Source organism: Loxodonta africana, chromosome 17 (assembly GCF_030014295.1).
Source record: "Loxodonta africana isolate mLoxAfr1 chromosome 17, mLoxAfr1.hap2, whole genome shotgun sequence".
Taxonomy (NCBI): Eukaryota; Metazoa; Chordata; class Mammalia; order Proboscidea; family Elephantidae; genus Loxodonta; species Loxodonta africana.
In genome coordinates this window covers 7,906,209-7,978,297 of record NC_087358.1, presented here as the reverse complement: position 1 = coordinate 7,978,297, position 72,089 = coordinate 7,906,209, and the positions used below count along the sequence as shown (strand labels likewise).

The 72,089-nt window shown below is 41.4% G+C and overlaps 1 protein-coding gene across 1 annotated transcript; it reads left to right on the top strand.

Moving 5' to 3' along the window:
- Positions 1 to 19,382: 19,382 nt before the first annotated feature.
- RAP2A (RAP2A, member of RAS oncogene family) lies at positions 19,383 to 60,061 on the top strand. Its single transcript, XM_064269977.1, has 2 exons — positions 19,383 to 19,707; positions 55,997 to 60,061. The coding sequence occupies exons 1-2, from the start codon at positions 19,394 to 19,396 to the stop codon at positions 56,232 to 56,234; spliced, it is 552 nt and encodes a 183-aa protein (XP_064126047.1). The 5' UTR covers positions 19,383 to 19,393; the 3' UTR covers positions 56,235 to 60,061.
- The last annotated feature ends 12,028 nt before the right edge of the window (positions 60,062 to 72,089 follow it).

The following is a 72,089-nucleotide window of genomic DNA, read 5'->3' as shown; positions in this document are numbered from 1 at the left end:
TGTGTGTTGCATTTTGTTATTAAACCTGCACGAGAGACAATATTTCTACCATCATAGAAAGAATAAACTCTAGCCTACAGGGCATACAACAGGACCCTCTAGCTAACACCATTGTGTAGCATTTCCAGAAATCACCGCCTTCACCTATATGCAATTAGGTTCTGAAAAATGTATGCAGACATATAGACAGCAGAATAATGTTGATTTCCCGAGTAAACCTAGTAAAGGTTTAGGGGAACACATCCTAACAGAATAACGTTCTTTTTTCGGACTCTTCTAGTTGTCAGTAACAAAAACTCGCCAATATTAACTTGGAGCCCTGGTGGCACAGTGGTTAAAAGCTCCATTGCTAACCAAAAGGTCAGCAGTTCAAATCCACCAGGAGATCCTTGGAAACCCTATGGGGCAGTTCTACTGTCTCCTATAGGGTCACTGTGAATCGGAATCGACCCGGCAGCCGTGGGTTTTTTTTTTTTTTTTGTAACATTAACTTGGAAACCCTGGTGGTGTAGTGGTTAAGAGCTACAGTTGCTAACCAAAAGGTTAGCAGTTTGAATCCACCAGGCACTCCTTGGAAACCCTCTGGGACAGTTCTTCTCTGTCCTATGGGCTCACTATGAGTTGGAGTTGAGTTGACGGGAAGGGGTTTGGTTTGGTTTGGTTAATATTAACTTGGGTATTGGTGGTTCTGTGGTAGAATGCTTGCCTTGCATGCCGGAGACCTGGGTTTGATTCTGGCCTTTACATCTCATACACAGCCACCACCCATTTGTCATTAGAGGCTTGCTTGTTGCAATGATGCTGAACAGGTTCTAACAGACTAAAACGAACTAGGAAGAAAGGCCTGGTGATCTACGTGCAAAAAATCAGTGAAAACCCTGTGGATCACAACAGCTGATTGTGAGGGAGGTGCAGAACCAGGCACAAAGCGTGTGTGAGGGCCGACTGCGTGGCCACTAATGACAGCAACATTAACTTAGAGTAAGGAAAAATGTAATTAATATAAGGTTGTGGGACAGGCCACATTCTCACCTGTCAAGGGCAGATAATGCAGTTGGACCTCCTCAGAGGGAGAACAGCTCCTGGGAGCTAACTGGGGTTCCACTTCTGAAACTAAGTGAGGATTGCTGCTTTTCTCCACACCTCTGTGTGAATCTTCTTTCCTCTTCAGACTGTCATTCTCTGCTGATTTACTAGTACACAGAACCCAAGAAGGCTCTGCTTCCAGCTTAACTCTCCATCCCTTCCTAGTTCAAGTGCTCCAGCTCTCTGGCTTCCAATTCTAAATTCTTAGGAGAAAACAGATCTGATTGGTCCAGCTTGGATGATGTCCCATCACCTAGGACAATGCGCTATGACCTGAGAACTCTTGTGCTACAAACATGGGTCCTCTTGAGCCTGACTTGAGAAAAGCCCCCAAAACAACCTACAAGTGGATATAAATTGTCATGCCCATTTCTGCTGTATTTCTCTACGAGCAAGGAAGCCTAGTTTGTATTTTCCCTAAACACATTTGAAAATAAGCCGTGCATATGGGCACACAGAAGCATCACGTTCTTAGTAGGTAGTACTGCCATTTTAGCACACTCAACTGTACTTCTAAAAGCTTTGTAAGTAAGTAGATCAGACTGTGTAATTGTGTTATTGATGAGACTCATTGTCCAGCTTTCATAAACTCATGAAAGCTGGACAATGAATAAGGAAGACAGAAGAAGAATCGAAGCCTTTGAATTATGGTGTTGGAGAATATTGAATATACCATGGACTGCCAGAAGAATGAACAAATCGGTCTTGGAAGAAGTACAGACAGAATATTTCTTAGAAGCAAGGATGGTGAGACTTCGTCTCACATACTTTGGACATGTTATCAGGAGGAACCACTCCTTGGAGAAGGACATCATGCTTGGTAGAGTAGGGGGTCAGTGAAAGAGAGGAAAACCCTCAGCAAGATGAATTGACACAGTGGGGCAACAATGAGCTCAAGCGTAACAACGATTGTGAGGATGGCACAGGGCCAGGCAGTGTTTCGTTCTGTTGTACATGGGGTTGCTATGAGTCGGAACTGACTCCATGGCACCTAACAACAACAACATGCTACAGTGGACTCACAATGAGGAGGCTGGCATCTATTAGTCTCTACCCTGTCTGCTGTTATCTGGTTTAGAGTTAATTTAAGTTCAAAGTTTAAAAACATTATTGATCTTAACTATTAGGAAAATAGAAATAACATGTTTTAATGGAGAGAAGAATACAATTACTCAATAATTTGGAAAGGGATCATAATTTTGAAAAACTTAATGTTCCATATTCAATCCAATTTAATCGGAATTTATTGAGTACATACTATTGACCAGGTAAAGCATTATAAGGATTAGAAAGATAAAAAGATTATAGATTCTCTACCCTTCCCACCTCCCTTTCCCCCAACATCCATGAGCCCACATACTACCTGAAAGGACAGATGGAGACAAAATGAATATAATATTAGGCAAATTATGGAAAAATATGAGAAGAACGACATGAAGTGTTTTGGAATATGGAGAGAGAAGAGGAGAGAGATTAAAGCTGGTTTGGGGGACACTTTAAGAGATGGAATTTAAGCTAGGTTCTGGATTTTGGGTAGGCAAATTAGTTATTCAGTATCCTCGGTAGTGATTTATTTTCAGGATCACCACTTAAACTAAGTATGTTTTTTAGGTCAGAAAATACAGAATTAATATTGTTAAATTGATTTTCAAACTGGTGGCATGTCAGAATCATCTCAAAGATTTTGTTCAGTATACACATGCCCACCCTCCTTGCCCAGATTCTTAATTGGTAAGACTTGGGTAAGATTTGGGCATACTCCCTGTCCCACCCATACACATACAGAGAGAGAGATATGAAGTGTGAATGCCATGATGAAAGCTGTTGACAGTGATGTACCCCAACGCGAAATACATTTTATGTAAATGCTTTTGTTTTGTTTTATTTTATTTACGACAGATGGCGTTAACATTATTTGGAAAGATCTTACTTGGCTCTTGAAATTTGAAGTTTACCAATATAGTTCATTTTTATTTAAGGTTATATATACTTATGAAATCTACCTTAGACCTCTCTGGAACTGTCTGCAGTAATAAAAAAATAAAACAGATAGATATCTAGTAGATAGCTAGTGACCTGAATGACTTAATGCTCTCTATTTCTACTTTGCTGAAGATAATTCAATAATGGTCGCAGAACTAAATCTGCAGGGAACTGCCAGAAATTCAAGCCAGTTTCAGAAAATTTCGGGGAAGAAGGAATATCATTGTTGACGTCAGCTGGATCTTGGCTGAAAGCAGAGAATACCAGAAAGATGTTTATCTAAGTTTTATTGACCTTGCAAAGGTATTTGACTGTGTGGATCATAACAAATTATGGATAACAGCGCAAAGAATGGGAATTCAGGACACTTAATTGTGCTCATGTGGAACCTGTACACAGGCCAAGAGGCAGTCGTTCCGACAGAACACAGGGATGCTGCATGGTTTAAAATCAGGAAAGGTGTGTGTCAGGGTTGTATTCTTTCAACATACTTACTCAATCTTTATGCTGAGCAAGTTATCAGAGAAGCTGCACTATATGAAGAAGAATGCGGTGTCAGGATTGAACCCCCCCTAAAAAAAACCCGAAGGAAGACTCATTAACAACCTGCAAATGCAGATGCCACAACCTTGCTTGCTGAAAGTGAAGAAGACTTGAAGCATTTACTGATGAAGACCAAAGACTTCAGTATGGATTACACCTCAACATAAAGAAAACAAAAATCCTCATAACTGGACCAATAAGCATCATCATGATAAACAGAGAAAATATTGTAATTGTCAAGGGTTTTGTTTTACTTGGATCCACAATCAATAGCCATGGAAGTGCAGTCAAGAAATCAAATGATGCATTGAATTGGGCAAATCTAATGCAAAAGATCTCTTCAAAGTGTTAAAAAGTAAAGACATCACTTTGAGGGCCAAGGTGCTCCTGACTCAAGCCATGGTGTTTTCAATTTCTCATATGCATGGGAAAGCTGCACAGTGAATAAGGAAGACTGGAGAAAAGTTGATGTGTTTTAATTACGGAGTTGGTGAAGAATACTGGATATACTATGGGAGGCCAGAAGAACAAACAAGTCTGTTTCAGAAGAAGTACAGCCAGAATGCGCCTTAGAAGCAAGGATGGTGAGACTTCATCTCACATATTTTGGACACGTTATCAGGAGGGACCAGTTCCTGGAGCAGGACATTGTGTTTGGTAAAGAAGAGGGTCAGTGTAAAAGAGGAAGACCCTCAACAAGATGGATTGATGCAATGACTGCAGTGATGGGCTCAAACATAGCCAAGAATTGTGAGACTGGAGCCGGACCAGACCGTGTTTTGTTCTGTTGTACATAGGGTTGCTTTGAGGCAGAACCAACTCAAGGGCACCTGACAGCAACAACATTTCTACTTAAAAGAAGCCCTGGTGGTGCAAAGGTTAAGTGCTTGGCTGCTAAGTGAAAGGTCAACAGTTGGAATCCACCAGCTGCTCTGTGGGAGAAAAGAACTCTTGATCTGCTCCTATAAAGGTTACTGCCTTGGAAACCCTAGTTGTGCTTTGTCCTATATGGTCACTGTGAGTGGGAATTGACTTGATGGCATACAACAACATTTCTGCTTATAGAGGAGCCAAGGTTTGAGAAGTACTGTACAAAAACCAGTTCTCACTCACAGAGGATTCACCAAACCATGGTTAAGTGTCTTAACCAGGGCTTCTAGTTCAAAGCCCTGCTGAGAATTTGCACTTCTAACGAGTTCCCAGGCAATGCTAATACTGTTGGTTAGAGACCAATTTTGAGAGCCATTAGTCCAGCAGTGGTTCTCAAAATTTATCATATGTGAGAATTACCTAGGGATCTTGTTAAAATGTAGATTCTGATTTAGTATATCTGGGTGGAAATGCAAATTCTCAGCAGGGGTTCGAACCCAAACGAACTGGTTGGAAGCCCTGGTCCTAACAGCCTTAGCCTTACCTCTACCCTGTCAGTCACTGACCCAGATAACCTTAGTTCAGCCTGTAGCCCTAATGCACAGAGCAGAGCACTGAGCACTTCAAATTTTGCAACTGCGGTATAAAATCTTAATAAATATGCTATTGATTGGTCTCTTTTCTCATTTATTTTACTCGGATTTCTTTCTCTTCAGCACCATAATCATAACCTTAAAAAATCGTAACCTTAAAAAAAAACCCATAAATTATCCGTTTTAGCTCCTTGTCGGTATGTAATGCGGAACTGACTTACTCAATTTAAGTCTTGGAGCTGATTTTTGTTCACGTGATCTAATTATGTCAACAGACTAATATTGCTTAGATAATTTACATATATTGCAGAATCTTTTCATTGGAAACAACATTAGTTTGCATGAGAAAAAGCCAAAATAGTCATTAAAAAACAAAACAAAAAAACCTTAATGAATACTAGAGACCAGTCCCCAACAGAATGTATCCAAGGAGCATGAATTATAGAATAGGTTAACTTTGTATGACTACCCAGTAGGGCTAAGGGGGAAAAAAAAGGGCTTAGTATCTCTGAAATGTCTCCCACAACTTCTTTTATTCAAACGTAGGCTGCAATCAATTTCATCATCAATGCACCACACAGAGGTAGCACTTTGACTAAATAAACAAGATGTATCTTTCTCAACTACTGGAGCTATTTGATGTAGTTAATCATTCATTCAGTAGCTCATATTTTTGGAGGCTGCGTGAGAAGCATTAATTAGGCTAAAAATAAAAGGCCATATATTGTTCTATAAATGCAAGAAACTGAATTTTGAGAAGATAAACCCTGGAGAGTAGGAAGAATCAACTTTCCTTGACAAAGGAACGGCATGGCTGCTGTGAGGAACAACCGGATGGGCCCACCACCATGACGTCTACGGCATGGCTGCTGTGAGGAACAACCGGGTGGGCCCACCACCATGACGTCTACGGCATGGCTGCTGTGAGGAACAACCGGGTGGGCCCACCACCATGACGTCTACGGCATGGCTGCTGTGAGGAACAACCGGGTGGGCCCACCACCATGACGTCTACGGCATGGCTGCTGTGAGGAACAACCGGGTGGGCCCACCACCATGACGTCTACGGCATGGCTGCTGTGAGGAACAACCGGGTGGGCCCACCACCATGGCGTCTACGGCATGGCTGCTGTGAGGAACAACCGGGTGGGCCCACCACCATGGCGTCTACGGCATGGCTGCTGTGAGGAACAACCGGGTGGGCCCACCACCATGGCGTCTACGGCATGGCTGCTGTGAGGAACAACCGGGTGGGCCCACCACCATGGCGTCTACGGCATGGCTGCTGTGAGGAACAACCGGGTGGGCCCACCACCATGGCGTCTACGGCATGGCTGCTGTGAGGAACAACCGGGTGGGCCCACCACCATGGCGTCTACGGCATGGCTGCTGTGAGGAACAACCGGGTGGGCCCACCACCATGGCGTCTACGGCATGGCTGCTGTGAGGAACAACCGGGTGGGCCCACCACCATGGCGTCTCCCCCACGTGCCTCCAAACCACTGTTGAATGCAATAGCTGAGAGAAATTGAGGGGATGAGACGATGGATGAAGCTCCAACGTTTGGAAAATTCTTGTAATCTCTTGGAATTGAGAGTACTTGTTATAGACTGAATTATATCCCCCAAAACATGTGTGAGGTTATAATACCATTTGGGAATGGGTTGTCTTTGTTATGTTAAAGAGGCAGGACTAGTGTAGGGTGTATTTTGAGTCAGTATCTTTTGAGATATGAAAGATATTAGACAAGAGAGCAGAAACAAAGATGGGGGAGGAGAAATACCAAGCCACATGAAGATTGCCCAGGAACAGAAGCTAAGAACAGACAAGGATCTTCCTCTGGAGCCGACAAAAAATAAAACCTTCCCCGAGAGCTGGCACCCTGAATTTGGACTTCTAGCCTCCTAAACTGTGAGAAAATAAATTTCGGTTAAAGTCACCCATTTGTGTTATTTCTGTTATAGCAGCACTGGATAACTAAGACAGCATTTGAATAGAGCTGAAGAATCTAGTAATTGTGAAGGCTGATATTGTCCATGTTATACTACGTGAAGAGTTTAATTTTATCATTGAAAGCCAGTGTATGACACAAAATACAATGGACTCATGTGACCAGCTCATGCTCATTGTGGGCTCGCACGCATGCCCTGATTTAAATTATGTTCTTCTTCTTTATTTTCCTTATTTTCTTTTCCTGCCAGGCAAGCACAGTTGAATACCCAAAAGTTGATAGAATTATGGCACAATTCAACTTTACAGACTATTCTATCTCCCACTTGCCTTTCAACTAGTGGGGGAGGGAGATGCTTTTAAATCAAAAGAATAAAACTCTAAATGTTGAATTGCAAGTGGTAGTCAGTGGCTTTCTCAAATCCTTCTGGCACTCCCCAAGTCTAAGCCCATAGATTGCCCACCTACCTTGTCTACTTCAGACCTAGTCTTTTTGAACTGAAAGCCTCTTCCTGTATAAAGCCATCTTAGAGGACATTTATATCTCCTTGTTCTTGATTTGGAAGCCCTGGTGGCATAGTGGTTAAGAGCTACGGCTGCTAACCAAAAGGATGGCAGTTCAAATCTACGAGGCACTCCTTGGAAACCCTATGGGGCAGTTCTACTCTGTCCTATAAGGTCACTATGAGTCAGAATCGACTCAGGGACAATGGGTTTTCTTTGGTTGGTCCTTGATTTTGAGAAAATCCCCCATTTTTTCCCCATGTTTTCATCTTCTCTGCATATTATGAACAGGATTTTTAGAAGTAAAGTCACAGTCCATCCAATCATTCGTTTATTTCCAAACATTTTGAATTCCCACAATGTTTTAGGATACGTGCTGAACAAAGTTCTGTTCTGTCCTCTGTGGAAAATACCGTTAAGACACAAGTCGGCTCAGCGTCACACTGGGAGGTCACAAAAAGTCAGTCGTAAATTCTATCTCTAGCACCCACATTTATATGCACTGAGTAATCCTTGACAAAAGAATATTTCCCCAACTGCGTAGAAAGAAGATGGTAACCCCCAGCAAGAAGCTAGCAGTTGCCTTTACTTTAAAGGAAATTTTTTTTTTTTTTTTGGAAAATTATGTTCTAACTCCAAGTCATGAGGTTAACCACAGAAGACTGGCAAGAATTGTGGAACCTGCAACCTCAACATAAACCAGGAAAAAAAAAAAAAGGTGCTAGAGGATAGATTACATGCAGAAATACCTCCCCCCCAAAATCCTGTACCCACACTTTTGTAAGCCACTTTCTCTAAGCCAAACCTGATCTTTAACACTGCAGTTGGTTCACGCATGTATGTAATGAGGAAGAAGTCACCTTTTTAGTGCTAGCACAGTGCCTTGCACAAATAAGGTGGTCTAGAAATACGCCTTGAATACTAATCATCTTAGTTTCTTAGTGCTGCTGTAACAGAAATACCATACAGGAGTGGCTTTAACAAACAGAAATTTATTTTCTTACAGTTCAGAAGACTAAACTTGTTGCCCTCGAGTCAATTCTGACTCATAGTAACCCACAGAACAGAGTACAACTGCCCTGTAGGGTTTCCAAGCAGCGCCTGGTAGATTCAAACTGCCGATCTTTAGGTTAGCAGTAGCTGGAAGTCAGAACTGAGGACACCACCTCTGTGTCTGTTGAGCGGGGGGGACGGAGTCCTTGTCTCAGCTTCTGTAGCTTTCTCCTAGGCATTCTTTGGAGATCTCCACGGGGTATCTATCCGCTGTTTGTCCTTGTTTGTTTCTGAGTCTAATCTGCTCTTTGTCGATCGCCAAAGTGATTGGCTTAAGACACACTCTAGACTGGTATGGCCTCATTAACATTACAAAGAAAACCCTATTTCATTTTTAATTTACGTACATTTATCTAGGAAACTCTGGTTGCATAGTGGTTAAGTGCTACAGCTGCTAACCAAAAGGTCAGCAGTTTGAATCTACCAGGCACTCCTTGGAAACCCTATGGGGCAGTTCTACCCTGTCCTGTAGGGTCACTAGGAGTTGGAATTGACTCGACAGCAAGGAGTACATCTATCTAGAGTTTTGTATATGGTTTAAGGTAGGAATTCAATTTCATTTTTCCCCATCATCATTTTTTCCAGCTCCATTTACTGATCAGCCCCATTTTCCCCACTGATATGATTCCTCTACAAAATACTGAAGTTGTGTACATGCAGGGGCTTGTAACATCTCAGTAGGTATCTCTAAAAAATAAGAACTCTTCTTTAAAACCACTATCACAATGCCATTAATGTCTAAAATCATTAACTATATGTCATGAAATATCCAGTCAATGTCCAATTGTCTGGTAATATTTTTTTACAGTTTATTTGAATCAGGTTTCAAATAGGCTCGTATACTACAATTGATTGATAAGCTTCTTAAGTCTCTTTAATCTGTAGTTTCTGTCCCCATCTCTTTTTCGTTTCTTTATAACTTTTTATTGAAGAAATCAGATCTTCTACCCAATAGGCTTTGTGTGGAAAGATTTTGAACCACTGCTTAAATTCTTTTAATAGTTACATAGGACATCGTCAAGGTTTTTATTTTTTCTTTAGCCAGCTTGCAAGTTATATTTTTCAGAAATTTGTCCATATTGTCTAAGTTTTCAAAATTTTTGGCATAGTTATTGATGGTATTATTTTATTATCTTTTTCATTTTTAATTTCCTAGAGCTACAATCCTCTTTCCCCACAATATTGGATCTTTGTTCTTCTCAAATATTATCGTCAATGGTTTGTTATTTTAAAAGGGACCAGTTTGGGACTTAGTTTTTTATCTTTCATTAATTTCCTCTCTTATTTTTGTATGTCTTCCCTTCTACCTCCCTTAGGTTATTTTCTAATTTCTAAAGAAGTGCATTTAACTAATTAATTTTGAATCTTCTTTTCCAGTATAAGCATTAAAACTATAAATTTCTCTCAAACAACCACTTTGCTGTGTCTCATGGGCTTTGCCATGTAGTAATTTTACTGTCATTTAGTTTCAGCTATTTGTAAATTTCTTCTTTTAACCCCTGAGTTATTTAGCATTATGAGTTCTTAATTTCCAAATATGTGGGTTCTTCCTTTATCTTTTTGTTTTTTTTTTAATTCTAATGTAATTATGAACTTAAGGTATGGATGATACCTATTCTTTGAGATGTTCTGAAATTTTCTTTTTGACTACTATGGTACGGTTAGAAACCCTGGTGGTGTAGTGGTTAAGCGCTACAGCCGCTAACCAAAAAGTCAGCAGTTCGAATCCACCAGGTGCTCCTTGGAAACACTATGGGACAGTTCTACTCTGTCCTATAGGTCGCTATGAGTCGGAATTGACTTGAAGGCAACGGGTTTATGGTATGTGATCAATTTTTTCTAAGGTCCCATGTGTGCTGGGGAAAATATTTATGCTCTGATAATTGGTTGCAGAATTCTATATATGCCCATTAGTTCAATATCATTAACTGGCTATTCAAATCTTCAATATCTTGTAGTTTTATCTGCTTGACTTATCAATGATTGGGAGATGAACATGCACTATGAGGGTGGATTTATCTATTTTTATTTATAGTTCTATCAATTTTTGCTTCATATATTTTGAAGATATTTTATTAGTGCACATGTATTTTAAAAGTCCTTGGTGTATTGAATCTATACCATTGTATAGTAATCTTTTCCATCTTTAAGAATAGTTTTGACTTAAAATGAATTTAATCTGACATTAATATCACTATATCTGCTTCCCTTTGGTTAATATTTGCCTTACTGGCCTTCTAAGATTCTTTTTCATTTCAATCTTTATACACCCTTACCCTTTAGGGGCATCCGTTGTAAACTGCATATACCTGGATTTTTTGTTTTACCTGGTAAGTTTATTCTTTTATAATTATTGATACATTAGGACCTACTTTGACCATTTTAATCTTTTTCAGTACTTTTAAGTTCTAATCTTTTTAGTATTTTTTAAAATACTTTTCTTTTTGTGGCTATATATATGCACATATGTATATGTGTGTATAATGTACAAGTATTCAAATACACACTCGTAGGCAGTCTCACCTTTAATAAAATAAGAACACCTTTCACACATCCTCAAGCCTCTTGATGTACCCTGGCCATGCTGATATTACCTAGGCTTTTATATTCTCTGTTTCTTTGGTCTTAGACATTTTTAAAGACAATAATTTTACTGAAATATTCTACCGCCTTTGCTTCATACATCTCATGCAACATCACCTTAGCTTTTCCTGCTTTTTAAGTATTTGTCTAAAGGAAACCCTGGTGGCACAGTGTTTAAGAGATTGGCTGCTAACCAAAAGGTCAGCAGTTTGAATCCACCTGCCACTCCTTGGAAACCCTGTGGAACAGCTCTGTTCTGTGCTATAGGGTCACTATGAGTTGGAATCTACTCAAGGGCAACGGGTTTGGTTTTTGTATTCATCTAACACTGTTTTCCATGTGAGTCTCTGTGTGGCAACATTTCTGAGGTGTTCTACACCTGAGCATGTTTGTATCTTATCCTCAATTTGGCTGAATATAAAACTTTAGCTTCTAGGATCTTTTCCTTCAATAGTTTGAAAATCTTACACTATTGTCTTCTTACTTCTGGTACCGGTCCTGGTATTGCAAAATCTGACGTTAATCTAATGTTAGCCTTTCATCTGTAATCTTTAGCATTTTCTCTTTGCCTTTGATGTTCTAAATTTCACTATAATCTGTCTAGGTGTGAGTTTTCCATTTCAATCTACTTTAATACCCCATGAGCCCTTCAATCTGATTTTTCTTTAAACTTATGCATTCATTTACCCATTCATTTATGGGAAATTTAAGACTATTATTTCTCCAAAATGTCACCCACTCCATTTTTCCTTCTCTTTCCCTTTTGGGGACTCCTGGTTTGTGCTCAACTACTAAGTAGAAAGTTGGTGGTTTGAACCCACCCAGCAGCTCCATGGAAGAAAGGTTTGGTGATCTGCTTCCACAAAGATTACAACTGAAAAAACACCCTATGGAGCTCAGTTCTACTCTGTAACATGTGGGGTCCCCATGAGTTGAAATCAACCCAATGGCAATGGGTTTTTATTATATGTATGCTAACACTTCTATTTTCCGTATCTCTCGGCTTTTATATTTTTCAATGTCTTTGAATTTTTTCTTTCTTCTGGAAGATGACCTCAATCTAGTCTTTCCAATCACTCGTGTGTTCCTTCACTGTGTTTCTTACGTTGTTTTATCCTATCTCAACATAAAAAAAAAAAATCCTCACGACTGGACCAATGAGCAACAGCATGATAAATGGAGAAAACATTGAAGTTGTCAAGGGTTTCATTTTACTTGGATCCACAATCAACAGCCATGGAAGCAGCAGTCAAGAAATCAAAAGACGCACTGTATTGAGTAAATCTGCTGCAAAGGACTTCTTTAAAGTGTTGAAGGGCAAAGATGTCACCCTGAAGACTAAGGTGTGCCTGACCTAAGCCATCGTATTTTCAATTGCTTTGAGGTTTCTATTTTCTCATTTCCCCCATAGCTCCCCCTAGAATGCTATTGCTATAGGGAATTAAACAGTCAAGTGTTTCTGTGTTTTCCTTATTTTACTATTTTGTTCCTGCTTTCTTCCTTTGTTTTTTGTATTCCTTACATCTAGAGTGTTCCCCTTTGCCCCCTCTTACCTATCTTTTTGGCCGCTTCCTTCAAAATCTGGCTCTGTAGTAATTTCCTGCAGACAGCTTTCCCCGACTGACCCCACTCCAGCTTACTCTCTTTTTCTCTGGGCCTCTGGGAATTCCTGTCTAAACTATACATATTATCATGTACTTGGAAAAATATTTTGCTTTGTAATTTTATTCAGTTAGTTACGTATTTATGCATTTTGTAATATTTTACTTACATTATTTACATATTTATATTTCTGTTCATACCCTTCTAGTCCCTGATTTTTCCTTTTTACCAGCATTTATTACAGCCGCTACTGCATATAGAAATGTGTAATTAGTTGTTTAATGTCTGTCTCTTTTGGCTCATTGCTCATCACTGTATCCTCAGAGCCTATAATAATGTATGCAGTAAGTGCTCATTAAATATTATAATATCTTTGAAACACCATTCAGGATATAAGGAGAATGAAAGTGCTCGCAAATGCTTGCTGATTTTTTCTAAACACCCTTTTGTTTCAAACCCCCTCTTGCTTTTTGTAACAGAATGTGTTTGATTGCAAGATACAGAAAACCTAACACGGGCTTAAATCAAAAGACGTTTGCTGTTTACTTAGTTGAGGGAGCCCTGGTGGTGCAGTGGCTAAATGCTCGGCTGCTAACCTGCTATCGGAAGGGTCAGTGGTTGGAACCCATAAGCCACTCCGTGGGAGAAAGACGTGTAGCAGTCTGCTTCCATAAAGATTTACAGCCTTGGAAACTATGGGGCAGTTCTACCCTGTCCTATAGGGTCACTGTCATAGATTGAATTATATCCCCCAAAAAATATGTTTACCAATTTGGCTGAGCCATGGTTCCTGGTATTGTGTAATTTTCCTACTTGTTATAAATCCTGCCTCTATGATGTTAATGGAATCGACTCGATGGCACTATGATGTTAATGAGGGAGGATGGATGGCAGTTGTGTTAGTGAGGCGGGACTCAATCTGCGAGACTGGATTGTGTCTTCAGGCAATCTCTTGAGATATAAAAGAGAGAAGCCAGCAGAGAAACACCGGGACCTCTTACCACCAAGAAAGCAGTCCCCAGAGCAGAGTGCGTCCTTTGGACCTGGGGTCCCTGCGCTAAGAAGCTCCTAGTCTGGAGGAAGATTGATGAGAAAGCAGACAGAGAGAGAAAACCTGAATTTGGACTTTACTGTGAGAAAATAAACTTCTCTTTGTTACAGGCATCCATTTGTGCTATTTCTGTTATAGCAGCACTAGATGCCTGAGACAGTCACTATGAGTGGAATTGACCTGGCAGAAATTGGTTTGTTTGTTTGTTTGTTCGTTTTGGTCAAGTCCAAAGGTGGTGGTTCCCCGCATTGGTTTGACATCTCAGCTGTCATCAAGGACCTACCTAAGTTCTTCTCATTCTTCTCCTTAGCTGTCTGAAGCTGGTTGGCCTTCAACCTCAGCCATAATGTGTCACAGCTCAAAGATGGCGGCCACATTCTGATATTTGAATGTGCAAAGAAGAAAGCAAGGGGAGTAATGACAAAAAAGGCGGACTATTTCCTCAATCATGTCAAAACCTCAGAAATCACCCCAGCTCCAGCAGTCTTCTTCACATTCCAACGTGTGCAGTGAAGAATTAGCCTTACTCAAGAAAGATCCTGCCTTTGCCCTAGCCCCCTGCTAGCCCCCTGGAATGGCATGCCTTATATGAGTGTCTTTGCTTTCCTGACTGCTCTGGTCACCAGAGAGTCTAACAATGTAATTTATGGTGGGGAATTTGGGCCACATGTATTGGTTCTGGCTCCTGAGGGCTGGAGATGAAAGGTCAGCAACACCAAACTCTGGACACTAAAGGCTCTGAGCTTTCCTGGCTGGCAGTACTTGATACGTATTGTCACACATGAACAGCAGGAAAACAACGCTGTTTTGGCTCCACAGGAAGAAAACAATAGAAACTCGGTGTTTGGTGCATTTCCTGGACTTGGCCCTATGCACTTCTTTCTTGGCTGATTTAAATCTGTATCCTTTGCCTGAAATAAACTGTAACCATGACTATAACAGCTTTCCATGAGTTCTGTGAGTCCTTCCAGTGAATTTTCAAAACTGAGGGTGGTTTGGGGGATCCCTTGAATTGCAATTAGTGTCAGAAGTGAAGGTGGTCTGGTATGGACTATCCCCCCCAACTTCTGCAGTGGGCAAAGGACCACACAGTGGCAAGAGCTGAGTCATGTGCCTCCTTCTGGGCTAAGTGTGTTCAGAGAGGAAAGGACTGACATTAATGACAAATCCTGACTCATCCCGAGGAAAAAGAAAGAGCAAGCATTCAGGAGGCAAGCGGCATTGTGGCCACACTTGTGCTATATTGAATGATCCACACTAAAACTCTCATTTTCTCAAATCCCCCAAGTTAAGACTTTTCAGTCTTTTTCTCCCTATGTTTTAATCCTTAAGCCTTTCCTCTCAGAAATTTTTTCTTCTTAAAATGGACTTTTCAAAGAGACATTTACTTCCCAACCCACAGGCTTCTTTCACTGACTTGTTTACATACTCAATCTCTGCACTGTGATTCTTTATCTTTTCAAAAGCATTGGAACGTACCAAATTTCTGAAGAGGAACAGGTTTATTTTGACCTTTCCTTCCCACTTTTTAACCTATTTCTATTTCTCAAAGAACAAGACAATGTCTTCTGCTCTCCTTCTAATTCCCAGCAGGGTGCCACAGGTGCTAATGTACGCGGTTTGTCCCTGCCTTTTATGGTTAATCGGAGATGAGCTTTAACAGGAATCAACAGGAACCAGGGTTTTACAGCCAAGATCAACGGTCATATTACACATGGCCTGTGCTAACTTGTTTATATTAAAGTCTCTGCATATTTGCTTCTTGCTGATGTCAGGAAGTCCCACAACACAGTGTATCCCCACTTCATTACACCTTTCCAACATCTTTCACTGGAAGAAAGAAGCTGGGTTTCCATGGTAACGCATGGATGGCACTTGAGGGTATTTGGGCATAGGTATGACAACTCTCAGAAACCCTGGCGGCCTAGTGGTTAAGTGCTAGGGCTGCTAACCAAGAATTTGGCAGTTCAAATCCTCCTTGGAAACCCTATGGGGCAGTTTTGCTCTGTTCTGTAACACTGTGAGTCGGCATCGACTCCACAGCAGTGGGTTTTGGTTTAAGACAACTCTCAGATTCAGTGGAGAGAAGAGAGACCAAGTCTCCCCCCAACCCCCCCAGAAATTCACTTCAGAAACTAAAGGGACCCAGCAGGTCAGCATGCAGTGTTAACACAGATTTATAACTCTAAATGAAAATTCAATTTTGTTTTATCTCAATTTTATTTTGCCTTTCTCACAAAGAAATGGGGGCAGAAGCTTTGATTTCTAAAGTTTCTCAGAACAGAGAGATGATGCTGGCATAGGAATGAACATGATGAAGGGACCAGGAGACAGACAGCCGTTACCCACACAAATCTTCAAAATTCTCTGTATGTCCCGACATGTTTCCTTACGGCTGCTAGTCCTTCAGCCAGGATTGCACATAGAGCCACCAATCAGGTAAGTACCAGGATCCAAGCCAGAACAGATAAGAAAGCATGTGCCTGCCTGTCACATTTCCTTTGCCTCCTAGTGGTTAAAAAGTTACTTCATGCCACTTGAGAATGCAAACTGAGGCCTGTCCATATCAGAACTATAAACAAACTGCAGTTACTCCAAGGGCTGCAGTCTCTACACTTCTGCTTATCAGAAGGTCAGCACCGGTGAAAGGTCAGAGAAATAGCCTGAGACATGCCAAACACCTCTCCTGCTCCATTATGCGAAGCAGAGTGACCAAGGAGCCCACTTCCTATATTTGTTACAACTTCTGTTTGATGCACTCTAATCCAGAGCCTCCTAATTGTCTGGGAACCCAAGCTAAGGAGAACAATTGCTTAAGGTTACATACTGGGCCCACAATCCCAACACTAATTTCTCAAAAAAGAAAAGTCACTGGGCCTTTTTTATTCCTCGCAAAAGGAACAGATTTTCAACTCCACTGCAACATAAGGCATTGCACGGGCTGTAATGATCTACACAAAGACAGAACTTTGAAGCTCCTTGGCTCTCCTTAACCTCCACCAAGCCCAGGAAGTTATTATCACCAAGTTAGACAATTCAGACCTTAAAAGACAGTCGGTCTTTCCTTAGAAAAGAAGTGTAGCTGTTACCGACTGAGCTCATGTACCTACAAATAAGAATACTAGTTTCACACAAAATACCAGACTTCTGAAATGCCAGGTGAACAGTGCATTTACCTACAACGTCCTCCTGAAATGTCTCTGCCAAAGTGCTCAGATATGAAGCATTCAACTGAGCTCTCTCAATTTTAATTCCTATTTCACATTACTACCTTCGGTTGAGATAATCAGATCCTCTTCTGTCTCTTTTAAATTATTCCTCTTAGTTCTTTTGCAATTTGCCTTCATACACTGCTGAACCTACTGACTCAGATATAACACTCATATTTCGATGATAATCAAGAAATAATGACTGAGGCATATTTTACTACACTTAATTCTGACAGGACACTTCCTTGTCTTAAACAAAAACTTAGGGTGGTGTGTGTGTGCATATACATATCGTATATATATATCTTATATATATAGCGAGATAACGCGAATATGAATCATCCATTCTAATTTAGTGGAGTGATAAGGCATTAGGACACTGTCGAATCTGGGTATAAAAGTAATGGTGGAGAGGCACGCCAGAATCAAACATTATGACTATAAAAAAAGGATTTATTATTCCCAAGAGATGTGAGAGAGTAATGGATGAGAGTAGACTACTTTTAGAAGGACTTAGTTTATGGGTGGTAAACCCAACAACGAATTATTACAAAAATAATCCAGGGATGTCTGGGGCTGTGGGTGCAGAAGGGTACCTAAGCTGTAATGCTCGAAACATAACCTAAGTTTTAAAACAGGAAAACACACACACACACCCTATGCCTTAGGAGGCACGCAGAGAGGACCAACATAACTGCTGCACGATGCCTCCTCAAGAACAGGAAAATTTCTGTTTTCGCGATTCAGCCCACCTTCACCCCAATCCCTCAGCACCATTTCCACGCCCATCACTGAAGGAGAACGCCACAGAGACTCAATTCATCACCCTCCTCTGCAACAACCCTCGTTGCTTTGCCAGAGGAAGCCACAGCGACCAAGCCCTCAATCACTGACGCCCTCCCCAGCCACACCAGCCCTGAGTCCCGTCTCCATACAACCCGGCCTTTGTAGCAAGACAATCGAAAGTTGTGGTTGGCTCAACCTAAGCCTGCGTCATTCACCAGCTCGCCTACGATTGGTTGGCAGAGAGTACGCAGGCGCAAACGCCCCGCCTGGAGAGGCATACGGAAATGGATGGCTGAGCCTGCAACTAGACTTCTTCCCTATTGGCTGAAGCAAGGGTGTCACGTGGTATTAGGCGGCTCCCTATTGGCCCTGAGTGATACCACGAGGTATAGAGACGTGTTGTGGTTGGCTGGAATGAATCCAAGCTTCCTACTCAATACTCCAGCCGGCTGTTGCTGAGGCATCCCTGGTGTTCTTGGCGGCCTCGCAGGGCTCCGCGCTCCGGGTTTTTCCTGCGCCCGCAGCTGACAGGGCGTGGGAAGAGCTCGCCTTCAGTCCCGCGCAGTGGGAGGCGGGGCTAGAGGGGAGGTGGATGGGATCCACGTCGACGTCGCTAGGCGTGAACCCTGCCTCGGCGGTGTGTGTGGCCGCTGCTGAGCAGCTCCTCCGGCCGTGGGTGCTTGTCACCTGTCCGTCATTGCTCTGCCGCTGGGAACAAAGCTGCTTTTCCTTACGTTTATGCAACCTCGGGCAGAAGGCCGGAGGTGTTCTCCTCACCTTACACAGAGCTTCATCCCCAAAGCGAAGCCCTGAGAAATACTGACAGACTGGGCGGTGTCAGGCAGAGCCCCTGCCCACGTCTTCCCTGCTTTGCTTGCATTAGGTTGGCCTGGCCCCGCTAGCGTCCGTGTCCGCCAAGACCCGAGACTCCGGCAGGCGAACTGGGCATGCTCAGTACACAGGCCCCAGCGTGCGGTGGGCTGTGCGGGTGGGGTGGGGGTGAGTGGCCGCGGGGCTTGTTTATTTAAGCGCGGGCCGAAGCTTCGGCGCTGCGCAGAGCCTCCGGGGAGCGCGCGCGGCTGGTCGCCTAGACGACGAGGGCCGGGGCGGGGCCGCGAGGCCCCGCCCCGGCCGCCGAGCCCCGCCCCCGGCCGCGCCGCGCCGCGGCTCGGGCTCGGGCTCGGGCTCGGGCTCGGGCTCGGGCGCGCGCTCCAGCGCCGAGGGGAGCGGCGGCGGCGGCGGCGGCGGGCGAGGAGCTGGGCGTGGAGGCGCGAGGGGCGGGGCGGCCAGGCGGGCGGGCGGGCGGCACTGCGGGCCCGCGGCTCGGGCGGCTCCGGCGGCTGCGCTCCCTGCGCTCCCTGCTCGCCCTCAGTGCGCCCGGCTCGGCCCATGCCCAGGGCCGCCGCTCCCTCCGCCGCCGCCGCCGCCGCCGCCGCCCGGGGGGCCGCCGCGGCCGTGCGGGTGGGGCGGCCGCGGGAGGCGGCGGGGCCGGCAGCCGGGGCAGGGTCCGGGGGCGCAGCGCGGCGGGCGTAGTCTATGTCGCGGGCGGCGGGGGCGGCGGCGGCGGCGGCGGAGGGACGATGCGCGAGTACAAAGTGGTGGTGCTGGGCTCGGGCGGCGTGGGCAAGTCCGCCCTGACCGTGCAGTTCGTCACCGGCACCTTCATCGAGAAGTACGACCCCACCATCGAGGACTTCTACCGCAAGGAGATCGAGGTGGACTCGTCGCCGTCGGTGCTGGAGATCCTGGACACGGCGGGCACCGAGCAGTTCGCCTCCATGCGGGACCTGTACATCAAGAACGGCCAGGGCTTCATCCTGGTCTACAGCCTGGTCAACCAGCAGAGCTTCCAGGACATCAAGCCCATGCGGGACCAGATCATCCGCGTGAAGCGGTGAGAGGCGCGGGCGCGGGGGCGCGGGCGGGCGCGGGGGCGCGGGCGGGCGGGCGGGCGGGCCGGCGGGGGCAGCCCCTTCCGGAGGGGCCCCGGGGGGCGGCCAGAGCCGGGCTTCAGGGCGGGACTGGGCGCGGCTGTCCCGGGGCCGCAGCCCCGGCGCGGGTCCGCCTTAGGGGCCGCTGGCCGGGGAGACGGCCCGCGCGCTCCTGCTGGTTCTGCAGCCCTCCCCACCCTCGTCGTCGTCATTTTCCGTCTCCAATTTGACCGCTTTGTTTCACAACTAATATCTGGCACCCCGTTAACCCACAGCACAGCTCTTTGTCTCTTGGCTCGTCTTAGGAGCGCTTGTACAGAACCCTAAAGGAAACAAAGTTTAAAACTTGCAGGGGATTAAAGGGGTGGGCAGGTTTATGTCGGGAAGAGGATAGTGGAAGTCTAGGCAAGACATTTTCAGATTGAACCGCCCCCGCCCCGCCCCCTCCCCCCGAAAAGCTACCTTTGCAATATTGACGGCAAAAATTGCTCACACATGGACTGCGAAGATACCACATCAAGAGCAAAGAGACCTTTATCATCCCAGAAAAGATTTAATGGTGCAAATGCGTCTTACAGAAATCAGCTCTCTGATTTAGTGCGAAACTTTGAAGCCAGATTGTTATTTGAAGACAGCAGCTCAGTGGGGTTGCAGGAGTGTTGGCTTATAGGTGCACAGATAAGCCTTTTATTCATTAAAAGAAGCGTGGCTTAACTCTGGACGGAAATGCTTTTTTCTTCCATTTGGTTTTGTTTCCATCTAACCATCCCCCCCCCCCCAAAAAAAGACGGAAGAGTCTTCAGATGTGTAAGTCGGGTATTAGCTGATAAAGTTACTACAAACGAGCTCTTTGCCGATATAAACTCTGTTCTAAAAAGTTATGGCTAGTAGCTTAAAGGACATGATGTCTGTTTTCTATTAAAGTTGACTGAGTATATTTTTCTCTATGATTTTGAGCGTTTGGCATGTTAGTGTCCTGGTTCAGAGTTTCAGAAAGTTTCCCTAATTACTGTTGAATTACACATGTTTGTCTGGTTCTTACTGTGAGAGTCTCTGCAGATAACCTTGTTGATGTAGTCTCATTTTCTTTTTCCTACCCCATTCCACCTGTAGCCATACATTTGAAGACAGACATTGAAAGATAGGTGCGAGTTTACCACAAGCACAATCACACCAGAAGGCAGCTTGAGTCTGCTGATCTTGAAAAAGCAAGGACCAAGCGCGGTGTACTCAGGGCATGCTCAAGAACTCTGTGAGCAGTGGGTTTTTAACGCAGCGTAGGAGCTTCAAGGGGAGGCCCTCTCCCCACCACCCTCCTTAACCAGATGACTGTGCACTTCAATAGCTAAGTGAAAGTTTTGTGTTATCCCTTCAGTTAAATTTCAAACTAGAATAAAGTCAATATTTTTATGGCCTTTGTTGCTGAGATCTTTGAGTCTGATAGCCTTTTATTTCTCCAGTCTCAGTATCTTCAAGTTGTTTATGGTTAACAGATGGGCAGTTTTGGTGTTGATAATGTATATGACATTGAAGGAACTACACCATTCAAAGGGAGCCCTGGTGGCATAGTGGTTAAGAGCTCAGGAAGGTAGGCAGTTTGAATCCACCAGCTCCTCCTTGGAAACCCTGTGGGGCAGTTCTTTTCTATATGTAGGATGACTGTGAGTGGAAATCGACTCGACAGCAGTGGGTACTATTCAGGGGACTCAAATGCTTAATTATACTTCACCACCCCACCCCCAACACCACACAATTAAAATGAAAAAAATCTACGAGCAGAGCAGTCTAACACGTTGCCACATCTCAGCGTTTGACCAAACACATAAAATAATAATCTAAGTAAGTGCCCCAGCTGTCCCACCTTTCATGTCTTAACATGTCCATATAAAGGTGCATGCATACGTTATAAAGCCACATACCCAGAGCAAACCTCTTGGCCCGAGCCTAGGGGGCAAAATATGGTAGACAAGACATCATCGGATAGTATAATTTCTTATTTAGTGCTGATTATTTTTCTCAGTATGTAATGTTTTAGTCTAAAATTGGTGTCCTGGGACAACTTCTTGCACTGTGGCCCGTTGCGGGGGGAGGGTGAGGATAAATTTGACTTGCCTGCATGTCGCTGTACTCACTAGGTTACCTTCTTGGTGTAAAAAGACCAGTGAGCAGCTAAAGTGGAGTTCATCCACTCTTCACTGGAATTCTACCATTTTCCCCATGAAGAACCACTGAGACTTTTATGTTCACGTCATGTTTTTTTATACCCCTCCCTAACCTCATGATCTGGTTTCCCAGACCTTACCAAAAAACCCTTTGCAGTCAAGTCCATTCCGACTCTTAGCGACCCTGTAGATCAGAGTAGAACTGCCCCACAGGGTTCCAAGGAGCGGCTGGTGGAGTTGAACTGCCGACCTTTTGGTTAGCAGCCATAGCTCTTAATTACTGCACCTCCAAGGCTCCCCTGGCTTCCCAGCATATAGCGTATTATACAAAAATTAAATTGAAAGAGAGAAAGGACTTGTGTCTGTTATCTATCTACAATACATAAAGCATATATTATACTGGAACAGGCGTTCACTGTGTTGGTTCTTCACCCCTCCTCCCACTTAAAGAGGATGAAACATGGTTTTCAAATAAGTGAATTTTCTACTCTTTGGGGAATAGATTTTTTTAATTAACCAGTTACTGAACAAAATATTCAGTAATTCTTCTCTCTCATCTGCCCGTTCTGTGCCAACTTGCTGTTTTATGTATTATGTATAGCAGTCAGTGGGGATATTCGATATCACCATAATGGCAGATGACCTAACTGAAGAGGAAAGAGACTTAATACCTTACCCAAGACCAGTCAGTGCTGGAGAGGAGATTTAAACCGAAGTCTGTGTGAATCCATGTACTCTCCTCTTTTCTTCTGTATCAGGCAGCCTTTCAGCTTCACCTTTATTGGCAAATTCAGTATCTAATTTTTGGTCTAGGGTAGTGTCATTCAGGAGAATGTAATACAAGCCACAAATGTAATTTAAAATTTTCTAGTAGCTGGTTTTTAAAAGAGTAAAATGTGAAATTAATGTTAATAATGTATTTTATTTAACCTACTATATCGAAAATATTCATGATAAATGGAGAAAAGAGGTTTTCAAGGATTTCATTTTACTTGGATCCACAATCAATGCCCATGGAAGCAGCAGTCAAGAAATCAAAGGACACGTTGCATTGGGTAAATCTGCTGCAAAAGACCTCTTTAATAAAGTGTTAAAAAGCAGAGATGTTACTTTGAGGACTAAGGTGTGCCTGACTCACGCTATGGAATTTTCAGTGGTCTCATACACGTGCAAAAGCTGGACGATGAATAAGGAAGACCGAAGAAGAATTGACACCTTTGAATTATGGTGTCGGCAGGGAATACTGAATATACCACGGACTGCCAGAAGAACGAACAAATCTGTCTTGGAAGAAGTACAACCAGGATGCTCCTTTTAGAAGCGAAGATGGCGAGACTTTATGTTACATACTTTTGACATGTTCTCAGGAGGAACCAGTCCCTGGAGAAGGACATCATGCTTGGTAAAGTAGAGGGTCAGTGAAAAAGAGGAAGACCCTCAACCAGGTGGATTGACACAGTGGCTGGAACAATGGGCTCAAACATAGCAAGGATTGTAAGGATGGTGTAGGACTGGGCTGTGTTTCATTCTGTTGTATATAGGGTCACTGTGAGTCGGAACCAACTCTATGGCACTTAACAACAACTACATCCAAAATATTGTCACTTCAACATGGGATCAATATTAAAAATTATTAACGAGCTATATTCCTTTCTTTTTTTCGTAGTAAGTTTTTGAAATCCAGTATGTTTTCTACATTTATGGAACATTCAAGTTTAGCCTAGCCACATTTCAAGAGCTTAGTAGCCACATGTGGCCAGAGGCTACCATATTAGACAGTGCAGGTCTAAGGTGTATGTATTTTGGAGAAGTGCTTGCTTCTCTAAGCACCAGTCTCCTTCACTGTGAAATAGAGAAAAACATGTGCCCCTCAGAATTTCTGTTAGGATTAAATGAAATGATGTATTTAGGGCACCCAGCCCAGTACCCGATGCAGAGAAATGGCTTGAAAAGTTCTAGCTGTCGCTTTTACTTTTACATTTTCTCTGTCAGTCTGAAAAGAATCGTTAATGGAAAGAGCCTTACCTCACAAAGTAACAAATATATACATAAAAAAGGCATGGTTCTGCATACTGTTATAGTTTCATGGTAAATTTCCTACACAAATACCATATCTACCTTGTTGCTTTTCTAACTGTTCTGTCTGCATCAGTTTTCGTTTGAAAGTCTACTCATATTTAAACTAAAATTTTTTTCCAAAAAATGTAGAATGCCTATAACTCTTTTTAATACCATACCCACTGCCCTTGAGTTAATTCCCACTCATAGCCACCCCATAGGGTTTTCGAGGCTGTAAATCTGCAGAAGCAGACTGCCACATCTTCATTCCATGGAGATGGCGGTGGTTTCAAACCCCCAACCTTTCCGTTAGGAGTTGAACACCTTAACCACTGTGCCACCGAGACTCCTTCTTTATATCCTACATCTGAAAAATATAAGTATGTAAGAAAACGGTAGGTATGGGCAGATGGAGAGAGAGACAAGATGGAAAAGTCAAAATAGAAGCAAAGGAGGCCCTAGGGTGGATTCATTCATCCTTCTTTGGGAGTTTAGGTTGTAAAGACAGGAACTAAGAGGAAAGTTGGATAAAATAAGTTACCCTTGAAAATTCTTTCAATCAATTATGGTGTATGTGGTTTTAGGAAACCTTGGTGGTGTAGTGGTTGAGTGCTACAGCTGCTAACGAAGAGGTCAGCAGTTCGAATCCTCCAGGCGCTCCTTGGAAACTCTGTGGTGCAGTGGTCGCTATGAGTTGGAATTGACTTGACAGCAGTGGGTTTGGTTTTTGGGTTTATGTGGTTTTATGTAAACAAATTTCTTGGAAATACGTACAGATGTATGATACATGCATTAGAGTGTGCTGTATGTCATTTCCTAGATCACATGTAGAAATTACATTAATAAGCGTATTGCTACCAGAAAACTTTAGCAAATACAAATATCCCAACTTTGTTGCTTCTCCTCTTGACTGCACCATCTAGAGACATTTTAGCAGTTTCCCACCCTCTTCTTCCATATGTATCTACTAATTAATTACCTCACTTTTTGTAAAGGATGGCTAGAAAGTCAACGTCACCGCTTGCCTGGTGGTCTGAATATTTCTCACTCAGTGGTTAGTCATGTAATCTTTCAAATTATGGGCGGTTTCTTGCCAGAGGATTTATCAGTAGCCAGGGACAGCTGATGTCTTTTATATGTGTGCTGTGGAATAACTCATAGCTATTTAAATTACTTTTACTTATCTCTTTTAAAAGGTAAGTATTGCTATAATATGACTCCTCTGAGTATAGATTTTATTGATATAATTGTCAACGGATCTAACAAAACAAAACACCTGGATGTATAGATCACAGGCTGGGATGCCAAAAAGTAAACAGAAGTTTCCCTTGAAGGAAAAAACTGGGGGCAGTGAAAAGGGACTCATGGCTGTGAGGCGCTGTAGCTTGGAGACCCAGTTTTGGACTATAAGTTTGGAGGTACCAAACTGGGGAAGGAGGTGTTCGTGGAGGAAAGAATGCTAGCGGAGCTCTGGAAGCTTCATTTACTTGGGACCAAAAAAAAAAAAATTGATGTATTTCCCTTGGTTTGGGCTCTACAGCACCCATCTGTCTTGGGTCAAAGACCTATGTGGGGCAATTAGCAGTTTACCTCTGTTTTAAAGCAGAGCTTATGGTTACTCCACGTGAGGAGCAAAAGCACACACAAGCAGTTGGATCACTTGAGAACGATCACTTAAGTGGTACAGAAATAATAATAATAATAAAATCAACCACTCTTTTCCCATTCTCTTTCCCAAATCTTAAAATGTCCCATATATGTACATAATTGAAACCAAAGCTTCCTAGCTTGGTATTCAGCTTGTAAGGAGCCCTGATGGCACAGTGGTTAAGCGCTCAGCCGCTAACCAGCAGGTTGACAGTTGGAACTGACCATCTGCTCCATGCAAGAAAGATATGGCAGTCTGCTTCCGTAAAGATTTATAGCCTCAGGAACCCTATGGGGCGGTTCTACTCCTGTCATACAGGATCGCTGTGAGTCAGAATTGACTTGATGGCGGTGGGACTTTTGTCATGTAGCTTGTATTATGTTTTATTCTTTTGTCTTACTCCTTTGTTTTTAAATGCTCCTTGTGGCCCACTAAATTGATCTCATGACAGATCTTTTGAAAACTGCTATCCTAGAACATCTTACTCGAAGAAAAATGCATGGAATTATCTTTTTAATATTTTGAAACAACTTTTATCTTCTGTCTCCTGCTTTTCCAGTTTCTACCACTGCTGTGTAAGATTATTACAGTGAAATACTAACCACCGTGAGTCAGTAAATGCTATACCTCTACTACAAAGAAGGATGATGATGTTGGGTCTTGGCAGAGTTCTGTCATGTGATCTCCAGCGTCATTTCTGTCACCAAGGCCATATTTTCCAACTGCTAATCCTTCTTTGTTTCCTACTTTTGCATTTCAGTCACCGGTAATTATGGTTGCATCTTGATTGCATGTTTGATCAATTTCAGACTGCAGAAGTTGGTAAAAATCTTCAGTTTCTTCATCTTTGGCCTTAGTGGTTGGTGCGTAAATTTGAATAATAGTCTCATTAACTGATCTTCCTTGTAAGCTATCAATGACAGCGTTGTACTTCAGGATAGACCTTGAAATGTTCTTTTTGACAGTGAACGTAACACCATTCCTCTTCACTTCGTCGTTCCCAACGTGGTAGACCATATGATTGTCTGACTCAGTAGGACCAATACCAGTCCATTTCAGCTTACCAGTGCCTAGGATATTGATCTTTATGTGTTCTATTTCATTCTCGATGACTTCTGATAATTCTTGATTCACTTTGTGCATTCCACACTAATTGCTAATGGATGCTTACAGCTGTTTTTTCTCATTTTATGGTGTACCACATCAGCACATGAAGGTCCTGAAAGTTTTACTCCATCTACATCATTAAGGTCCACGCTACTTTGAGGAGGCAGCTCTTCCCCAGTTGTATTTTGAGTGTCTCCAACCTTAGGGGATCATCTTCCCGCACTATATCAGACAGCGTTCTGCTGCTGTCCATAAGGTTTTCACTGGCCAGCCTTTTTCAGAAGTAGATCGTCAAGTCCTTCTACCTAGTCTGTCTTAGTCTGGAAGCTCTACTGAAACTGTCCGCTATTGGTGACCCTGGTGGTATTTGAAATACTGGTGGCGTAGCTTCCAGCATCACAGCAACACTCAAGCCACCACAGTAAGACAAACTGTCAGGTAAGTGATGGACAAAGAAAGATAGCATTTAGTTACTGAACAAAAAGATACATAAAGTCTATCTTTTGAGGAACCATTTATTATTTGTTGTGAATAGTAAAAATGTAAAGGCATGTTTCTCATGTAATTTTATTTCTTCTAATAAAGCAGGGTATCTCCTGCCTTGTGAAAACTTAGAACCCGGGCTTCGATCTGGCTCATTCTGGTTTGCACCCCTGCTGAGAATTTATATCTCTAACAGGTTCCTAGGTGATGCTGATGCTGCTGGTTGGGGACCAGTTCTGAGAACCTCTAGTAGACAGAGGTTCTGAAAACTTACTAGACGTGAGAATCACCCGCAGGTTCTGATTCAGAGTACCTGGGGCGGAAACACAAATTCTCAGCAGGGCTTAGAACCGAAACAAACGGGTTTGACGCCCTGCTTAGAAGAGAAGTAGGGGTAGTAGTACTCACACTAGAATGCATGATTGCAGGGTTTATTCACTATTACCACAGGTTCCTGTGCGGATTTGAGAGATGAATCTTTAAAAGAGGTTTGCTGCATCTGTCCGGACTGCATTGATTTAATTCTCTCCTGAGACAGTAAAATAGGTGAAGATGACCGTAATTATAACCCAAAACCAAAAAACCCGTTGCCGTTGAGTCAGTTCTGACTAATAGGGACCCTATAGGACAGAGTAGAACTGCCCCATGGAGTTTCCAAGGAGCAGATGGCGGATTATGAACTGCCAACCTTTTGGTGAGCACCCAAGCTCCACCAGGGTTTCGACCATAATTATAGATATCTTAAAATCACTCAGTAGAGTTATTCAGGATTAACATTGCAAATTTAAAACGTTTAGGAGTGTCACTTCTCATGCTTTCCTGGGAGGATCCATTTAAAAATTAGTAATTCAAATGTGTAAATTATACATTAAATGAATAACTCAGTACACACTAGTGTTTTCTTGGTCTCTAGCTCTCTGTAAAAGAAATCTTAGCATGAGTTTCTCCATTTTTTGATGTGGAGTTTTTTTCTAAATTCTGAATACACCTAGAGATGATTTAAAGTATACAAGGGGATGCGCGTAGGTTATATGCAAATATTACGCCATTTTATATAAGGCACTGGAGCGTCTGTGCCTTTTGGTATCTGCAGGGGGTCTTGGAACTAACGCCCTGGATACTGAGGGACGATGATACATATAATTTAAATATTAAAAAGAAAAAACACTTTAAGAAGTCAGGCACATAATGAGCATTTGTTGAATAACGTTTTTCTTAAGTTGATAACCGTACACCTTTTTATGAATACTAAAAACCATTCAAAGGTAAAGTAGTCATTGTGGCTAGCTATAATAAGTGTTGGCAAAGCTTTTTAATAAGTCAGTTCTGGAAAAAGTTTTATCTGTCTTTTTATAAAAGTCTTATCATTTGTCAACATCAAATAATGTGGTTTGAGCCACCTCATTTGCATAACATTGCCCTGGGTGTTATGCAGAATAAGTACAAGATACTATCTTTGTCCTTCTGGTATGCTAAAATGTACTATAAATGAATATATATTTAACAGACTGAATTAATTACACACCCTTACATTCACATACATTTTTTAAATGATTTTTATTGTGCTTTAAGTGAAAGTTTACGAAATCAAGTCAGTCTCTCACACAAAAACCCATATATACCTTGCTACACACTCCCAGTTACTCTCCCCCTAATGAGACAGCCTGCTCTCTCTCTCCAGTCTCTCTTTTCGTGTCCATTTCGCCAGCTTCTAACCCTCTCCACCCTCTCATCTCCCCTCCAGGCAGGAGATGCCAACATAGTCTCAAGTGTCCACCTGATCCAAGAAGCTCACTCCTCACCAGCATCCCTCTCCAGCCCATTGTCCACTCCAATCCATGTCTGAAGAGTTGGCTTTGGGAATGGTTCCTGTCCTGGGCCAACAGAAGGTCTGGGGGCCATGACCGCTGGGGTCCTTCTAGTCTCAGTCAGTCCGTTAAGTCTGGTCTTATGAGAATTTGGCGTCTGCATCCCACTGCTTTTCTGCTCCCTCAGGGTCATATACGTTTTTAAAATAATTTGATCTGTAAGTTTCAGAAATGTTTTCCACCAAAAACATTGCTTTTACTAGACCACCTTTTCCAAGGAACTTCTAATGAATTCTGACTCATTATAGAAGGCCAGAAATTTGTCAATAAGACTGATGAAAACATTTATATATTTATTTTGGTGTATTTAGTGCATTTTGATCCTTCCTGAAAATAATCTTATTTGCTGTTTGTACTTGGTTTGAGGAAAAGTTACTACTTTATAAAGCATTAGAAAAGTAAACTGGCTTATGGTATGCTGAGGGAAAACAGAATTGGTTAGCTAGTGCCCAAGGAAGATAGTGGAGGACTAGCTAAAAATAAAAGCTTGCGATCAGGGATAGTCTAATGTAGATTAAGAAATGAAGAATAAATTTTATTTTGTCATACGTGTATATATATATATATATATGTAATTACATTTAACATAACTAAAATATCCAGTTGTAATATATAGGCACTCCTCTCTTATTGACGTCATCAGATTCCAAAGACCAGGTTGTTAGGTGAAAATCGGCATCATGCGAAAATGGAGGATGACGATAGCAGATTACCAAATGAAAGATGACTACATCATTATATAACTGCCAACCCACTGAGAATCATGGCCCAGCCAAGTTGACACAAACATCACAGCCAGCATCACTCACACCTTGCACCTCAGCATTTGTATGTGCTAATGTGCAAAATAGCCAGATGGTAGATTTTTTACTCACCATAAAGGCAAAATGTAGGATAAAGGTGTAGTTGGTAAGTGAGGAGTAGGTATGTATAAAACTGTACTATCCAGAATTTGATTGTCCCCTCCTTTCACTGTCCCACGTGAACTCAGACTATTTTCTTTTTCTGCTTTGTGAACCAACACTCCACACAAGTTTTGGTCATTGGCAGTGTTAGTATAATGGAGAACTGTATGCCCATCTTTAAGGGAAGTAGTTACGTGTATACATATGTATATATGTGTATGTATATGTGTGTGTGTATATATATGGAACTCTGGTAGCACAGTGGTTAAGAGCTCAGCTCCTAATCGAAAGGTCGGTAGTTCAAATCCACCAGCTATTCCTTAGAAACCGTATGGGACAGCTCTACTGTGTCCTGTAGGGTCGCTATAAGTGGGAATCAACTCGATGGTAATAGATTTGATTTTTTTATATACACATATGTACTTAACATAAATACAAGCTAACTGGAAAGTAAGGCTTTTTTTGAAGAGCAGGAGGTGAGAAAAGAATTTCTCAACGGTTAATCCAGTTTATGCATGATACTGCCGACACAGAAAACTTCTTTTGGTGATCTGGCATCAGGAGCAGTAATGTTTGCGTAAACCCTGTCTCTGTTCTTGCTCTCAAATGCTGTCAGCCCATTTTGGAGTGCTGTTACCTTTGCCGAGGAAGGATGTAAATTGAACTTTCATCTCAGTACAGGTAGTTGCTGCCTGGGGTGCTGGGCCGGAAGATCCCTCCTGCTGAGAGTGGGCGCAACAGGAAGAACATTGGTTCACTGACAGCATTTACCCTGAGAGGGGCAGACAGGTGCTGTGTTTTTACCATCCCTGCTAACTGAGCCCTGTTGGAGCCGTGGTTTAGAGCTCAGCTGCTAACCAAAAGGTCGGCAGTTCAAATCCACTGGCCAATCCCTGGAAACCTTGTCCTGTAGGGTCAACTGTGAATAGAAATTGCCTTGATAATACTAACAAATCAGTACGTTAATGATGGTAGAGTGGTGTCAGAGTTACATACATTTTAAAAGGCTACTCTTTTTTTTTTGTTTTATCGTATGGTTTAAGTGAAAGTTTAAAAATCAAGCCAGTCTCTCATACAAAAACTAACACACCTTGCCATGTACCCCTAGGTGCTCTCCCCCTAATGAGACAGCACACTCCTCTCCACCCTGTATTCCCGGTGTCCATTCAGCCAGCTCCTGTCCCCGTCTGCCTTCTCATCTCGCCTCCAGACAGGAGCTGCCCACATAGTCTTGTTCGTCTGCTTGAGCCAAGAAGCTCACTCTTCAAAGGCTACTGTTGATGACAGAATGTGTTTATTCCTAAAGCCACCCTAAGCATCATCTCTTCTGGTTTGTTGAGAGAAATACTTCTCCTTTTATGGAGGCAGGGACTCTGGGGGAAAGAGGTTTATTTCATTGCTCCTATCAGCATATCCAACTAAAATAATTAGTCCTGAAGTTTTTTTTGTAGGTAAATGCTGATTGTCTTCTAACAATTACCTAAATATTTTCCTTCTTTGAATAAGTACCACTATTTTTGTTGATACCCTTTTCTCCAAAGGTGGTAGTATATCTATTTCAGACAGTTAAAGTTTCTGTCTTTTGTTCCGGCATATTTATTCGTAATGCCCCTTTTCTATCTTGAATGGCTCAGAGGTTAAGAGCTTGGCCACTAACCAAAAGGTCAGCACTTTGAATCCACCAGGTGCCCCTTGGAAACCCTCTGTGGAAGTTCTACTCTGTCCTAGGGTCGCTAGGAGTCAGAATCGACTCAACAGTAACGGGTTTGGTTCCGTCTTGAAGGTGTCTCAGTTTACAAATTATTTGATCATTCTAGACTCCTATCTCAGATTTCCTGTTTTTAGAATCATGACAATTTGGATCCCGCTTTTTATGCTTTTGTGACAGCTCGTCTCTACAGTCTCTTTCTTGGACTTGACCAGCACCCTCTTGTTCTGCATCTGTTAATTCGAGAAAACAGACTCTTCTCAAATGGGCATTTTGTGCATTTAGCAGTGAGTACTTCACAGGATGACCTCTTTCCTAGTGAGTGTGCTGGACTAAAGATGGCGGCGGATCCCTTGACACTGCCTATTGAGGGGCAGCGTCTGCTTCCCCTCCCTTGAGTCTGGGCTGGCCTGTAACAGCTTCGACCAGCAGAGTACAGTAGAAGTGACTCTGTGCCAGTTCTTTGATCCTAGCCGTTGGCATACCACCACCATGTAAAAGCAGTGTTTTAAGATGAGTATTGTGCAAGTGGCTTATGGGATAAAATGGCGATGTGAGGGATTGGAAGTGGGACCAGTTAGGAGACTGCTGCAGTAGCTTGGGTATGCGTTATTTTGGAAAGTAAGGGGTTTTTGTAGTGGGAATGAAAACGTAGGGACAGATTTTCTCACATCGGATAATTCTAGCTCTACTCATCCCCTGTAATCACCACTATACTAGACCTGTTGTTAGGGCTTCTCACCCCATGCCTAATAACTGGTAGAGACTATGGGAGGCTTTTTACCTACCACCCACTCTCCCTTGCCCCCACAGTGATTTCTTCTGTCTGTTTTGGACTTCTTTCACGTCAGCATTAGCTCGATCCCTGTCAGACTATCTGTTCTTCAGCACTCTGCATTGGCTGCTGTTGGATGTCAAAATCTCAGTCATTAATGATTAACTTCCAGCTCCTTCCTTCATTATGTACATGTTTTATTTTACCTTTTCCATCTGTCGCCTGTTACTTCTAGTTCAAATGAAAGATCTTTTTAGTAGCCAGCACCAATCAATCTTAGGGCAGGTGAACCCACCAGTTATAACACATTGCATGTAATCTATGTGTTCCTCTTCTGAATTTATTGCTGGAGAGAAGAATACTAACACTGTTGGTCTGATAATCTGGAAGCTATATTACAGAGATTAAAAAAAAAAAAATTTTTTTTTTGTTTGGTGCTATTTGCATCTGTATGTTATCAGGAGGGACCAAACCCTTGGATAAGATAAAGTAGAGGGTCAGAAGAAAAGAGGAAGACCCTCAATTGGATGGATCGACACAGTGGTTGCAACATACGGCTCAAACATAACCTGCTATTTTGGGGATGGCACAGGTCTGGGCAGCATTTCTTTCTGTTTTACGTGGGATCGCTGTGAGTTGGAACCAACTCAACAGCACATAACGACAACATTCGCATTTAGTGAGTTGGAAATGAGAAATAGTTTATCCCAGGATAAATGCTCTCCTGTTCATAATTTAAAAGTTCCTAAAAATTACAGCTCTTACAGCTCTGAAACACCTTAGAATCGTCTCTGTTTAGTGATAGCATTGAAAAATAGTTGTGGTTGAGCTTTGTTAACGTTGTACCTGGTACATATGACTTCTTCGTTCATAAAGATTTTTACCAAAGATTCCGAAATGAAGGGATGCTGAGACAATATATCTTGTAGTTTAATCCAGGTACAAATTTAGATAATTCAAATAATTTGCATATTCCGAGCCACTGGCTATATTTAGCCTTTGCAAGTACAATAATTGGACCTGTTTTTTAATGTGTAGATATCACATTTCTATGCTTACAAAGATAAAATGAATGTTCTACATCTGAACACCTTTGTATCTTTGATAGAGGAAGGCAGTGTGTTCTTCATGTATGTGCACAAGCTTGAATCTCTCTTGCCTTTTCAATTATATAAGAACCATGCTTTGTTGACAGACTTTAAAATGATATATTTTTTATTTGGTGACTAAATGTATATGAAAACCCATATTGAAATATAGCTACACATTAAAGTATCAAAAACAGATGAAAAAATGCTTTCCTCTACTTATTTTGAATATTGTGCTTTACATATATTAAAGAATCAACTGGTTTGTTTAGATAATTTTTGTGTTTTGTCTCTAAATGACAAGGCTTTAGGCTTCTGTGAGCACTTACAAATAACACATTGCTGGAATGAATAATCCCATGAAAAGCTAGATTAAGTGTAGTCATCTTTATAGATACCTAAAGTACTGAGTCATCTTGTTGTGCTTGGTATGGATTGTGGTGAGAGGGATGCCAGTTATGGGTCTCAAAGTCACGTTGTTGTTGTTAGGTGCCGTTGAGTTGGTTCCAACTCATAGGAATGCTATGCAAAACGGAACAAAACACTACCAGATCCTGTCATCCTCGCAGTCGTTGCTATGTTTGAGCCCATAGCTGCAGCCACTGTGTCAGTCCATCTTGTTGAAGGTCTTCCTCTTTTTCACTGACCCTCTACTTTGCAAAGCATGAAGTCCTTCTCCAGGGACTGGTCCCTCCTGATAACATGTCCAAAGTACTCAGATGAAGTCTCAGTATCCTAGCTTCTAAGGAGCATTCTGGCTGTACTTGTTGCAAGACAGATTTGTTTGTTCTTCTGGAACTCCATGGCATGTTCAGTATTATTAACCAGCATCATAATTCAAAGGCATCAGTTCTTTGGTTTTCTTATTTATTGTCCCGCTTTCACACGCATATGAGACGATTGAAAATACCATGGCTTTTTCAGGCCCACTGTAGTCCCCGAAGTGACATCTTTGCTTTTTAATACTTTAAAGAGGTCTTTTGCTGCAGATTGGCCCACTCTAATATGTCTTTTGAGTTCTTGATTGCTGCTTCCATGGATGTTGATTGTAGATCCAAGTAAAATGAAACCCTTGACAACATCAGTATTTTCTCCATTTGCCATGATGTTACCTGTTGGTCCAGTTGTGAGGATTTTTGTTTTCTTTATGTTGAGGTGCAATCCATACTGAAGGCTGTGGTCTTTGATCTTCATCAGTAAGTGCTTCGAGTTCTCTTCACTTCAGCAAGCAAGTTTGTGCTGTCTGCATAACAGGTTGTGAATGAGCCTTCCTCCAGTCCTGATGCCCCATTCTTCATAAAGTTGAGTTTCTTGAATTATTTGCTCAGGGTATAGATAGAATAAGTATGGTAAAAGAATACAACCCTGATGCACACCTTTCCTAATTTAAACCATGCAATATCCCCTTGTTGTGTTGGAACAACTGCTTCTTGATCCATGTACAGGTTCCATATGAGCAATATTAAGTGTTCTGGAATTGCCGTTCTTCACAGTGTTAGCCATAATTTGTTACGATTCACACAGTCAAATGCCTTTGCATAGTCGATAAAACACAGGTAAACATCTTCTGGAATTCTCTGCTTTCCGCCTGGATCCATCTAACATCAGCAGTGATGTCCCTCATTCCATTTCCTCTTTTGAATCCAGTTTGAACTTCTGGGAGTTCCCTGTCGATACGCTGCTGCCACTGCTTTGGAATTATCTTCAGAATAATTTTACTTGTGCATGATATTAATGATATTGTTTGATAATTTCTGCATTCTGTTGAATCACCTTTCTTTGAAATGGGCATCAAAATGGATCTCTTCCAGTCGGTTGGCCAGGTAGTTCTCTTCCAAATTTCTTAGCATAGATAAGTGAATGCTACTAGCATTGCATCCATTTTTTTTTTTAATAATTTCTTTTGAGCTTTAAGTGAACGTTTACAAATCAGTCTGTCACGTATAAGCTTATATACACCTTACTCCTCACTCCCACTTACTCTCCCCCTAATGAGTCAGCCCTTCCAGTCTCTCCTTTCGTGACATTTTTGCCAGTTTCCAACCCTCTCTACCCTCGCATCCCCCCTCGAGACAGGAGATGCCAACACAGTCTCAAGTGTCCACCTGATACAAGTAGCTCACTCTTCATCAGCATCTCTCTCCAACCCATTGTCCAGTCCCTTCTATGTCTGATGAGTTGTCTTCCGGAATGGTTCCTGTCCTGGGCCAAACAGAAGGTTTGGGGACCATGACCGCTGGGATTCCTCTAGTCTCAGTCAGACCATTAAGTCTGGTCTTTTCATGAGAATTTGGGGTCTGCATCCCACTGATCTCCTGCTCCCTCAGGGGTTCTGTGTTGTGTGCCCTGTCAGGGCAGTCATCGGTTGTGGCCGGGCACCATCTAGTTCTTCTGGTCTCAGGATGATGTAGGTCTCTGATTCCTGTGGCCCTTTCTGTCTCTTGGGCTCATAGTTATTGTGTGAACTTGGTGTTCTTCATTCTCCTTTGATCCAGGTGGGTTGAGACCAATTGTGCATCCATTTTTTGAAACATCTCTACTGGTAAAAAAAAGGTGGGTTGAGACCAATTGTGCATCCATTTTTTGAAACATCTCTACTGGTAGTCTGTTAATTTCAGGAGACTTGTTTTTCACCAGTACCTTCAGTGCAGCTTGGAGTTCTTCCTTCAGTACCATCAGTTCTTGATCATATGCTACCTCCTGAAGTGGTTGAACATTGAACAGTTCTTAGTACAGTGATTTTGTGTATTCCTTTCATCTTTTGATGCTCCTGCGTCATTCAATATTTTGTCCATAGAATATTTCAGTAAAAGCAAGACTCAAACTCAAAACCAAACTCACTGCCGTCGAGTCGATTCCGACTCATAGCGACCCTATAGGACAGAGTAGAGCTGCCCGATGGAGTTTCCAAGGAGCGCCTGGTGGATTCGAACTGCCGACCTCTTGAAACTAGGCTTGAATATTTTCTTCACATGCTGAGCATTTTCTTCCCTTTTGTTTTTTTAACTCCAGCGTTTGCACATATTATTATGATACTTTGTCTTCTCGAGCTGCCCTTTGAAATTTTCTGTTCAGCTCTTTGACTTCATCATTTCTTCTATTTGCTTTAGCTACTCTCGGTTCAAGAGCAGGTTTCGGAGTCTCTTTTGGCATCCCTTTTGGTCTCTTCTTTGAGTCAGAATCGATGCCATGGCAATGGGTTTTTCTTTCCTGTGTCTTTAGTAACCTTTTGCTTTCTTCACATATGATGTTCCTGATATCATCCTATAACCCATCTGGTCTTAGGTCGTTAGCGTTGAGTGCATCAGACCTTAGATGGTCTCTTAAATCAAGTGAGATATACTTAGAGTTGTACTTTGGCTCTCCTGGACTTGTCTTAATTTTCTTCAGCTTCAACTTGGGCTTGCATATGAGTGGTTGATGTTCTGTTCCTCACTTGGCCCCTGGCCTTGTTCTGATTGATGATATTGAACTTCTCCATTGTCTCTTTCCACAAATGTAGTCGACTTAAAACCAAAACCAAAGCAAACCCGTTGCCATAGAGTTGATTCTGACTCATATCAACCCCATGGGACAGAGTAGAACTGCCCCATAGGTTTTGCAAGGAGCATCTGGTGAATTCAAACTGCCGACCTTTTGGTTAGCATCTGAGCTCTTAACCACTGTGCAACCAGGGCTGCCTAGGCAATTTGATTCCTGTGTATTTCATCTGGCGAGGTCTACCTGTATGGTCATCGTTTATGTTGTTGAAAAAAGTTGTTTGCAATGAAGAAGTTGTTGATCTGGCAAAATTCTGTCATGCGATCTCCAGCATCATGTCTATCACCAAGGACATATTTTCCAACTACTGATCCTTCTTTGTTTCCAGCTTTCACATTCCAATTACCAGTAATTATGAATGCGTCTTGATTACATGTTTGGTCAATCTGAGACTGCGGAAATTGGTAGTAATCTTCAATTTCTTCATCTTTGGCCTTAGCAGTTGGTGCATAAATTTGAATAATAGTCACATTAACTGGTCTTCCTTTTAGGCGTATGGGTATTTTGCTATCGCTGACAGTATTAGATCTTGAAATGTTCTTTTTGACAATGAATACAGTGTTGTTGCTCTTCAATATGTCATTCCTGGCAGAGCAGACCATGTGATTTTTCCAATTGAAGATGCCCAGTATCGGTCCATTTCAGCTAACTCCTAGGATATGTATCCTCAGTGTTCCATTTTATTTTTGACAACTTCCAATTTTCCAAGATTCATGCTTCGTACATTCCACATTCTGATTATTAATGGATATCTGCGGCTGTTTCTTCTCATTTTTAGGCACAGTCATAGTGAAGAAAATTTCATATTTATTTCCAGTAACATGTACTTTACTGTTAGTATTCTTGTGCTTTCAATTTTTAGCCAGTAGTCCATTTTGGATATAAATTAAACAACATAGGTCTGGAATAGGAATCCGAAGCTGAATAGTAGTGTTCAAGTGTATAATAAATGGATCAACTTAATCGTATTCACAGTTAAACACAATAATCGACATACGGACACACTCAGTTTGTTTCGTAGGTTGTTTTACTGTTCCTTTCCCTGTACGGTTGTTATGAGTCAGAATCAACTCGACAGCACACAACAACAACATTCCTATTTTAATGAGAAAATAAGTTACATAATTATCTTACTGATTTTTTTTTCTTTCAACTAATTTTTTATGGAGGTATAACTTTCATGTAATAAAGTGCACAAATATTAAGTGTACAGCTGGATGCATACACTCATGTAACCAAATCCCAGGTGAAGATGGATACAAGACAGTTCAAATAACACAGCAAGCACCATTCTCAGAGATCACCATAGATTAGTGTTGCTTGTTATTGAACTTCTGGCCTTTATCAATCAACATCCTCCTTGAGAGATATATCCATGTTGTATGTGGTTGTCATGGTATGCCATCGAGTCAATCCCAACTCACAGCAACCCTATTAGGACAGAATAGTACTACCCCTTCGGGTTTCCTAAGCTGTAATATTTACAAGAGAAGGTCACCAAGTGGTTGGTGGCTTCTAGCCTGTGACTTTCAGTTGACGGCTGAGCACTTAACCAGTGCACCATCAGGGCTCCTTGTTAGGTGTAGCAGTAGTAATTCTTTTTCAGTGATGTGCGGTATTTCCCTTGTGTGAATATACCACGATTTCATTATCTATTCAACTGCTTAATGGCATTGAATAGTTTCTAGTGTGGGGCTCCATTCATTCTAGTACCTATCCTTTGGCAAATATATATACACTTTTCTCTTGGTGCACACCTAGAGGTAGGGTTACTAGGTCCTAAATTATGCGTATTCAGTGTTAGTAGACACTGCCAAATGGTTTTCTAGACTAGTTATATCAGTTTACACTCCCACCAGCCGGAGTTTAAGTTGCCGCACATTCCGACCAACACATAGTATTGTCAGTCTTTCTAATTTTAGCTATTTTGATAGGATTCTAGTGATAGTGCATTGTGATTTTAATTTTTCTTTTCATGATGTGTAATGATGTTGAGCAGTCTTGGTGACGCAGTGGTTAAGAGCTCGACGGCTAAGCAAAAGGTCGGCAGTTAGAATCCACGAGCTTTCCTTGGAAATCCTATGGGGCAGTTCTCCTCTGTCCTAGAGGTTGCTATGAGTTGGAATTGAGTTAATGACAATGGTTTTCTTTTTTTTTAATGGCTAATGATATTGAACATATTTTCATGTGCCCTTTAGTGAATGTCTGTTTATGTCTTTTGTCCATTTTCTATTTGGATTGTTTGTTTGCTTTTACTGATTAATTTTGTGAGTTCTTATAGATACTAGATACTTGGCCTTTGTTGGATATGTAGTTTGCAGATATTTTCTACCAGTCTGTAGCTTCTGTTTTCATCCTTTTAACAGGATCTTTCACAGAGCAAAAGTTTTAAATTTTGATGAAATCTTTCATCAGCATTTTCTTTTATGAATCATCCTTTTGGTGTCAAGTCTAAGAACTCTGCCTGACCCTAGATTCAGAAAGTTTTCTCTGGAAGTGTTAGAGTTTTGCAAAACATTTAAGTCCATGATCCATTTTGAGTTAATTTTTACGTAAGGCATGAAGTAAGGTCAAGGTTTGCTTCTTTTGCCTATGAATGTTGTCATAGTCAGGATTCTCTAGAGAAACAGGACCTGTGAAGTATATATATAGAGAGAGAGAGAGAGAGAGAAGTTGATTCAGGGGATTGACCTACATGATTGTGGGAGCTGGCAAGTCCAAAACCAGTAGGTCAGGCAGCAGGTTGGAGACTTCTGCAGGCCTTTGTCCCAAGATCCGTAGGTCAGACGACAACAGAAAGAGTCCAGAGTGGAGAGAGAGCAAGCTCTGCCAATATATTTATTTATAGTCTGGAGGCAAACCACACCTTAAGGAATTCCCCTTTCAACTGATTGATTATATTATATTACATTGCCTTATGAAAAGTGATTAAATTGCATTGCATTAGATTACATGATGGAACAGCAGCTAGTCTACTGTTTGGACAAACCACTGGGAAGCGCAGCCTAGCCAAGTTGACACTTAAAATTAACCATCTCAGATGTCCGGTTGCTCCAGCTTTTGTTAAAAAGGCTGTTCTTCTTCCATTGAATTACTTTTTTACCTTTGTTGATGATCAGTTGTACATACTTGCACGGGTTTATTTCTGGGTTTCCTATTCTGTTTCAGTGAACTATGTTTATCCCTCAGCCAACACCACAGTCTTGCTGTAGCTATATAGTAAGTCTTGAAATTAGTAGACATATTTCCCCCTACTTTATTCATCTTTTTAAAAATTACCTTTCAATGTAAATTTTAGAAAAATCTTGTCTGTATCTACAAAAAAATCTTCCTAGGATTTTGATAGGAATTGTCTTAAACCTGTATGTCAGTTTGGGGAGAATTGACATCTTTACTATGCTGAGTCTTCCAGTTCATGAACATGATGTGTCTCTTCATTTATTTAGATTTTCTCTGATTTCTTTCATTAGAATTTTGCTCTTTTCGGTCAGCATACAAGTCCTGTCCATGCTTTTTTTGGACTTACGCCTAAGTATTTCTCTTTTTTTTTTGAGCAGTTGTAAATGGTATAAAACCAAAAACCAAACCTACTGCCATTGAGTCGATTCTGACTCATAGCAACCACTATAGGACAGAATAGAACTGCCCCGTAGGGTTTCCAAGGAGCGTCTGGTGAATTCAAACTGCCGACCTTTTGGTTAGCAGCCATAGCTCTTAACCGTTACACCACCATGGTTTCCGTAAATGGTGTAGTGTTTTTAATTTCACTGTTCGTGTGTTCGTTGTTAATATATGGAAATACAATTGACTTTTGTATGTTTATCCTGTATCTTGTTACCTTGCTGAACTCCGTAGTTAGCTCAAGGAGGGCTTCTGGCTTGTTTGGGAGGTTCCTTGGAATTTTCTAAATAAACAATCATGTCATCTGTAAATAGAGACAGTTTTGTTTCTTTCCGATCTGTGTGCTTTATATTTCCTTTTCTTGCCTTATTGAACTGGCTAGAACTCCCAGTACTAGGTTGGACAAGACTGATGACAGCAGACATCCTTGCCTTGTTTCTGATCTTGGGGGGAAGTAATTCACTCTTTCCCCAGTAAGTATGACATCAGCTATAGGGTTTTGTAGATATTCTTTATCAAGTTGCAGAAGTTTCCCTCTGTTCCTATTTTTCTGAGAGTTTTTATCATGAATGAGTGTTGAGTTTTGTCAAATGCTTTTTCTGATTGATATGATCATGAAACTTTACTTTTTTAGCTTATTAATATGGTTACATTGTTTGATTTTCAAACATTGAACCAGCCTTGCGTCCGTGGAATAAATCCTACTTAGTCATGGTGTGTAATATCTTTTCTGTATTGCTGAATACTATTTGCTATTGCTAAAATTTTATTAAGGATTTTTGCATCTGTAGTCATGAGAGAGACTCATTTGTAGTTTTTTTTTTTTTTTTGTGCTGTCACTGTCTAGTTTTGGTATCAGGTAATACTGTCTTTATAAAATGAACTGGGAAGTGTTCCATCCTTTTCTAGTTTCTAGAAGAGAATGTGCAAAATTGGTGTTAATTCTTTAAATGTCTGACAGAACTTTCCAGTGAAACAATCTGGGCCCGGAGATTTATTTGGGCCCGGAGATTTATTTGGGGGATTTTTTTTCTAATTACAACTTCAAATATATAATTAGTAGTTACAGGGCTATTCAAATAATTTATTTCGTATTGGATGAGTTATGATAGTTTGTACTTTTGGAGGAATGGGGTGAGGTACCTTCCATTGCCTTAGGAATAATTGGGCAGTGTTTATTTTTTTCTAGAACCAAGCCAGGGCAATAATAGCTTTTAACCTACCCTTACCTCCCCTGAAACACCAATATTTTCTAAATTTTGTTTTTTAAATTGGAACTCTTAGCCTGAAAAGAACATAATACTGAAAAAACCGTATGGATAAATATAATACCATAGTTACTTTCTCTTTCTTAGGAGGGGCTAACAAGAAGAGGGGGAGAGTGTTAGTGATTTTTATTTTTATTTACCAGTAAATATTTGAGGTTGCTTGTTGATTGGTGTGATGTTTCTTTGAGACTTTTAAAGACATGATGAAAGTAATTGTTCTGAAAGATCTAAAAAAAATTTACAGTATTGAATAATTATTCACAAACCCCTAGAAATAAACAAAATGTCCAACTATTTTTGAAAAATTTGAAGGCTAAAATCCATTCTTCTTCTATTAGGAGAAATTTGAGAAAACGTGGAAAGACCTTCCACAAGTAAAAATCTGAGTGGCAAATGATTTTTATCTTACACAGTAAAAGAAAAGTTGTGTCTGCAAACAGTGTACATTTTTAAAAGGCTCCCATGTAATCAGTAAGGGGTACGTGAAGATCTAGAATGATGTTAAGGTAAACGTGAAGTGAATTAACCTGGTTAGGATATTGGAAAAATTAAATTTTTATAGATCATTCACCTGATAAGCCTAATAAGGAAAAGGAAGTAGCAACTACTACAGGAAAATAATTATTTTATAAATTTAAGAGGAGATTGTTTTTATTGTCTGTTAATAACTCCATGGTTTACTAAAAGTTTCTTTGTAAGTAGTAGTATTTTAGATAACAAAATTTTTAAAACATGATCATGGCGCAAAAAATAGAAATTGAAGAAAACCAGTGATGATAAATACTTTGTCTTTGATTTTGTATTAGAAACAGATGGTAATAAAAGTTACATGGTGGTTCCCCTTGGGGTGTTACACTTAGTCAAGAGTTAAAACTAGTAAGTATACTTCTACAATGAATAGTCCCAGAACCCAGTGCCGTCGAGTCGATTCCGAATAGTACACCTATGAATTATTTCTTTTATCAAAACCCCTGCTTGATGTGTCTCCTTCAGTCAGTCCATTATCATGTCTTTGTTGGTACTGCCTCCAGAATGTATCTTAAATCCTCTTTCTTTCCACTGTCTGTGCTGACACCCCAGTTTAAGTCACCATTGTCACAGTTGAGTCTTGTCTGGAACACTGCAGTCATCTCCTGTCTTCCTGCTGCTGCTGTTGTGTCCCTAAAGTCCATTTTCTGTATACTAGCCGCGCTAATGTCTTAATACATACGCTGTGTAATTTCCCTACATAAAGACCTTCAGTGGCTTTCTCCTGCTCTCACTTAAGCCAGTGAGGCCATTTATCATCTAGGTATCCAGGTCCTTCTTCAGTTTGCTCTCATGCTGCACACCCTCTTGCCCTTCAGGCTCTAGCCTTGCTGCCCTCTTTTGTTCCCACTACCTGTCTTTTGGAAACCCTGCTGGCACAGTGGTTAAGAGCTATAGCTGCTAACCAGAAGGTCAGCAGTTTGAATCCACCAGGCGCTCCTTGGAAACCCTGTTTCGCAGTTCTACTCTGTCCTATAGGTTTGCTATTAGTCACAATCGACTCGACAATAATGGGTTTGGTATTTTTTGTTTGTTCACATTTGCTGTTTTTTTTCTGTTGGAAATGTTCCCTCCTTAGTTTTTCCCATGGCAGACTCAACTCTAAACTTTTGAGCCTCTGCTCAGATCTCATCTTGAAGAGGCCTTTAATCACCTCATCCAAAATTGGCCTACCCAAGTTACTGTGTACTGGTCAATGTTTATTTTCTTTGTAGGAACTATCACAGTTTGTAATTATCTTTTTGTTTATTGTTTCCTCTACTTGAATATAAGCTCTAAGAGCTTTGTTCGTCTTGTATCCCCAGTCCCTAGCACAACGCCTAGTAGATACTCAAGAAATAAATGAAGGAGCACCCAGAAACCAGTGGCTCCATTTATGGCCTGTACAGGGTGACACCATCAGAGGGTCTGACACCAAAATGACTGCCTATAAAAATATCCCCGTAGTAGTTATAACAACAAGAACATTTTTTGTAAACACAGTTTATATGTATCAATGTATCTGTAAGGTTAAAACTCTATGCTGATTTACTTTTTGAACCTTCTACTGCTGTCTGGTCAGAGCTGTCATTACCCAACTACGGTGACGTTTCAAATTACGTGGTTTCACCTGTACACACCACAAGCAGGTGCTGTTAGTGTTTTTATAGCCGCTAATTTTGTCAAATTTTCTGGGGTTTTAGCCACAACAAGTGATGATTAGTATTTGTAAGCCTATATCAATAACTATTTGAGAATGAAGTAGTAATTAAAGGAAACAAAGAAGCGAGATATGGGAATTAGTACAAAAAACACGACTAAGGATTCTGTGTGGTCTTGTTTGGGAGGAGGTCCATGGGGGAGGAGGGTAGCACCATGAGTTACCACACTGGGTGACACCAACCCTAGTGACGCCGCTGCTAGGAACACCAGATTCTTAGTAACGTAAAATGTACATGTGAGTTCAGACAGACAAACAATCTGCTAGATGAAGGGAAATTTTTAAAGAGTTGTAATTTGATCTAATTTTGAATAGTAGTTAGAATCTGATTGGCGGGGACCACTGTACCGCTAAGAAGAATAACCTGAACATGAAAACAGGATTTGAAACAGAAGGTTTTCTCTGTAAAGGTGTAGGAGGTAAGGTTGGATTAGATACGAGGGGCAAGAGTTTGCCCAGCTGAAGAAGCTAATGTTTTCAGCCTGAAGAACTGTCTTCAGCATTTTGTTGTAGAGCATACGGGCCGATAGCAAGGTGTCCTGGTTTTTCTTCATCTGAGAACGCTGTTGTTGCACCTTCAGTCTTGCAGGACGTTTTTGTTGGTGTTATATTCTGGGTTGACTGTTCTGTTCTGCTTTGGTGTTTTTGAAGATCCCGATCCACTGTCTTTGGGCATCCATAGTTTCTGATGAGACATCTCCAGTAATTTAGTTTGTTCCCCTTCGTGCAATGGGTTTGTTTTCTCTGGCTGCTTTAGAGATTTCATCTGTATCTTTGGCTTGATGATTACATGTTTTGACATGATTTTCTTGGAGTTCATCCTGTTTGGGACATACTGAACTTCAACAATTTGTAGATTTATTTATTTATTACCAGGTTTGGGAAGTTTTCAGCCATTACTTCTTTGAGTATATTTTCTGTACCAGCCCTTTCCTCCTCTTGACTCCAGTGAGTGTTAGGCGTTCCCATATTGTCCTGCAGATCCTCGACACTGCTCATTTTCTTTTTCAACCTTTTTTCTCCCTGTTCTTCAGATTGGATCATTTCTATTGATCTGCTTTTAAGTTTACTGACTCTTTCCTCTGTCATCCCCATTCTGTCCATTTAATAAATATTTTATTTCATATATTCTTGTTTTCGGTTCTGAAATTTTCATTTGACTCTCTTTTATACTTCTCTCTCCTGAAAACATCTGCCTTTCCATTCATCTCAGGAGTATTTGCTTTCATCCCGTGGAGCGTGGCTACAACAGCTTCTTTAAAGGGTTTGGTAATTTCAGCGTCTTGGTCACATTGTTGTTAGCAACTTTCAGTCTTTTCCCATGACAATTGTTCACAGTCACATTTTCCTAGTTCTTTTATGACTAGTAATTTTAGATGATATTGGACATCTTGGATATTACATCACTTAGACCCTGTGACCTACTAAAGCCCTCTGGAGAATGTTGACGTTTTTCTTTTAGCAGGTAACAGTTCTGTCTGGTCTTCTTTGGGTGGTGGTTCCAGTGACCATTTAGTTTTCTGACATCACAGCTTTCCAAACCGCTGCTGCGCTCACTCCCCATGCCCCACTCAGGGCTTAGCCTGGAACGTGAGTGGTAGTTTAAATTGTAGTTCACTTCTCAAAACCTTCACTCTACTGCTTTGGGTCTTTCCCACCCGTATACAGCTAATGGGTGAACTGTTCTGATTCATATACAGAATGAGGGAGTCCCCTTCCCTCGCTTTCTCCTTTCCAGGGTTCCCCTCACATTCTTCAGACCACAGGAGTCCCTTTTCCCAGCCCTCTGTCCAGAAATAGGGTGTTTCTCTCCAAGTTTTAGCTTTTTACACTGCTACGCAGTTCTCTCAATTCCATCTTCATGGTATAGTGGACAGAGAAACAGAAGAAAAAAAATGTGATTCCCACTCCCCCCTCCTTGGACCTCAGTGCGCCTTTTACCCAAGTTCTCTAGCCAGAGAGAGATTTCTAATGAAGTTTTAGCTATAGGCATTGCCCACCACCCCATCTCTACCAGGGACCCATTCTAGGTAAGCCGTGAGAGAAAAAAAGGAAAAAAAAATTTTTTTCTACCCACACGTACTCTGCAGCTCACAGGGGCCCTTTACCTTGATCTTCTGGATAGAAAAATAGGATTTCTCCCAGACTTTTAGCTGAGTGCCCCCACTCAGCTCAGGGCCACAAGAGACAATAGTGAAACACCAGGCAGCTCTCCCCTCATGCGTCTCTTCTCCAGGTTTTGATCCTACTCCCCAGTCTGCCTGCTGCTCTTTACCTTGCAGAGTATTCAGATAATTGCTTTTGTATTTTGTCCTTAGTTTTTATTTGTAATCAGCAGGAGATGAAAGCTTCAGTGGGTTTACTCCATCTTGGCTACACTCGAAATCCTCAAGTGGCTTTTTAATACAGCATTTAAAATGCCTTGGGGTGCGTTCCCACGGTCTGTTGGTATGTCAGTCTGTCACAAGCAAACCATTAGGAGTATGTTTTTCTCATACAGTGTCGTTCTTAATTTATATGAAAAAAAGGTTTTTCTTCATATTTCTGTGACTGTTTCTGTGGGGTGTCTGTGATAGCTTTGAGCACCTTTTTGGCGTCGCTTACTCTCCTTACTTAACTTTTACTGAGCCTAGTCAGATTGTTCTCTGTTCTTCCTCAGTATACATTCTGAAACCAAGAGAAAGTCAGAGAAAAGGTTTGTGGTTTCCTTTCATTACTCAAGCTGAACTACAAGAAATGCCCTTTTAAGATGAACTGTTTAGTCACTTCAGAACAAGTCAGTTTAGCCCCTGCTTTACATCCTTACAAGATACTTCATGCTAGCAAGCTGTGGTGGGAGCCTTCAAGCCCTAGCCAAAAACAACCCTTCCCTCCTCAGAACTCCCCTAATACTTTTTGGAAGATTGAAAATACCCATCTAGAGGGTAAGGAGACAGGCACTCTCAACATGAGCACTGTTGGTTGTCGTGTAAATTTCTGGATGTCAGTTTGAAACGATTTACGTGTGTGTGTGTGTGTGTGTGTGTGTGTGTGTGAAGACCAATCTGATGAACTACACCAGAAGTGTGATTTCTGGGCTCAAAGAATAGAAACTTTAATGCATACCCTTTGGACCAGAAATCCCACTTCTAGGTATAGTCATTAGATTGCTGTTTCTGTTAGCCAAAAATGGAGTGGGGGGTGGTCCTTCATGTCTGTTAATGAGGAAGGAGTGGGTAAATTATAGATGATAGAACATTTATAGTTTAGATTCTATAAAATGGAATACTACTTAGCCACTAAGATAATACGTATCATTTATTGAAATGAAAAGACCCATAATATTAAGTGAAAAAGAGGCTACTCGATATGGTATTCTCATTTCTATAAGGATGTGTTTCTGTTTATATAGGTACGTGTAAGAAAAGTCAGGAAGTATATATACCAAAATACTTCTCAAGGAGGTGACAGTAAGAATGTTTTTTGTTTTCCTCTTTACCCTTAAGTGTTGCCAGGAATTTTTTTCAATGATAATGTATTACTTATTTAATTGGAGCAGGGGGAGAGCAAAGACTGCTGACTTTCATTTAGGGGAAAAAAAAAATGTCTTTGGTCTAAAGGGTGAAAGAACAAGCATGCATGAGAAAAGGGGGGCAGGTGTTACAGATCACGGCTCATTGTATATAGGTAAACTTTTCATCTCTCAGAACTGACAAAAAGTACAAGGTGAGTTGCTTTGAGATACGAGTTCTCCATCACTAGAGGAGTTTAAACATAGACTGCATAACCATTTGGTAAGGTTGTCATGGAAATGATTGAAGAAGTAGGTGTTTTGACATTTTGCTTGAGATTCTTGGTAAATGTGATTTTTGACATCAGGTAGAAAATTGAGCAGGGGGACTTAAAAGTCTTTCAGATTCTAAATCTGAAATCAAAGAGGATTATATTTCAATTTGCTTGTGAAGAAGTGACTAAGCAGATAATAGCATGATAAAAGTTCCCATGAAGTGTGACGTTCTTCCAATACACTACAGTACTAAAAACAGTACTAGCACCTTCAAAACCAAAAAACCCATTGGCATCGAGTCGATTCCAACTCAAACTGCCCCATAGGGTTTCCAAAGAGCACCTGGGAGATTCAAACTGCTGACCTTTTGGTTAGCAGCCATAGCTCTTAACCACTACGCCACCAGGATGTCCAGCACCTTCAAAAGGAAAATTAAAAGGTACAATGGTGGTATCTGTCTATAGCTTATCATTGGTGAATCAGTGAAGGAAAGAAGGAATTGATTCTGGACTTGCCACAATATAAAACCATGAAATACACACTTAACCAAAGTTGTTCTACTGAACATCAGAATTAGAGCTTTAAAAAAATTGTGTGTGTTTGTGTGTACATATACACACATGTACATATGTGTATATAAATATATACATACGTACACTGAGTAAGGTCTGGGAATCATTATATGCATTTTTTTAAATTCTCAAGTTGTTCTGAGAATGAACCACGTTTAGACACCACCAGAATAAAATACACATACACGTACCTACACGTACACACCTATCAGGGCAAGTATCAGAAAAGGAGAAGGCAACGTGAAGTCCGTTCATGAACACGTCAGATGCTTTTGAGCTATTGACACAGAACTGCCTTCTGAGAACCCATCAACATTCTACAGCTGAGTGATGCTAAAGCCACTGTTTTTGAAGCTTTGTTCAGTGCATTAAGCAGAGCTGCTTAAAAGGATGTTTTGTTTATACATTACGTAATCAAGCTCACAAATACAATAAACAATTTGAAAATTCATGTTAAAACACATAGGTTTATTCACAGACTATAAAAATAAGCACCTTTAAAATTGAGTTACATCAGCCACTATCTGACCCTGGTCATGCTCCTAAATGAAGTGTGGAGGAAGATGGGCCAAATTTACAGTAAACCTGTTGATCCTTAAGATGTAGGCAAGCTGGTATCCTACTCGTGATCAGGTTCACAATAATATATAAATTGAAGTATTTTTGGAATTTTGGATTTTCAACCACATCTCCAAATGATGTGTTTAGAAAAAGGGGGAAAATGAAGACAACTCACAAAACTACGCATGAAAATAGAATGTTGATTTTTGGTGTGAATATGAAAGTCACTGCCATCACCTGTTAACTAAGTACCTAAACCAACAAACCAGTTGCCGTGAGTCGACCCCAACTCATAGCAACCCTATAGTACAGAGTGAAACGGTCCCGCTATGTCTCCGAGGCTGTAAATTTTTATGGAAGCTGACTGCCGCATCTCTCCTATGGGGTGGCTGGTGAGGCTACACCGCTGACCTTCTGGCTAACAGCCAACCCAGCACCTTAACCACTGTGCCACCAGGGCTCCTCCGCATTTATGCATATAAAAAAACCCATCACCAGTCGAGTCGATTCCAACTCATAGCAACCCTGTAGGACAGAGCAGAACTGCCCCATAGGGCTTCCAAGGAGTGGAACTGCCGACCTTTCGATTAGCAGCCACAGCTCTTAACCACTTCACCACCAAGGCTCCTATGTACATACACGCATGTGTATACACCTATATGTGTATATAGATATATTTACATAATCCAAATGTTATATGCAGTTGGATTCTTAGAAGAAACTTCCAGTTTTTATAAAGAATCTAGGATGAACCCTTAGCCAGTGTGTTTTAGGGAAAGACGGTTACTCTGGTACATCTAGGATGCTTTTTCTGTTGCATTGTTCAAGTTCTACTAGTTCTCGTCCATGTGTCCCATGGTGTCTTATGTCATTGTTAAATCATCCCTAGATGATCTTCTGTCATAATCTGTGTACAACACCGTTTGGTTAGCAGCTGAGCACTTAACCACTGTGCCACCAGGGCTCCTAATTAAGTGCGTAGCCTTCCTAAATAATTTATCTGGTCCCGGTATGAGTCACGTTTGTCACATTTGGCATCCTTGGGCTACTTCGGCTGTACAGGATCTTAAGTTCTGTGTAGCCTCAAATGAACAGGTTTTCTCCAGTGCAGGGTCTAGGTTGCTGGAGTTGCAGGCGGTTATACAGATTGACTCCACAGGCCCATCTGCGATTCCTGGAACCACCAGGTCTGCTCCCGCGAGCTTTTGCCCTGTCTAGTCATATTCTGGCTGGAATCCTCTTCCCCAAGATAACCTGGATACCCTTACTTCCTTCAGGTCTTTGCTCAACCATCATCTTCCCAATAAGATCAGCTGTCATAGTTTCCTAGTGCTGCTGTCACAGAGATACCATAGTGGCTAGGAGGCTAGAGGTCCGAATTCAGGGCACCGGCTTTAGGGGAAGGCCCTTGTCTCAGCTCTGGAGCCCAGGCGTGCCCCGGTTCCTTGGTGGTCTTCACTTGGCATCTTCCCCCCATTCATGCTTGGTTGTCTCTGTCACTGCTCTGTGTAACTCAGAAGTGACTAGGTTTAGGACATTATTTTTTTTTATTGGGGCCAAGATTCCAGCACATATTTTGGGGGGACGTAATTCAATCCATAACACTTACCTGATCATCTTATTTAAAATTAAGCCTATGCCCCACTCTCTGGTACGCATTGTCCTGTTCCGTATTAAGCTTATTATTTACTTATACTTATTCCCTAAAAGCCTATTATTTGCTTATTTACTGATGTTTGTTGCCGTTTATTGTTGATGCCTGTCTTTTACACTAGAATGGAATCATTGTGAGGTTAGAGACTTTTGCTTATTTTGTTCACTGATTTACCCTAAGTGCCTAGAACGTTATCTAGCATGTGATAGATTCTTAATAAATATTTGTTGTTGTTAGGCGTGCTGTTGTTGGCTCTGACTCACAGCTACCCTGTGTACAGCGGAAGGAAACACTGCCGGGTCCTGCACCATCCTCATGATCGTTGTTATGCTTCAGCCCATTGTTGCGGCGGCTGTGTCAATCCATCTTGTTGAGGGTCTTCCTCTTTTTCACTGACCCTTTACTTGACCAAGCATGATGCTCTTCTTCAGGGACTGGTCTCGCGTGGTAACGTGTCCAAAGTACATGAGATGAAGTCTTGCTAACCTTGCTTAAATATATGAGTCATTGATTGTTGATTACTAGTTATTTAAAGCATCAGGCCGTTTCCAGTGTAGCCTTCAGTATTCATGTAGTTAAAACCATCCCAGACATTTGCATTGGAACAATACCATCAATGAATGGAACCGCCTGGTTCTTGAGTATGTCTTTGACTTCAGCTCGGTGAATGAGAACAAGCTGGGAGTAGCTCCTCCACCTGGAGAGCTGGGTATCTCTGGTGCTCAGTGTGCTCGTCCCAGGAGACCTGATGACGATTTTCCCTGTGTTGGCATTACTCCTGATGTGAACTTTCATATCTCTTATAAAAATCATCCCGTTGGGTATTGTTCTTAGCACAGTGCTGAACAAACAGCAGTTACCCAGCAGATGATACTCCATGATTGTGGTAGGGGCAGGACCCACAATGTCTGCTCAAGTTTTTAGCTTCAGAGCTAAAGAGCACCTTTGAAATTATCCAGCCCAGCTCATTTTACAATTGAAGAAACTGAGGAACCAAAAGATTGAGTTAATTTTCTAAATTCACAGAGCTATCTAGAGGCAGTCAGGGACTAGAATCCTGGTCTGGATTTTTTCTTGAACACACCATATTGCTTCAGCAGATAGGGAGCCCAATTTTCCTGCACCCGCTTTGTTCTTTCAGCACAAGGCTTGCTTACTCCCCTTTTCCTTTTAACTCGTCTTCCTTAACGAGTATCCTGGTTTCTCCACAGCTTACTTCCACATATAGGACTCTCTGTCTCTGTTATCCCAACCCAAACCTTCTGAGAATTCCCTTTCCCACAGGTATCAGTTTTCTCTTGCACCCCCAGCATTTTGAGAATGTGCTGCTGTGAGCTACGACCTATGCTGCTAACCAAAATGTCGGCAGTTTGAATCCCTGGAAACCCTATGGGGCAGTTCTTACTGTCCTGTAGGGTCCCTATGAGTCAGAATCGACTCCATGGCAACAGAATTTTTTTTTTTTGGTGTTGGTTTTTGCTCTTTTTCCTCATTACCATCAGGCTCTGTAGCGGGGACTAAGAAGAAATAGACTCATGTCAGGTGGCTGCTTTATTTTCTCTCTCTCTGACACACACACACATACACACACAACGCACACAGCACACACACCTTTCCCCACCCTGATTGGATTTTGCCCTTCCCCCAAGAGTTCCTTTACCTCCCAGGCCCGGTTTCTTCTGCTGCTTAACACCTCATGGCGTCTCCATAGGCCCTCTCACGTCAGTGGACTTGGGAGGGGGAAGGAAACCCCACCCTGCAGTTATCTACTCCTTGATTTTTTTCATTGTGGTTTTTTTTTTTCCCCCGTTATCTCATTGTACTTTTACAGCAAACCTGTGTGTTAAATGGGTTTTGACTGACAAGGAAATTACGGACAGATATGTAGAGTAAGTGGTTTGAAGCCTCTCTGTGGGAAGACTGGGAGCCAGGCCTCGACATACTAGTGGAGAATCTCTTCTGCTTACACTTTTAATGCCAGCAGAGAGACAACGTGGACCACCTTCTGGCATTCTGAAATGCACATACTATGTATTTTTGCCGAAGATTTTATTCAGTCTTTTAAACCCTTCTGAGGATATTTACCTGAATTTCTGTAGCGTCTGTAAGCATCGTTATTTCATGAAAGACCACTGGACGTTCCAAGTCAGTGGTGCAGTGAACAGGCCCTCTGACACCGACGTGGAGCGGTGATCGGATGCGGCTGCTGTGGTTCTGTGCTCCCCGTGGTCTGTTGCCCTTTTGAACCAGACTCTTGGTAAGATTTACTCAGGTTTTTCATTCAAGCAGAGATCGTACGATTTGATTTTTGCAGTGATTTTTGCAAACTCATATATCACGATAGAGCCTGTGGTTTTTAACTTTAAAATTATAAGAAATGTTCATTCTGTAGGTATAAAATACAATATAATGCTACATTTACACTCAAGAACATTCCTTAAAATATTTGTCTTAATAATAGAAAATGACGTCATACCCTTTTCCTTGTTGTGATTAAATATTGTAATTAGAGATTGAAATTAGTTTTTAACTTAAATTCAACCAGTAAGTTTCACTTAATGTTTGTAAGGCACCTCATTGCCAGACAGAGCATTCTAAAGCACGCGTGGTGTCTGTACTCTTATAAGAAACATGAAATGCTACTACATTTCTCAAGTAAGACAAAATAAAAACTGTTGTCATGACTTCTGTGTGAAGTAGCTGATATGTGGTGTTTTGTACTGCAGCCTCATTCGTGCTGCCGTTTGCCCTCTCCAAGGCCAAGGGGCAGACGGGATTGTTTGTATGTAAGAGTTAGGTGCCGTCCAGTTGATTTCCAACTCATAGTGACCCCACGTGACAGTAGAACTGCCCCACAGGGTTTCCTAGGTTGTAATCTTTATGGGAGCAATTCACTAGGTCTCTCTCCCACGGAGCCGCTGGTAGGTTTGAAGCTTCTGCTGAGACTCCCCTCTCCCTACCCCCGCAGCCCGCCAAGGCTTCTAACTGCAGTTTGGCCCGACCACACTGTGGCCCTAACCACGGTTTGAATTTGGTGCCGGGATCCCACGCATGCGCGAACCAGGATTTTGAAGCATACCCGGGACCTGAAAAGCTGAGTCATCAACCTGTCCTTGGACCTGAACTTCACCGACATGATTCAACATCTGGACCTCCACATGTGGACATGGGAGGGCTAAGGGCAGAGAGTTCTGGGCACCAAATGGAACCCCCAGATGCCATTGGAAATAAAAAGCTCCCCAACCCCCTCAGACAGCGAGAATGTGGCCTTTCAGCTGCTAAGCCCCATGTTGCCCTTTGTTTGCACAAACAATAAATTCCCACTTTGTTTCCCTTGCAACGGGTGGTGTGGTGTCCGTCTTACTTCCATCGGCTAATAAGACAGGACAAGAACCCTCGTTCGGTTACAGGTTCAATCCACCAACCTTTTGATTAACAGCGGAATATTTAACCTTTGTGCCACCAGGACTCCTTGTAAGAGTCCTACAAGATGTGAAAAAAAACCTGGTGTGATAGGTCCAGAGCTGTCGGTGTGATCTGAGGCCAGAAAGTATAAGGTGTAGTTGATACACAGCAAATTCATACCAAGTCCTTTTGATGCAAATTGGAGTCATCCAAGTCCGGTTCCTGCAAAATGATAATATTCACATACTCGATTTCCCCCTTGATGTTACATTCCCTATGCATTTTTCAGTGGTTTTAATGTTTCAAGTTACTGAATGGCACACTGCCTGAAGCATGTACCGTCTTAAGACCATTCGCTGCCTGATCCAGTGCCAGAGAAAGAAGTGAGAATCTGTGGGGAATACAGTTTGCTTTGCAAGTTAGGGTGAGTGGAGAGAACCATCTGGATCAGGATGATGAAACTATGCAAGTATTGTAGGAAACATTACCCTGATTATTACTCAGTTTCTTGAGTGATAAAAAAATCCTGCCTCAATTAAGCCTTGACTACTTGGCCCTCTCTTCTAACAGATGAGCTGTGTCCAGTCATGTATGTAATCGCTTGGATATAATTTTCCTATTTTCTTTGTAGATGAGAGATGCATTTTGCCAGGAGGGGGATATAAGAGGATGTATGTATACACAAAGCACAAAAGCTTTTAAAATAATTGAAAATAAAAATCACAGCTTTCAAATATATTAGTATTATTTCTTAGAACATAAGCAAGAATCTTAAATAAACATGCGAAACCATACCATGCATTTTCACCCCCGTGATCGTCTGCCATACCATGTGCCACGTGGAGTAACCATTATAGGGAGAATCATCTCTAGAGACAAAATAATTCAGGACCTTTTTTCTTTGTTCTTTTGTTATCATTTACTAGCTTTATTAGTTAAGCTTTTGCCAAACGTGTTTACTCATAGACATCTCTTATAGCTAGGAAGAAAAGAAGAGATGGTAGCAAATAAAGCTAGTGATGGAAATGCTTAACTCTTATCGGGCTGAAAAGAACGGTGATTGTTTGTCTCTCCACTGGCTGTGAGAGCTTTATAAAGGAATAGGGTGTAGCTGTACTGACGGTTGCCCATCCTAATGGCTTCTAGTAGCTTTTTCCTTATTCAGGAACTCTGAGAACATGACCAACTTTCCATACTTAGCACAGGGAAGTTAAAAGTTGCTTCTTAACTCATAGACGTATTACATGATCAACTGTTAACATTTTGAGTTGTGTCTCTTAGAATAAAAAAAAGGTTGAAATTAATTAATAGGATTTATGCCGAGATTCCAAGAATAATTTTCCAGGTATATATCTAGGAAGGTAAATTGACTTTAAAAAATGTATGATTTAATTAATTAAACATATTTAGAAAAACCCATTAAGTGCCCACTAAGAAGCGGAGTTCCTGGGTGGTACAAACAGTGTGCTAGGCTGCAATTCGAGTCCACCCAGAGGTGCCTCGGAAGAAAGGCCTGGAGATCTGCTCCCTCCAAAAACTCAGACATTGAAAGCCCTATGGGGTGCATTTCTAATCTGATATACATGGGATCACCATGAATTGGAGAATTGGAGTAGACTGAACAGCAACTGTTGCGGGTTTTTTTTTTGTTTTTTTTTTTTTTTTAATAAAAGCAGCTTCTAAATGTCTTTAGGTAGATAGCAAGAGAGTGGAGCAATACTTTTTCATGCCACTAAAGGATATTTACTGTGGGATGTAATATAAAAACGGAACATTTGACCATTTCAGCTGTGTACTGACTTCTGCAGTCTGTGTGTTTTGTTTAATCCCCCCTAGGTATGAGAAAGTGCCGGTCATCTTGGTGGGAAACAAAGTGGACCTGGAAAGTGAGAGAGAGGTATCATCCAATGAAGGCAGAGCCCTTGCTGAGGAGTGGGGCTGCCCCTTCATGGAGACGTCAGCGAAGAGTAAAACGATGGTGGACGAACTGTTCGCAGAAATTGTTCGGCAGATGAACTACGCTGCGCAGCCCGACAAGGATGACCCATGCTGTTCTGCATGTAACATACAATAGCATTCGAATATGGCTGTCCTGGACAGGATCGGCCGCTACCCGAGGCGAGACACACCTCGGCTCCTTCCCTGCGGAGTCGGCAGGGTGCGTGGTGGGAGTCTGCAGTGAAGTGCCACCCTTTATTCAGAACTGAGCAGGGATGGTTAATTGATATCTCTGAGTAACATTTGGGTTCAGTCAGCACAGTTGTCGCCGGTGTCCTCAGCCTCCTTCCTGCACCTGTAGCTTTGAGGCATAGCCAGGTGACCTGCAGGGTGATCTCATTGGAAAAGCTATGATGGCATTGCCGCTGAGCTGACAGGAGCAACTATTGCATAAATTAAAAATAACCTTGAGGGAGAAACCAGAAGAATTCCAAGGCCCTTGGCAATTAAAATATTTTGTCTTCTTAAAAAAAAAAAAAATAGTAAAGGAGAAATATTTTCCTACGTGAGTACTGAATTCCAGGAATTGGGAGTCTTCTAACCCATGTATTCCATCAAGTGAAGTACGACAGCTGACCTGCCCACAGCGTTACAGGGAGAGACTCTGCTCAGCTGACACATTTTTGTTTTTCAAAAGTGATGCTGAATTGTAGATGTTACCCTCATTTGCGATATCGGACTAACTCCTGCACCGATCCTTGATAGAGAAAAAAAATCAGAACGGGTCGTGTGAACATACAGCCTGGCTTTTGAATGTTAGGTCATCTGTATTACCACAGGAGAGGGAGGCTCTCAAAGGGTTTGGTCAGAATTAAAACCCCCACCAACCCTCTGCTGAGCAAGCAGGGAAGGGAAGGTCTGTGACATTGCTGAACACGAAGGAAGCAACTGTGATGCCAAGAAATTGCCTAGCCTTACTCAGAAGCAGCATCCTGGTAGGTAAACCAGCACCGTCATGTAAGGAAAGTGAAGCCATGCTGCGTCCGCACGTTCCCGTTCGCAGACACGTCACAGGACAGTGCAGATAGCTTGCATTTTTATGTTTGTTAAAGCAGCAAATTTCTTCTCGCCTTTAAGGGCTATGGTTGTGGTATGATCCTTGGCTAACCTGCTATCAAAATCAAGTTTTCTATAGCAGAGCTTTAATGCTAGCATTTTGAAAGTCGAATAACCATGTGAAATAATTTGGATTTAAAAGCAGAACATAAATTACAGAGTAGAAGGTAAGGGACAAAAGGCCCTTTTATCTTTAATTTTCCTGGACGATTCATAAAGGTTTTCTTCCGACTATTTTCCCCTGATTACTGAAGTGGCAAATAAAGGTAGCGTGAATATTGTTTTGAAAAGGTGCTCCAGCTCTGACGTTTTTGATTTTCATAGCCCTGATGTATCTACCATTTGCATGACTGATGGCACAGTAAATACCTATTCATAAGTTTTACAATCAAGTGTAGAAGGGTTTTCTACTAATTTCAGAGTTAAAAATGCTGAAGAGATTACCTTGAGCTGGACCTCTGGAGGTAAATTTGGCTTTCAGAACTGCGACCTCACTAATCCTGTGATCTCCAGACCGCCCCACATTTTATTGGTTTCACAGTCTCGTGCAAGTAACCTCTGGTCTCTGCGTGTACCTGGGAGAAGAGTGCGTGTTTGTGCGTGCATGTGTGTGTATTGTTCTAAGGATTTGGCACAAGTCAGAGAGAATGGCTTCCACTGCAGAATGTAGTGCATCAAAACCTTTTTTTTTTTTCCTTTTAATTTATTTAAGTATTTTTCATACATTATTGCAGTCATTTGTAGCCACCTGTTTAGTAGCTGGCATCAAACTTAGAGAATAGAAAAAAGTTTGATAGCTTATACTTCTCAAGGGTGCGTGAACTGAAGAGATAAGTAGGTAAAACCAGGCTGTGGTGGTCACAAGTCTTCGAATTGTGAGTATTTACATTCTTCAATATAGCTTTGTAATTCTAATTGGGAAACACCTCATGTGTAGATCAAAATGTTTATTCAGTTTTATTGAAACAAATTAAAACACTATGTAAAAGTTGATTTGACTCAAACGTAGAAAAATCAAAGATTCAAGAAGTATGATTTAGCTACTGAAGAAGAAATATTTGTTAGTGAATTGGTTGAGTTTTGAAGCCTCTAACTTTTCTGAGTAATTCTGATTTTTAGAATTCCATACTTAATAGCAATTTATGACAACTAAGATTACACATAAGAATCATCTATAAAGATTCTACAGCTTCATGTTTTGGGTTGCTATTAAAAAAAAACACTAAACCAGTTGCCATCGAGTCCGTTCCAACTCACAGCAACCCTGTAGGACAGAGTAGAGCTATTCCGTAGGGCTTCCATGGAGTGGCCGGTGGATTCGAACTGCTTACCTTTTGGTCAACAGCCGAGCTCTTAGCCACTACACCACCAGGGCTCCTGGGTTACTATATGGACATTAAAATGAGTTCAACAATAGAAAAATATGGCAAAATGTAAGGTAGAAAAGATTATCTAAAATTTTAGTTTTTAGTTAAAAATGTAAGGTGGACTTTTACTGCAGAAGTGTTCATAAGAACTGATTTGGCTACCTGAGCAGCGTCCACACAGCCCTGCATGTTTAGTGACAGCATCACAGAGCATTCAAGAAGGGCCAGTCCTCTTGTGTTTTACAGCTCAGCTTGGATGAATGAGTTGTGTTTGTCAAGATGTTAATAAAAAGCTTAAGAACAGGAAAATTAAATTTGTTGGCACATGAAATACTAATAGTGGCTACAGAAGAAAGTCAGTGACCTTGGGTCACTATTTATTTTATGCCCTGATCAGACTAGCAACTATGTAAGTGAAAGTTTTTCTAACATGCCTTAAAAATATTATGGTTTGATCCAAAGACCCGCTTTTTCTTCAGCTGTCGTAATAAGGTTCCGTTTTGTTCTTGTTTTCATTTTACTTTTATGCAGAGGCAGCATTTTTTTTTTTTTTTTTAAGTTTTCTCCTTTTAATGGTGCAACTCTTTAGTTCTTTTAAGCTGTGATAGTGATGGTAACTGATGCTTTTCCGTTCTGTTCAACTTAGTAAAACAAGCCAGCATCTGATCAAAAGTATTACGTAAAATATTTCTTAAACTATTGAAAGGTGCTTTGATGACTTCCTCCTTTCGTGTGTAGAATTAGAAATGAACTTTTGACCCCATTGGCTACAGTTGCCATCACTTTTCTGTGGTAAAACTACTGATATTTGGTTTCCTGCATAAAGAAATGTTGCCTAAGGATGTCTGTCTGTTTTCAAGGGTTTTTTCTAGTGTGAATGTCGCCTGTGTATGTGTAAATACAGAAGTGTTTTGTTTGTTGTCTTTTCATTTCCTCTTGAGTTTTTTGTTATCAGTAGTTCTGTGTTAGCAGTGGGTAAGCTTTAATTGTCCGTCTCCTTAGCCAATCAAATGTTAAACAGTATGGGGGTCTTATTTTTGTTTTTAAGTGTCATCGTGCATCTGTTAAATCTTGATCAGGGTTTCAAGAATGACTGCAGTGGGTTTTGGAAACAGACTTATCATTATTGATTTGGGGTTTCCCAGAGATGAATATAGTTCACAGTTAATTGTTGAGCTCTAATACAACTGACCATTTAAAATTAAACAACAGTTTATTGTTTTGTAACAATGTCAGTTGTTAAACCTTGACATGTCAGTTAAAACATGAATTGTAGTTAGAACTCGATGCAAATTCAACAGTTGTATTTGGAGTTAAATTATTTTAACAAATAAATTTATTTAATGAAACTTCCTCTGGATTTTTTCTTTGTACACGTTTGTGAGTGAAATGTTTTTATTAATATATACAAAAAGAGCCAAAAATTGCCATAGGACGAATTTAGTATTTCTCATATAGAAATCTGTAAGCTGAATTAAGTTGAGAATTCACCATATAAAAAGGGAGGTTAGAGGATCATTTTTATATCTTTTAAAAATAAAAAAAAAAACGTGAGAAAGGCTTTGAAGTCATTATAAATATAAACATATCTCTGTAAATGATATTTCATTTGATGATGGCTAGCCGATTTGAAGTCCTCATGCTAACGTTTACAGAGTTGTTCTAGGTAATTAACATTAATTAGCATTTTCTTCGGGGTTCTGCCAGTATCACTAAATGTATCATTGTCCCTCTAGTGATGGCTTGGGGCTGCCTTTTTGTTTTAGGTCATGTGGATCTTAAGGCCCCAGAAGCTGGAGGTTGCTGCTTTGTGGGGCTGTAGGCACTGCTTGCTCTAGATGGGGCCCAGTGAATGTTGACAAATGCTGTTAATTGTACACAGCCTTCAGCTGCTCTGATAACTGAGCCCATTCATCCTCTAAACCAATTTAAACTGTGCCTTTTGGTTATGTTGCCTGCAAACGCCGTTGAATTTCTCTGGCAACATTCCACCAGTTTAGAAGCTTCATTGTTTTAGAATATAAGAATAATTTGAATGACTATAACAGAAGCACTGTAGACAGAATCTCAAATATTTAAAGGAAAACGTGCCTGTATTTTAGTACAATAAATAAATATCTGCTGTTTAGCTTCGTGCCCTCATTTGAAGTGCTGTAAAGTATTTAAACGTGTAAAATTCTAATTTCAGTTGGGAGAATGTCTCTGACTTAAAAAAAAATAGTAGTTTGAAATTCTCTCAAGTTATACAATTCATTAGAGATCTGTGAATGAGAATAAAGATAGCCAAAGTAATAAGGTGCCAGTCCGGAAGCAATTGAGTGGCCACTGGGACCTGTGAAGCAGAGAAAATTGTCACAAGCTCCCTAAAAAGGCTGCTAACCTCTTACTTGTTCCTTAACATTAAATGCCTAGATTGCCAGGTAAATACTTAAAAAAAACCTAGTGGCACCTCATTTGTTAAATAACTTAATTTAAAATTTTTCAGTATTAACTAAATGTTTTTTTTTTTTTTTTTAATTGAGGTATTGAGAAATGTGCTGCTCTTCTCTGTATAAAAACCAAAAACCAAACCTGTTGCTGTCAAGTCAATTCCGACTCATAGCCACCCTACAGGACAGAGTAGAACTGCCCCATAGAGTTTCCAAGGAGTGCCTGGTGGATTTGCACTGCTGACCTTTTGGTTAGCAGCTGTACTTTTTAACCACTACACCACCAGGGTTTCCCTTCTCTCTATGGTGACATTTATTTTTATATTAGAACACTGGCCTGTATGTTATCTTCTGAGGATTCCTACAGCCCTGCCAGACTTACTTCCTGGAGGACAGGCAGAGGACTGCTTGCTTGAGAGATTAAAAACAAAGACCTATCCAGTGTGCACGGATTAGGAAAAAAGAAACGGAAGTAATGATACTTGTTTTGGCTTATGGGAATTTTTTCTTCCTGTTTCAGAGACTCAGAAGTATCACAGATTTCATTATCATTCAGTTACAATTTTACACTGACGATATTTTGGGTATAATTTATTTTTGTACCTTAAAAAAATCAGATACTCGTAAAAATACAAAGAAGAAAGTCAAAAATCACCCCAATTTCCATGTCCCAAAAAAACGGTGACAAGATTTGATGTAAACCTTTTCAAATGTCTTCCAGTGCATATTTACATCTGCAGATACATACACTGTCTTAGGCTGGGTTCTCTAGAAAGGAAAACCAGTGAAGTGTATGTATGTATATAGAGAGAGAGATTTACGTCTAGGAAATGGCTCACTCGGTTGTAGAGGCTGGCAAGTCTCAGGTCCACGGGTCAGGCATCAGGCTGGAGGCTTCTCCTGTCTCATAGCTGCAGGGGCTGACAAACCCAAGAATGGCAGGTCAGAGGCTGATGAGTCCAAGATCAGCAGGCCATACAGCAGGTCGCTGCCCCAAGTCCCAAGAACCTGTAGTCACATGATGACAAGCCAGATGCAGGATCCAGGGCGAGCAAAAGCTATCGAGCTTTGCGAAAACGTCCGTGTATATTAGATGCAGGCCACAACCCTGAGGAAACTCCCGTTACAACTGATTGGCTGATCACATTAGATCACAACTTGGAGGATGTCTGCGTCATTACGTAACTGCCAAACCACCAAACTGCCAATCGTGGCCCAGGCAAGTTGACATACAACCCTAACCATGACACACACATAAGTAGAAGGAAAAATAACTCAGTTTTACTTATGAGAAACTATGGCTGTGAATACTAAAAATGACTCAGGCAAGACCACACACCTATTAAAGTGTCAGAGTTGAGGTGCAGACCCAAGCTGCTAACTCTAGATCACTTTTTACCCATTTCTAGTTTTTTCACTTAAATGATAGCCACTAATTCAAGGTTCCTTCACCAATTGTTTACTGAGGGTTTCTCCTGTACCTGGCGCTGTGCGGAAATACAGAGGTGACTGCACACAGTCAGTCCCTGATCGCAAGGACTTTCTCAGCTTGTCTCCTTGCTTTTCCTTTTTCTCTCAAGGCAGATAAAAACTAACCTCCTAAGGCCAAACCCACCACCACCGAGTCGATTCCGACTTATGGCGACCCTACAGGACAGAGAACTGTCCCATAGAGTTTCCAAGGAGCGCCGACACTTAAAAACTGCCAACCTCTTGGGTAGCAGCCATAGCATTTAACCACTACGCCACCAGCGTTTCCACTAACCTACTGGCAAGGAATAATTCATTTTGTACCTTTCCTATTTTTATATGTCTGTATAGGGTCGCCAGAAACTCTGCTGACATAGTGGTTAAGATTTCGGCTGCTAACCAAAAGGTTGGCAGTTCAAATCCACCAGGCGCTCCTTGGAAACCCTATGAAGCAGTTCTACTGTGTCCTGTAGGGTTGCTGTGAGTTGGAATTGACTCAGTGGCAATGGGTTTGGTTTATGGTATAGCAGTAAAAGCCCTGGTGGCACAGTGGCAAAAATTCTCAGTTGCTAACTAAAAGATCAGTGGTTCGAACCCACCAGCAGGAGAAAGAGGTAGCAATTTGCTCTTGTAAAGATTTACAGCCTCCAAACCCTATGGGGTGGTTCTACTCTGTCCTATAGGGTCTCTATGAGTCAGACGCGACAGTGGCAGGTTTGATTTGGGGTTTTTTTTGTATACCGGTATCCCTGCCTGAGCCAAAGTGCTCAGCACAACCCACAGAGGCTGCTGCTGGCTCCATTCTGGCCAGTTCAGCCAGCCTGAGTTACTCCATCCTGGGAACTTGAGTTGTCTGTGTGACGAGAGGGGCCATATGGTACTACAGCAGGACTCCCGGGGCTCTGGTCTTACAGGATGCTCTACTTCTTAAGGAAGCATTCAGGCTGACAGTAGGGTCTGTGAGGGGCAACTCCTGGAAGGCAGTTAAGTGGGGCCACTCAGCTGCTTTAGGGATAGTAGCAAAGCTGAGGGAGGCATGGAGGGGAATCTATATATCAGATACTACACCAAAGAATAAATGTTCGGTCCACACCTACAGTTAAATATTCACTGATTTGCAGATTTTTGTGAGATTTTTAGTTAGAAACATCAGGGGTGAGGAACAGGCGAGTGATTCACATATTAACCCCAGCTGATGTCGAGTTGACTTCAACTCAGAGTGACCCTACGTATGTCAGAGTAGAACTGTGCTTATTAGGGTTCTCGATGACTGATATTTTTCAGAAGTATATCACCAAGCCTTTCCTCCGAGGCATCTCCAATTGACTCATCTGCAAACTTTGGTTTAGCAACCGAAAGCATCGACTGTTTGTATCACCCAGGGACACCGATTCATGTATACTTAGAGCAATTTAAATAAATCATTGTTTAATGGGGAGCTACTCATTTCAAAAATATTTATACTATTAGTGGAAGGAAAATAGAATTGTGAAAAGATTCACAGACTCTGAAAGACAAGATATTAAAAAGTGTGACCAGAGGGCCAAGGGCTTAATCAGACATTTGCAAGTCATGTCCACTTGGTGAGAAAGTGAGCTAGCGTGACCTAGAATGTGCGAATCCAGGCCCCAGAGGGAGATCAGCCAACAGGATGTTCCAGTATTTGTATGTTGTTTATTTCTTTGGTTGAGTGTTACCCCAAATTGTTCTGAAGAGGTCTTACACCCAAAGATGTTTTGCAGAAAATGATTCAATTAAGTTGGAGAAAACCCTGCATAATACATCTCTCCTCTTGAAATTCACAATATACATTAGCCTTGAAAGTCTCAGAGAAATTCTGCTGATATTTCCAGAACTAAACCTGACCCCGGACACTTGATATCATACTTAGTATTTGGGAAATGCTGATATTAGGTATGTGGGCTCCAAACCCTGCTGTGGAACCTGTCCAGGTGAGGGGGCCACGATCAGCCTTGACCCTGAGAGCTCCTCTTGCTTCTCTAGAAGGTAGAGACAGACAGGAGGGAAAGCATGAGAAAGAGGAGCAGTGTGGTCTCCTTGTCCATTTCCCACCACCCCTCCATACTTAACCTTGGCCTTGAAAGCCTACCTTTTTGAGAAAGATAAGGGGGAAAAGGAAAGATAAAACCAAGAAAAAACTCAAGGTTATAAAAAGACATTTTTTATGGTTCCTATGCCTGCTTCTTGTCCCTGTCACAACAGGGGGATCTTTTCTTAGCAGACAGCAGGCTGGGCCTTACTCTCCACACCGTAGTACCCACCCCACTGCAGACTGACTCACCAGTGGCCCTGGCCTTAGCCCATATAGAGAAACAAAGGATTGAGGTATAATTAGGAAAACATCTGGCCAGAAAATCCAGGAGTCCTTGAATCCTATCCTCAACCCTCCCCATGACATCCCTGAGGGAGGAATAAGTTTATGTACACAAAGACACACATGCACATGTACTCTGAAGTTCAGGGTAGGGAAAAGGTTATGACTTAATGGAGCTTTTGTTCTAAATAAAACAGTTTCCCGAATATCCACATGCCATACTAGTCCAATATTCAGAGGACAGTCATTGGACCTCAGTAAATGATAACCTAGCATTTCCACAAGGTGGTCTTCCATTGATGAATCCTGGGGTTCATCTGCTTTTTGTTGGAGTTGGGGAGTTCTGAGCTTTAACTTGTTACCTCTTTAACTTCCTACTCAGTGTTATCCGCACTCCAAACATTCAGGGCACATTCTCCAAGACTGCTCTCACGACACCACCTGCAAGTTCAGGGGGTTCCCAAAACCACCCTCAGATTCATAATTTGCTGTAAGGATTCACTCATGGTGACCCCATGTGTGCAGAATAGAACTGCGTCATAGGGTTTTGAAGGCTGTGACCTTTTGGACGCAGATCACCAGACTTATCTTCTGAAATGCCCTCTGGGTGGGTTCAAACCATTAACGTTTTGTCTAGTAGTAAAGTGCTTAACTGTGTCACTTAGGGACTGCACTGGATAGCAACTAAGAGCAACATAAGGATTCACAGAACTCACTGAAAGCTATTATAGTCACAGTTGACTACAGGGAAAGGATATAGGTTAAAATTAGTCCAAGGAAGATCCATAGGGCAAAGCCTGGGAGTGTTCCAAACATGAAGCTTCCCTGTCCTCGGAATATATTACCTTCCCAGCATCAACATGTGGCAGTGCACGTGGAGTATTGCCAACCAAGGAAGCTCACTCGAGCTTTGGTCTCCAGTTCTTATTGGGGCTTCATGACATAGGCCTGCTTGATTGATTGCCCACAGTTGACCTCAGCCTCCAGATGACTAATACATGTGACCCAAAGCCCTCTTCTCCAATCACATGATTGATCTTTCTGACTTAGCCATCCCTGAGGAAAGTATAAATTCATGTACACAAAGACACACGCACACATATATAATCACCCTAAAAACCTGGGGCAAGAAAATTGTGGGGAGCCCTGGTAGTGGAGTGTTTAAGCACTCAGCCGCTAACCAAAAGATTGGCAGTTCAAACCCACCAGCTGTTTCACGCAAGAAAGACATGGCAGTCTGCTCCCATAAATACCACAGCCTTCGAAACCCTATGGGGCAGTTCTGCTCTGTGCCATAGGGTCACTATAAGTCAGGATCGACTCGACAGCAACAGGTTTGTTCTTTAAGGAAATGGTTATTACTTCATGGAGCTTTTGTTCTAAAGCTCCTATGTAAAACTCTAGCTCTATCTTGGGTACACCAGGATGCAGATTAACTGGTTTGGTTGAGGATTATCCTTAACAGGCCCATGACGAGACATTATTTTCCTTCCCAAAGCTTTAATACCCCAGAAGCCTTAGTAATTACAAAGCAGCTGATCACATCCGATAGCAGAGATCAGATTGGGAGGAGTTGTTTTGGTTGAATTAAGAGCATGAAACCCGTAGTGTTTCTCTTCTCCTCTACCAGTCCACAAAACCCCAAAGCTCACCCTCTCTGACACAGAGGAGCTAATTAGTGCACTAAGCCATACTTGTTGCCATCAACTCATTTCCAACTCATAGCCACCCTATAGGACAGAGTAGAACTGCCTCATAGGATTTGCTAGGAGCGGCTGGTGGATTCAAACTACTGATCTTTTGGTAGCAGCGAACCCTTAACCACTGCACCAACACACATATAGTAAAGTGTCCAAAGCTTAAGTGTATACCTCAGTGGAATTTTACATACGTAACCTGCAGCTCCATCAAGGCGTAGGTGTACATCCCCCCAGAGGGCTCCTTCATCTCCTCGCAGGCAACACTCATACCCCAGAGGTGACTGCTCTCCTGACCTCTACCACCATAGGCTGGTTTTGCCAATTCTTGAATTTCATATAAATAGAATTATACAGTATGCACTCTTTTTTTGGCTTAGATTCTTTTGCTTAGCATTATGTCCATGAGATTCATCCATACAGCCACGTATACTAATAGCTCGTTCTTTTTTATTGCTGTATTAATATTACTATGTATAAATATGTTCCATCAATTCCTGGAGCCTTCTTTTTTGCCAATGCCTCCAGAGCAGCTTGGACTTCTTCCTTCAGTACCATCAGTTCCTGATCATATGCCACCTCTTGAAATGGTTGAACGTCAACTAATTCTTTTTGGTATAATGACTCTGTGTATTCCTTCCATCTTCTTTTGATGCTTTCTGCATCGTTTAATATTTTCCCCATAGAATCCTTCACTATTGCAACTCAAGGCTTGAATTTTACTTCAGTTCTTTCAGCTTGAGAAACACCGAGCATGTTCTTCCCTTTTGGTTTTCCATTTCCGGCTCTTTCCACATGTCATTATAATACTTTCCTTTGTCTTCTCGAGCCACCCTTTGAAACCTGTTCAGTTCTTTTACTTCATCATTTCTTCCTTTTGTTTTAGCTGCTCAGTGTTTGAGAGCAAGTTTCAGAGTCTTCTCTGACATCCGACTTGGTCTTTTCTTTCTTTCTTGTCTTTTCAATGACCTCTTGCTTTCTTCATGTATGATGTCCTTGATGTCGTTCTACAACTCATCTGGTCTTTGGTCATTAGTGTTCAACACATCAAATCTATTCTTGAAATGGTCTCTAAATTCAGGTGGGATATACTCAAGGTTGTACTTTGGCTCTCATGGACTTGCTCTGATTTTCTTCAGTTTTGGCTTGAACTTATACATGAGCAGTTGATAGTCTGTTCCACAGTCGGCCCCTGGCCTTATTCTGACTGATGATATTGAGCTTTTCCATCATGTCTTTCCACAGATGTAGTCGATTTGATTCCTGTGTAGTCCATCTGGCAAGGCCCATGTGTATAGTCACTGTTTATGTTGGTGAAAAAAGGTATTTGCAATGAAGAAGTCATTGGTCTTGCAAAATTCTGTCATACTATCTCTGGCATTGTTTCTATCACCAAGGCCATATTTTCTGACTACCGATTCTTCTTCTTTGTTTCCAACTTTCGAATTCCAATCACCAGTAGTTATCAATGCATCCTGATTGCATGTTCAATCAATTTCAGACTGCAGGAGTTGGTAAAAATCTTCAATTTCTTCATCTTTGGCCTTAGTGCTTGTTACATAAATTTGAATAATGGTCCTATTAACTGGTCTTCCTTGTAGGCGTATGGATATTATTCTATTACTAACAGCGTTGTACTTCAGGATAGATCTTGAAATGTTCTTTTTGATAATAAATGCAACACCATTCCTCTTCAAGCTGTCATTCCTGGCATAGTAGACCATATGATTGTCCTATTCAAAATGGCCAGTACCAGTCCCTTTCAGCTCACTAAAGCCTAGGATATCCATGTTTTTTGTCCCATTTCATTTTTGACAATTTTGAATTTTCCTAGATTCATACTTCGTACATTTCAGGTTCTGATTATTAATGAATGTTTGCAGCTGTTTCTACTCATTTTGAGTCGTACCATATCAGCAAATGAAGGTCTTGAAAGCTTGACTCTGTCCATGGCATTAAGATTGACTCTACTTTGATGAGGCAGCTCTTCCCTAGTCATCTTTTGTGTGCCTTCTAACCTGAGAGACTCATCTTCTGGCACTATATCAGACTATGTTCTGCCGCTATTCATATGGTTTTCACTGGCTAGTTTTTTTTTTTTAGAAGTAAACTGCCATGTCCTTCTTCCTAGCTTATCTTAGTCTTAGAAGCTCAGTTGAAACCTATCTGAAACACTCTGCTGGTATTTGAATACTGGAGGTATAGCTTCCAGCATCCCAGCAACACACAAGCCCCCACAGTACAAGAAACTAACAAATGGGTGGGGTGAACATACACAACACTTATTTCTCATAGAAAAATATCTAGGAGTGGGATTGCTGAGTCATAAGATATCTTTTTGCTTTGGTGACACTGAATCCTAACTTTTTACCTCTTTAACCTCTTCTTACCCAAAGAACACAAAACAACTAATTATCTGTGAAAAAATTGATAAATTGAAGTCATTAAAATTAAGGATTTCTTTTTATCAAAAGACATCAATGAGAATGTAAGAAACAAACTTCAGTCTGGGATAATATATTCACAAACATGTCCAGAAAATATAAAGAACTTCTAAAAACAGTTTTCTAAAGCGATTGTTTCAATTCACACACCAACGAGCAATGAATAAGAACTCCAGTTACACCATGTCACAGAATGGGTTCCTCAGGAAGCAAGTTTTGAGACAGAGCTTAGCGTACAAGGTATCTCTTACAGAATGTCCTTGGGGTTCCTCCTGTGGAAGGGAGCAGTAGGAAGTAAGATTGGATAGAAGGAGAAGCTGAGCTGCAATGAAGGGCCATGAGCAGCCTGAGGGTGGGGGTGGGGGTAGGGGCATTAGCATTAGAATGACCCTGCAGAATTGTCCTAAATTGGTCAGAGATGGCCAGGCCTTTGTACCCTCCATCCCTCAGTCACTGAATGTTGGCCACCTGAGGTAAGGGTGTGGCCTTGGACAAGATGGGTCATGGCAGTTTAGGTGATGCCCAAAGAATTGGAGCAAAGGCCATCTGCACTCCCAGTGGCTGGAGAAACAATCGCTTCGTTGAAACAACATCCAAGCGTGCTCCTCCACCCAGAGCCATTAGTCTTTTTAATTTTAGTGATTCTGGTGGTGTGTATAGCGGTATGTCATTGTGGGTTTCCTTTGCATTTCTCTTAAGACCACTAATATTAATCTGCTTTCTGGCCATTGGCCATCCTCTTTTGTGAAGTATCTGTTCAAATTTTTTCCTTATTATTGACTTGGATTGGTTGCTTATATCATATATAATTGTACGTTGTCTTTATGTGATCTGGATACATGTTTGTAAATACATTATCCCAGCCTGAGGCTTGCTTTTCACACTCTTGTTGGTGTCTTTTCATAAACAGAATCCTTACTTTTAATGATGTCAATTTATCAGTCTTTTCACCTATGATTAGTGGTTTTGTGTTCTTTTTAAGAGGCCTTTGCCTATTTTAGGTTATTCTGTATCTCCACTCACTCAGTGGAATGTTGAGTTGACCATATGAGTAGGATAATTGTAGAATAAGTACTTTAATCAGATAGAGTTTATTGAACAAATAGAGATACACCTACTGGCATGGGTTGAGTTGTGTTTGAAAAAAAGTGTCAACTTGCTTAGGTCATGATTCCCAGTATTGTGTGGTTATCCTCCATTTTGTGATTGTAATTTTATGTTAAGAGGATTAGGGTGAAATTGTAACACCCTTTCTAAGGTTACATCCCGGATCCAGTGTAAAGGGACTTTCCCTGGAGTGTGGCCTGCACCACCTTTTATTTTCTAAGAGATAAAAGGAAATGGAAGCAAGGAGAGAGAGGAGACATCAAACCACCAAGAAAGAAACACCCAGAGCAGAGTGCGTCATTTGGACCTGCAGTTCCTGTGCTGAGATGTTCCCAGAACAAGGGAAGACTGATGCATCACAAGGACCTTCCTCTAGAGCCAACAGAGAGAGAAAGCCTTCCCCTGGAGCCGGGACCCTGAATTCAAATGCCTAGCCTACTGCACTATGAGAGAATAAACTTTTCTTTGTTAAAGCAATCCACTTGTGGTATTTCTGTTAGAGATGACTAAGACACCTACCAACATTAGTCTTTGTTTCATATTGTTGATGACATATTGAAACATTTAATTGACAAGGCTGCCTATTGGCCAGTGTTCCCACAAATTTATTTCACCAAATACTAAGTCCGTACGGAACAGGAAAAAGAATCTCATGGTCAAGTAAGTTTAAGAACATCCGATTCAACAAAGTTAAGCAGGTTCTTTACTATAGGACTCCTTGGAGTCTTGAATATCCTAATGTGTATTAGATAATGTCAAGAGGGAGATAGTAGGTACATTATTTTCACAACTTGACCATAGAATACTTTTTTCACCGGAGCATTTTACAGGACTATTTTTCATAGGCCAACCATTTTGTAAGTATATCTCTGGACAAAGGATAAGATGTCCAACAAAAAAGAGATTAAAAAAAAAAAGAATTCGAGGGTCCATAAAACCCACTGCCGTTGAGTCAATTCCGACTCATAGTGACCCTATAGGACAGAGTAGAACTGCTCCATAGCGTTTTCAAGGCTGTGATCTTTACAGAAGCAGACTACCATATCTTTCTTCCACAAAGCAACTCTTGGGTTTGGAATGCTGATCTTTTGGTTAGCAGGCAAGCACTTGACCCATGGGCTACCAGGGTTTCTCAAAGAGTCTGCAGCAAATAGTTTGTGGGGAAAGGTGCTGTTCTAGATTTAAGGAGATATTTTTTAAAAAGAAGAAAACAATGGAATCAGTGCCTCTCAACATATTTTCCTGCCTTCTTGATGTGCAACGCAGTTCCAGCAGCAAACTTTAATTGCATATAAAAAAAAAAAGTTACCGTTGAGTCAGTTCCAACTCGTGCCAACGCTATATGTCTCAGAGTAGAACTGTGCTGTATAGGGTTTTCAATGGCTGATTTTCAGAAGTACATGGCCAGGCCTTACTTCCGAAGTTCTTCTGGGTGGACTTGAACCTCCAGGCTTCCGGTCAGCAGCCAAGCATGTTAACCATTTTCACCACCCAGGGACTTCTTTTTTTTTTTTTTTTTTTGAATACATATACAAAAAAAACTGTTGCTGTGATAGGACAAAGTAGAATTGCCCCAAAGAGTGGCCAGCAGATTCGAACTGCCAACCTTTTGGTTAGCAGCTGTAGTGCTTAACCACTGTGCCAGAGAGCCTCAAAAAAAAGGAAAAAGAAAATACGAAAAGAATGCATCAGAATCTAGGTATGGTTCTCTGTAGAAAAAAAGCCACTCTTTCCCTTAACTTGGAAATTCTGATAACCTCCTTACTCCATTTTTCCCATTGAAAATCACTGAATTAAGTCAGGGCTTTCTTTCCCTTTAACATATGCTAAATGCATCTGCCTCCCTTCTGATTTTTTTGTTTTGCTGCCTGTATGGCCAAAAATAAGAATAAAAAAACCAAACTCGTTGCCCTTGAGTTGAATCCGACTCACAGTGACCTTCTAAGACAGAGTAGCTGAAGGGCTGCCAGATTCGAACTACCGACATTTTGGTTAATAGCCGAGCTCTTAACCACTGTGCCACCGG

What these genes read in the sequence shown, in the direction of transcription:
- RAP2A (XM_064269977.1), top strand. Translation starts at nt 19,394, where the DNA reads ATGCGCGAGTACAAAGTGGTGGTGCTGGGCTCGGGCGGCGTGGGCAAG. An exon ending in CAGATCATCCGCGTGAAGCG is followed by an intron (nt 19,708 to 55,996) that starts GTGAGAGGCGCG and finishes AATCCCCCCTAG; the next exon opens with GTATGAGAAAGTGCCGGTCA.